The 72,089-nt window shown below is 45.6% G+C and overlaps 1 protein-coding gene and 1 pseudogene across 1 annotated transcript; one reads left to right on the top strand and one right to left on the bottom strand.

The window, feature by feature from the left end:
- Window positions 1–24,431: 24,431 nt before the first annotated feature.
- Window positions 24,432–26,028, bottom strand: LOC123134976 (E3 ubiquitin-protein ligase PUB23). The gene has a single exon (XM_044554113.1). The coding sequence runs from the start codon at window positions 25,938–25,940 to the stop codon at window positions 24,678–24,680; it is 1,263 nt and encodes a 420-aa protein (XP_044410048.1). The 5' UTR covers window positions 25,941–26,028; the 3' UTR covers window positions 24,432–24,677.
- A 30,658-nt stretch (window positions 26,029–56,686) lies between these two features.
- On the top strand, window positions 56,687–66,906 carry LOC123139570 (UDP-glucose 6-dehydrogenase 5-like; annotated as a pseudogene).
- Window positions 66,907–72,089: the final 5,183 nt, after the last annotated feature.

Below are 72,089 nucleotides of genomic sequence, written 5' to 3'. Positions count from 1 at the left end.
CAAAATATCCCTTTTACAGTAGCACATGCTATTCGAACACTACATCCTTCGAGCACTGCGCTTCTATTAAACGAGCGCCCGGAAGAACTTCCTCAAAGAAGTGCTTGGCAGGTACTCGGCTTTCGTCCGAATCCCGGGATGCAACAATACTGGCCTTCATATCCGCCCAGTACGTTTTGACGCGGGCAAGAGCCATTTGTGCACCCTCTATGCACGCCGACCTCTTCATTGCATCAACATGCGGCACAGAACCAAGGAACTGCTGCACCAATCCAAAATAACTCTTCGGCTCTGGCTCCCCCGGCCACAAACGACTCGCAACATACTTCATGGCTAGTCCGAATAACCTGTTCAGCTCCGCAAAGGCGGCTAAATGTTCGGATACCGAAAGTGGGCGCTTCGGATTATGGAACTGCAACCAAAAAAGTTCCTCCAATTTATGGTCACCTCGACCTCGGAAGTGTTCGGTTGCGTCTGCTGCACTCGCTGCCACATCCAGATAAGCGTTTTCCGCACTCCACTGCCGGTCTAATGGAGCATACTTTGGGTCCCCGAACTTCATCTGCAGCAGATAGGGCTTTCCAGCCATGATATCTCTGGCCTAACGCAGCTCCTCCTTCATAGCTCTCATTGCAGAGCGAGTATCCTTGGCCTCGGTAGTGATATTCTCAAGATCCTTCTGAGCCGCCCCTTTTTCTTGCTCGAGAAATTCACAGCGGTCGACAGCATCCTTCAATTTTACAGCCATCTCGGCTATTGCCTTCTTACTCTGGCAGTGAGCAGCCTGTTCGGCTTTCAGCTCTTCAGCCGCCTTAACGGTCGCCGCATCACTTTTTCTTGTTTGCTCCTTGGCTCGGGCAAGCTCCGCCCGAAGGTTCTCCACGGAAGCAGCACTATCTGCAATAAGCATATATATGTATTGTAAGAAATGAGCACCGAACTCCTCTTATCAGATGTCTGAGGAGTATACCTTGTGCCTCGTCTAGCCGCTTATTTACAAGCGCGATGTCGGCATCTGCCACGTCCTGTTGCCGCTTTAACTCGGCAGAATCATCAGTCCGGCTAGCCACCGTACGCCTCGCCACCTTCATAAAAAGGTGACATTTTATACCTGGGGTTTTGATCCTCTGTGCGCCATCATTTTTGACGACACACAGAGTCTCAGGGGCTACTATTCATACAGGGCGCATTTTATGCGGCTCTACCAAAAGGTACACCTTTTTCACGTACCTCAAAGCCTGTCAGTAAACTCCTGGCGGCCTCGTACAACCCGCTTTCCGCGGATGAAATCCTTCCTATCACCGTGTTCATCAATATACGGTGTTCTTCTGAGACGGACGCTCGCCCAAGCAGATCCTTCAGCCTCTCCGACTGCGCGCCAGAGGGCACCGGACTAGCTCGACGACCTTTTTCAGGATCCGGACTTGGAGAAACCCGCCGGGACGACACCTCGGGGTCGCCTGCCTCGTAAGTTGGTGCAGCTAGGGAGGCGTTTTGCTCTGTATCATCTCCGGACGGAGATCCCCTGAAGACGAGCTCTGCTGAGAAGGGTCAAGATCCGAACTGCAAGGTAATATTTCGGTCATCTTCCTCAGAAATAAAACAGGGATGCCACTAATTTTTGAGCCCCTCTCTTTACTTACAGATCGGAGGGAAGCTGATCCCTGTGAGGGTGCAATGCGGCCGGGGCAGTCTCCGGCGCCGGATCCTCTGACAATGATTTCTTCCCCCGTTTCGAGGTCATTTCCTCCGGGTCTTCAGAGGCCTTCCTTTTCTTTTCCAGGTTGGGGGAATTCTCGATTCCTCCCTTCTTGACAGTCTCCTTCGTGGAGGCAGCAGCTCCTTGGTTCCCCTCTTCGCCCTCTGCTGAAAACATAACCTGCAACATCCTAGTTAACACAGGATCTGGTGCAGTCTCGGGCAGGGGGGCTGGACACCGGATAAGCTTTGCCTTCACTATCCATTCCTGTTCAAAGGATAGCTCTGTCAAAGGGCCGCTTTATGATAAAAATATGGATGGTGTGTCTGAATGGGGCTGCTTACCTTAACATCTTGGCGATTGCAGCTTAGACCTGCGTCCTCGGATAAATCCGGACACCTAGTTTGTGGTGCGAAGAACAATTTGTACATCTCCATGGGCGTTGCGCCCATAAAATGTTGGAGGACTCGCGGTCCTTCCGGATTGAATTCCCACAGGCGGAGGGGGCGACGTTTGCAGGGCAGCGTGTGACGAATCAGCATAACTTGCGCCACTACGGTCAGGTTAATATCTCTTTCTAAGAGATCTCAAATGCGGCCCTGAAGTAGGGGCACGTCTTTGGACGGACCCCAGATAAGCCCTTCATTGACCCATGACGCTCGCCGTGGCAGGGGACCCAAGCGAAAAGCAAGAGGCGCCACCCATGTGGTGCCCCTAGGGGCTGTGATATAAAACCAGTCCTGTTGCCATAGGCCGAACTCTTCTTGGAAAGTGCCCTCGGGCCATGGAGCGCTGGCTATCTTGCTTATGGTAGCTCCTCCGCACTCAGCGTGCTGCCCCTCGATCATCTTCGGCTCTACTTTGAAGGTTTTAAGCCACAATCCGAAGTGGGGGGTAACATGGAGGAAGGCTTCACACACTACAATAAATGACGAAATCTGGAGGATGGACTCCGGAGCTAGGTCATGAAATTCCAGCCCGTAATAGAACATCAACCCCCTCACAAAGGGATCAATCGGGACCTAACCCCCGAAGGAAGTGAGACGTAAACACCACGCTCTCGCCGGGCTGAGGAGAAGGAATGGCCTGCCCTTGAGCAGGCAGCCTATGCGAGATTTCGCCGGTTAGATACCTGGCATCTCTCAGCTTTCGCACGTCTTCTTCCATAACGGAGGAAGGCACCCACCGGCCTGGAAGGTTGGAGCTGGACATCGTCAGAGGACCGAAGCGCCTGAAACTAGAAACCTTGAGTGTTGGAACTCGAGGCAAGGGGCGGATTTGGCTGGATTGAGGAAGGAGGGGGCTGAGCCTTGCTCTCTTTATAAAGGAGTTGAATACCAAGAGCCCTCCCCGTAACCGTTTAGGACTCACTTTCAATTGGAAAGTCATACCAAAAGGCGCGGTTGGGTTACCCACGCCCACATTAATGAGAATCCCGGAATAAGGGGACACGCTCTCTGCTTTGACAAGACGTGCCAAGGAAACCGCCTCGCTAAGCACGCAGGGGTGGAACGGTAAAATGAAATAAAGGCTAGGCCGTGGCATGATGTCATGCCGCGGACTACGTCAGCAGATTAGATTTTTGTAAATATTATTCTCTCTACGGTAGCATGTGGAGATTATTTTGCAGAGCCGGACACTATCCTTGTGTTCAAACATCTTCTATGAAATATTCGGAGGAGGAACCCGCCTTGCAATGCCAAAGACAATTTGCACGCCGGACTCATCGTCATTGAAGCCTGGTTTAGGGGCTACTGAGGGAGTCCTGGATTAGGGGGTGTCCAGATGGCCGGACTATGACCTTTGGCCGGACTCCCGGACTATGAAGATACAAGATTGAAGACTTCGTCCTGTGTCCGGATAAGGACTTTCCTTGGCGTGGAAGGCAAGCTTGGCGATACGATATGAAGATCTCCTCCCATTGTAACCGACTCTGTGTAACCCTAGCCCTCTCCGGTGTCTATATAAACCAGAGAGGTTTAGTCCATAGGACGAACAACAATCATACCATAGGCTAGCTACTAGGGTTTAGCCTCTCTGATCTCGTGGTAGATCAACTCTTGTAACACCCATACCATCAATATCAATCAAGCAGGAGTAGGGTTTTACCTCCACCGAGAGGGCCCGAACTTGGGTAAAAACATCATGTCCCCTGTCTCCTGTTACCATCCGCCTAGACGCACAGTTCGGGACCCCCTACCCGAGATCCGCCGGTTTTGACACCGACAAAGATCTTTATCGGTCAAATTGCACAACAACATACGTTGTTTCCTTTGTCATCGGTATGTTACTTGCCTTAGATTCAATCATCGGTATCATCATACTGTTGGAAATATGCCCTAGAGGCAATAATAAAATGGTTATTATTATATTTCCTTGTTCATGGTAATTGTCTATTATTAATGCTATAATTGTATTGACTGGAAACCATAATACATGTGTGAATGCATAGACCACAACATGTCCCTAGTGCACCTCTAGTTGACTAGCTCGTTGATCAACAGATGGTCATTGTTTCCTGACTATGGACATTGGATGTCATTGATAATGGGAAAACATCATTAGGAGAATGATGTGATGTACAAGACCCAATCCTAAGCATAGCACAAGATTGTGTATTTCGTTTGCTAAAGTTTTTCTAATGTCAAGTATCATTTCCTTAGACCATGAGATCGTGCAACTCCCGGATACCATAGGAATGCTTTGGGTGTACCAAATGTCATAACATAACTGGGTGGCTATAAAGATGCACTACAGGTATCTCCGAAAGTGTCTGTTGGGTTGGCACAAATCGAGACTGGGATTTGTCACTCCGTATGACGGAGAGGTATCTCTGGGCCCACTCGGTAATGCATCATCGTAATGAGCTCAATGTGACTAAGTAGTTGGTCACGGGATCATGCATTAAGGAACGAGTAAAGTGACTTGCCGGTAACGAGATTGAACGAGGTATTGGGATACCGACGATCAAATCTGTGGCAAGTAATGTACCGATTGACAAAGGGAATTGTATACGGGATTACTTGAATCCTCGACATCGTGGTTCATCCGATGAGATCATCGTGGAACATGTAGGAGCCAACATGGGTATCCAGATCCCGCTGTTGGTTATTGGTTGGAGAGCTGTCTCGGTCATGTCTACATGATTCCCAAACCCGTAGGGTGATACGTCTCCAACGTATCTATAATTTTTGATTGTTCCATGCTATTATATTACCCCTTTTGGATGTTTATGGGCTTTATTTTACACATTTATATCAATTTTGGGACTACCTATTAACCGGAGGCCCAGCCCATATTGCTGTTTTATTGCCTGTTTCTGTATTTCGAAAAAAGCAATATCAAACGGAGTCCAAATGGAATGAAACCTTCGGGAGCGTGATTTTTAGGAAGAATATGATCCGGGAGACTTGGAGTTCATGTCAGAAGAGCATCGAGGAGGCCACGAGATAGGGGGGCGCGCCCTACTCTCTCGTGGGCCGCTCGAGGCTCCCCCGACCAACTTCTTTCGCCTATATAAGCCTACTAAAAACATCGAATGAGAAGATAGATCGGGAGTTCCGCCGCCGCAAGCCTCTGTAGCCACCAAAAACCTCTCGGGAGCCCGTTCCGGCACCCTACCAAAGGGGAAACCCATGACCGGTGGCCATCTTCATCATCCCGATGCTATCCATGACGAGGAGGGAGTAGTTCACCCTCGAGGCTGAGGGTATGTACCAGTAGCTATGTGTTTGATCTCTCTCTCTCTCTCTCTCTCTCTCTCTCTCTCTGTCTCTCGTGTTCTCTCTATGGCACGATCTTGATGTATCGCGAGCTTTGCTATTATAGTTGGATCTTATGATGTTTCTCCCCCTCTACTCTCTTGTAATGGATTGAGTTTTCCCTTTGGAGTTATCTTATCGGATTGAGTCTTTAAGGATTTGAGAACACTTGATGTATGTCTTGCCGTGTTTATCTGTGGTGACAATGGGATATCATGTGCCACTTGGTGTATGTTCTGGTGACCAACTTGTGGATTCTGCCCATGAACCTATGCATAGGGGTTGGCACACGTTTTCGTCTTGACTCTCCGGTAGAAACTTTGGGGCACTCTTTGAAGTACTTTGTGTTGGTTGAATAGATGAATCTGAGATTGTGTGATGCATATCGTATAATCATGCCCACGGATACTTGAGGTGACAATGGAGTATCTAGGTGACATTAGGGTTTTGGTTGATTTGTGTCTTAGGGTGTTATTCTAGTATGAACTCTATGATGGATTGAGCGGAAAGAATAGCTTCATGTTATTTTACTACGAGCTCTTGAATAGATAGAACAGAAAGGATAACTTTGAGGTGGTTTTGTACCCTACCATAATTTCTTCGTTTGTTATCCGCTATTAGTGTCTTTAGAGTGACTCTTTGTTGCATGTTGAGGGATTGTTATATGATCTATCTATGTTATTATTGTTGAGAGAACTTGCACTAGTGAAAGTATGAACCTTAGGCCTTGTTTCCTACCATTGCAATACCGTTTACGCTCACTTTTATCGCTAGTTACCTTGCTGTTTTTATTATTTTAGATTACAAATACCTTTATCTACCATCCATATTGCACTTGTATCACCATCTCTTCGCCGAACTAGTGCACCTATACAATTTACCATTGTATTGGGTGTGTTGGGGACACAAGAGACTCTTTGTTATTTGGTTGCAGGGTTGTTTGAAAGAGACCATCTTCATCCTACGCCTCCCACGGATTGATAAACCTTAGGTCATCCACTTGAGGGAAATTTGCTACTGTCCTACAAACCTGTGCACTTGCAGGCCCAACAACGTCTACAAGAAGAAGGTTGTGTAGTAGACATCATAGGGTCTACACACTTAAGGTTCAATGACGCTAGGGTTATAAGGAAGATTTGTATGTGATTACCGAATGTTGTTTGGAGTCCTGGATGAGATCCTGGACGTCACGAGGAGTTCCGAAATGGTCCAGAGGTGAAGATTTATATATGGGAAGTCATCATACGGTCACCAGACATATTCGGGGGTATACCGGTATTGTACCGGGACCATCGGAGGGGTTCCGGGGGTCCACCGGGAGGGTCCACCTGCCCCGGAGGGCCATATGGGCTGTAGGTGGAAGGGAACCAGCCCCTAGTGGGCTGGGCGCCACCCCCCTAGGTCCCATGCGCCTAGGGTTGGGGGGAACCCTAAAGGGGGCGCCCCCCTTGCTTGGGGGGGGGGGGGTGTAAGCCCCCTCCCCCTTGGCCGCCCCCCTCTAGATCTCATCTAGAGGGGCCAGCCCCCTTCCCCCTTCTCCCTATAAATAGAGGGGTGGGGGGAGGGCTGCAGCACCACATCCAAGGCGCAGCCCCTCCACTCCCCAACACCTCTCCTCCACGTGAGCTTGGCGAAGCCCTGAAGGAGAACTACCACTCCATCACCACACGCCGTGGTGCTGCTGCTGGAGCCTTCTTCCTCAACCTCTCCCTCCTCCTTGCTGGATCAAGTCGCGGGAGATGTCACCGGGCTGCACATGTGTTGAACGCGGAGGTGCCGTTGTTCGGCGCTTAGATCGGAATCCACCGCGATCTGAATCGCTACGAGTACGACTCCTTCATTCGTGTTCTTGTAACGCTTCCGACTCGCGATCTTCAAGGGTATGAAGATGCACTCCCCTCTCTCTTGTTGCTAGTTACTCCATACATTAATCTTGGTGATGCGTAGAATTTTTTTAATTTCTGCAACGATCCCCAACAGTGGCATCATGAGCTAGGTCTATGCGTAGTTTCTATGCATGAGTAGAACACAAGTTGTTGTGGGTGTCAATTTTGTCAATTTACTTTCCCCTACTAGTCTTATCTTGATTCGGCGGCATCGTGGGATGAAGCGGCCCGGACCGACCTTACACATACGCTTACGTTAGACATGTTCCACCGACTGACATGCACTAGTTGCATAAGGTGGCTAGCGGGTGTCTGTCTCTCCCACTTCAGTCGGATCAGATTCGATGAAAAGGGTCCTTATGAAGGGTAAATAGCAATTGGCATATCACGTTGTGGTTTTGGCGTAGGTAAGAAATGTTCTTGCTAGAAACCTATAGCAGCCATGTAAAAAAACATGCAACAACAATTAGAGGACGTCTAACTTGTTTTTGCAGCATATGCCGTGTGATGTGATATGGCCAAAAGGATGTGATGAATGATATATATATGATGTATGAGATTGATCATGTTCTTGTAATAGGAATCACGACTTGTATGTCGATGAGTATGACAACCGACAGGAGCCATAGGAGTTGTCTTAATTTATTGTATGACCTGTGTGTCATTGAATAACGCCATGTAATTACTTTACTTTATTGCTAGACCGTAGCCATAGTAGTAGAAGTAATAGTTGGCGAGACAACTTCATGAAGACACGATGATGGAGATCATGGTGTCATGCCGGTGACGATGATGATCATGGTGCCCCGAAGATGGAGATCAAAAGGAGCAAAATGATATTGGCCATATCATTTCACTATTTGATTGTAATGAGATGTTTATCATGTTTTTGCATCTTATTTTCTTAGAACGACGGTAGCATAAATAAGATGATCCCTCATAAAATTTCAAGAAAGTGTTCCCCCTAACTGTGCACCATTGCGAAGGTTCATTGTGTTGAAGCACCACGTGATGATCGGGTGTGATAGACTCTAACGTTCGAATACAACGGGTGTAAGCCAGATTTACACGTGCAAAACACTTAGGTTGACTTGACGAGCCTAGCATGTACAGACATGGCCTTGGAACACAAGAGACCGAAAGGTCGAACATGAGTCGTATAGCAGATACGATCAACATGAAGATGTTCACCGATGATGACTAATCCGTCTCACATGATGATCGGACACGGCCTAGTTGACTCGGATCATGTATCACTTAGATGACTAGAGGGATGTCTACCTGAGTGGGAGTTCATTAAATAATTTGATTAGATGAACTTAATTATCATGAACTTAGTCTAAAGTCTTTGCAATATGTCTTGTAGATCAAATGGCCCAGGCTAATGTTGCCCTCAACTTCAACGCATTCCTAGAGAAAACCAAGCCAAAAGACGATGGCAGCAACTATACGGACTGGGTCTAGAACTTGAGGATCATCCTCATAGCTGCCAAGAAAGCATATGTCCTAGATGCACCGCTAGGTGAAGCACCCGTTTTCCCAGCAACTAAAGACGTTATGAACGCCTGGTAGTCGCGTAGTGATGATCACTCCCTGGTTCAGTGCGGCATGCTTTACAGCTTAGAACCGGGGCTCCAAAAGCATTTTGAGCAGCACGGAGCATATGAGATGTTCCAAGAGCTAAAAATGGTTTTCCAAGCTCATGCCCGGGTCAAGAGATATGAAGTCTCCGAAAAGTCCTGCAGTTGTAAGATGGAGGAGAATGGTTTTGTCAGCGAGCACATACTCAAAATGTCTGGGTTGCACAACCACTTATCTCAGCTAGGAGTTAATCTCCCTGATGACACGGTAGTCGACAGAATCCTCCAGTCGCTCCCACCTAGCTACAAGAGCTTTGTGATGAATTTCGATATGCAGGGGATGGTGAAAACCATTCATGAGGTATATTCAATGCTGAAATCAGCGGAGGTGGAGATCAAAAAGGAACATCAAGTGTTGATGGTCAATAAAACCACTAGTTTCAAGAAAGGCAAGGGTAAGAAGAACTTCAAGAAGGATGGCAAGGGAGTTGCCGCGCCCGGTAAGCCAGTTGCCGGGAAGAAGCCAAAGCATGGACCCAAACCTGAGACTGAGTGCTTTTATTGTAAGGGAAACGGACACTGGAAGCGGAACTGCCCCAAGACTTAGCAGACAAGAAGGCTGGCAACACCAAAGGTATATGTGATATACATGTTATTGATGTGTACCTTACCAGTACTCGTAGTATCTCCTGGGTATTTGATACCAGTGTGGTTGCTCATATTTTAACTGAAAATAGGAGCTGCGGAATAAGCGGAGACTGGCAAAGGACGAGGTGACGATGCGCGTCGAGAATGGTTCCAAGGTCGATGTGATCGCCGTCGGCACGCTACCTCTACATTTACCTACAGTATTAGTTTTAAACCTCAATAATTGTTATTTAGTGCCAGCTTTGAGCATGAACATTGTATCTGGATCTCGTTTAATACGAGGTGGCTACTCATTTAAATCCGAGAATAATGGTTGTTCTATTTATATGAGAGAGATATTTTATGGTCATGCCCCGCTGGTCAATGGTTTATTCTTAATGAATCTCGAACGTGATGTTACACATATTCATAGTGTGAATACCAAAAGATGTAAGGTTGATAATGATAGTCCCACATACTTGTGGCACTGCCGCCTTGGTCACATTGGTGTCAAACGCATGAAGAAGCTCCATGCAGATGGACTTTTGGAGTCTCTTGATTACGAATCATTTGACACATGCGAACCTATGCCTCATAGGCAAGATGACCAAGACTCCGTTCTCCGGAACAATGGAACGAGCAACCAACTTATTGGAAATCATACATATTGATGTGTGTGGTCCAATGAGCCTTGAGGCTCGCGGAGGCTATCATTATGTTCTCACCCTCACTGATGACTTAAGTAGATATGGGTATGTCTACTTGATGAAACACAAGTATGAGACCTTTGAAAAGTTCAAGGAATTTTAGAGTGAGGTAGAGAATCAACGTGACAGAAAAATAAATTTCTTACAATCAGATCGTGGGGGAGAAATTTGAGTCACGAATTTGGTATGCACTTAAGTAAATGTGGGATTGTTTCACAACTCACGCCTCCTGGAACACCTCAGCGAAACGGTGTGTCCGAACATCATAATCGCACTCTATTGGATATGGTGCGATCTATGATGTCTCTTGCTGATTTACCGCTATCATTTTGGGGATACGCTCTAGAGACAGCTACATTCACTTTAAATAGGGCACCGTCTAAATCCGTTGAGATGACACCGTATGAATTATGTTTTGGGAAGAAACCTAAGGTGTCGTTTCTAAAAGTTTGGGGATGCGATGCTTATGTCAAGAAACTTCAACCTGAAAAGTTCGAACCCAAGTCGGAAAAATGCGTCTTCATAGGATACCTTAAGGAAACCATTGGGTATACCTTCTACCTCAGATCCGAAGGCAAGATCTTTGTTGCCAAGAACGGGTCCTTTCTGGAGAAAGAGTTTCTCTCGAAAGAAGTAAGTGGGAGGAAAGTAGAACTTGATGAAGTACTGCCTCTTGAAGCGGAAAGTAGCGCAGCTCAGGAAGATGTTTCTGTGGTGCCTGCACCGACAAGAGAGGAAGTTAATGATGATGATCAAGGTACTTCAGATCAAGTTGCTACTGAACTTTGTAGGTCGACAAGGACACGTTCCACACTAGAATGGTATGGCAACCCTGTCCTGGAAATCATGTTGTTAGACAACGGTGAACCTTTGAACTATGAAGAGGCGATGGCGGACCCAGATTCCAACAAATGGCTTGAAGCCATGCAATCCGAGATAGGATCCATGTATGAAAACAAAGTGTGGACTTTGACAGACTTGCCCGATGATTGGCGAGCGATAGGAAATAAATGGATCTTTAAGAAGAAGACGGACGCGGATGGTAATATTACCATCTATAAGGCTCGGCTTGTCGCTAAGGGTTATCGACAAGTTCAAGGGGTTGACTACGATGAGACCTTCTCACCCGCAGCAAAACTGAAGTCCGTCTGAATCATGTTAGTAATTGCCGCATTCTATGATTATGAGATATGGCAAATGGACGTCAAAAAGGCATTCCTTAACGGCTTCCTTAAGGAAGAATTGTATATGATGCAGCCGGAAGGTTTTGTCGATCCTAAGAATGCTAACAAGGTACGCAAGCTCCAGGACTCCATCTATGGGCTGGTGCAAGCATCTCAGAGTTGGAACATTTGCTTTGATGAAATGATCAAAGCGTTTGGGTTTATGAAGACTTATGGAGAAGCCTGTGTTTACAAGAAAGTGAGTGGGATCTCTGTAGCATTTCTTATATTATATGTGGATGACATACTATTGATGGGAAATGATATAGAACTTTTGGAAAGCATAAAGGCCTACTTGAATAAGTGTTTTTCAATGAAGGACCTTCGAGAAGCTGCCTACATATTAGGCATCAAGATCTATATAGATCGAGACGCCTCATAGGTCTTTCACAAAGCACATACCTTGATAAGATATTGAAGAAGTTCAATATGGATCAGTCCAAGAAGGGGTTCTTGCCTGTATTGCAAGGTGTGAAATTGAGCTCGGTTCAAAGCCCGACCACGGCAGAAGATAGAGAAAAGATGAGTGTCATCCCCTATGCCTCGGCCATAGGGTCTATTATGTATTCCATGCTGTGTACCAGACCTGATGTAAACCTTGCCGTAAGTTTGGTAGGAAGGTATCAAAGTAATCCCGACATGGAACACTGGACAGCGGTCAAGAATATCCTGAAGTACCTGAAAAGGACTAAGGATATGTTTCTCATTTATGGAGGTGACAAAGAGCTCGTCGTAAAGGGTTACATTGATGCTAGCTTCGACACAGATCTGGATGACTCTAAGTCACAAACCGGATACATGTATATTTTGAATGGTGGGGCAATAAGCTGATGCAGTTGCAAGTAAAGTGTCGTGGCGAGATCTACATGTGAAGCGGAGTACATGCCGGCCTTGGAGGCAGCACATGAAGTCTGGATGAAGGAGTTCATTACCGACCTAGGAGTTATTCCCAATGCGTCGGGCCCAATGACTCTCTTCTGTGACAACACTAGAGCTATTGCCCTAGCCAAGGAGCCCAGGATTCACTAGAAGACCAGACACATCAAGCGTCACTTCAACTCCATTCGTGAAAATGTTCAAGATGGAGACATAGTTATTTGTAAAGTGCATACAGATATGAATGTTGCAGATCCATTGACTAAACCTCTTCCACGAGCAAAACATGATCAACACCAGAACTCTATGGGTGTTCGATTCATCACAATGTAACTAGATTATTGACTCTAGTGCAAGTGGGAGACTATTGGAAATATGCCCTAGAGGCAATAATAAAATGGTTATTATTATATTTCCTTGTGCATGATAATTGTCTATTATTCATGCTAGAATTGTATTGACTAGAAACTGTAATACATGTGTGAATGCATGGACCACAACATGTCCCTAGTGAGCCTCTAGTTGACTAGCTCGTTGATCAACAGATGGTCATGGTTTCCTGACTGTGGACATTGGATTTCATTGATAACGGGATCACATCATTAGGAGAATTATGTGATGGACCAGACCCAATCCTAAGCATAGCACAAGATCGTGTAGTTCGTTCACTAAAGTTTTTCTAATGTCAAGTATCATTTCCTTAGACCATGAGATCGTGCAACTCCCGGATACCATAGGAATGCTTTGGGTGTACCAAATGTCACAAAGTAACTGGGTGGCTATAAAGGTGCACTACAGGTATCTCCGAAAGTGTCTGTTGGGTTGGCACGAATCGAGACTGGGATTTGTCACTCCGTATGACGAAGAGGTATCTCTGGGCCCACTCGGTAATGCATCATCATAATGAGCTCAATGTGACTAAGTAGTTGGTCATGGAATCATGCATTACGGAACGAGTAAAGTGACTTGCCGGTAACAAGATTGAATGAGGTATTGGGATACCGACGATCGAATCTCGGGCAAGTAACGTACCGATTGACAAAGGGAATTGTATACGGGATTACTTGAATCCTCAAGATCGCGGTTCATCCAGTGAGATCATCGTGGAACATGTGGGAGCCAACATGGATATCCAGATCTCGCTGTTGGTTATTGGCCGGAGAGTTGTCTCGGTCATGTCTGCATGATTCCCGAACCCGTACGGTCTACACACTTAAGGTTCGATGACACTAGGGTTATAAGGAAGATTTGTATGTGATTACTGAATGTTGTTCGGAGTCCCGGATGAGATCCCGGACGTCACGAGGAGTTCCAGAATGGTCCGGAGGTGAAGATTTATATATGGGAAGTCATCATACGGTCACCGGAAATATTCGGGGCTATACCGGTATTGTACCGGGACCATCGGAGGGGTTCCGAGGGTCCACCGGGAGGGTCCACCTGCCCCGGAGGGCCTTATGGGCTGTAGGTGCAAGGGAACCAGCCCCTAGTGGGCTGGGCACCACCCCCCTAGGGCACATGCGCCTAGGGTTGGGGGGACCCTAAAGGGGGCGCCCCCCCCTTGCTTGGGGGGCAAGCCCCCTCCCCCTTGGCCGCCGCCCCCCTCTAGATCTCATCTAGAGGGGCCGGGCCACTTCCCCCTTCTCCCTATAAATAGAGGGGTGGAGGGAGGGCTGCAACACCACATCCAAGGCGCAACCCCTCCCCTCCCCAACACCTCTCCTCCTCCGCGTGAGCATGGCGAAGCCCTACCGGAGAACTACCACTCCATCACCACCACACCGCCGTGCTGCTGATGGAGCCTTCTTCCTGAACCTCTCCCTCCTCCTCGCTGGATCAAGGTGCGGGAGACGTCGCCGGGCCGCACGTGTGTTGAACGCGGAGGTGCCGTTGTTCAGCGCTTAGATCGGAATCCACCGTGATCTGAATCGCTATGAGTACGACTCCTTCATCCTCGTTCTTGTAATGCTTCCGACTCGCGATCTTCAAGGGTATGAAGATGCACTCCCCTCTCTCTCTTGTTGCTAGTTACTCCATAGATTGATCTTGGTGATGCGTAGAATTTTTTTAATTTCTGCAACAATCCCCAACACATACCTAGTTCAATCTTGTTACCAGCAAGTCTCTTTACTCGTTCTGTAATGCTTCATCCCGCAACTAACTCATTAATCACATTGCTGGCAAGGCTTATAGTGATGAGCATTACCGAGAGGGCCCAGAGATACCTCTCCGATATACGGAGTGACAAATCCTAATCTCGATCTATGCCAACCCAACAAACACCTTCGGAGACACCTATAGAGCATCTTTATAATAACCCAGTTACGCTGTCACTATTGATAGCACATAAGGTGTTCCTCTGGTATTCAGGAGTTGCATAATCTCATAGTCAGAGGAACATGTATAAGTCATTATGCTAAGCTAACGGATGAGTCTTGTCCATCACATCATTCTCTAATGATGTGATCCCGTTCATTAAATGACAACAAATGTCTATGGTCAGGAAACATAACCATCTTTGATTAATGAGCTAGTCAAGTAGAGGCATACTAGGGACACTTTGTTTTGTCTATGTATTCACACATGTACTAAGTTTCCGGTTAATACAATTCTAGCATGAATAATAAAGATTTATCATGATATAAGGAAATATAAATAACAACTTTATTATTGCCTCTAGAGCATATTTCCTTCAGTTACCACCAAGCTATTAATGGGACAGTGATGTTGAGCCCAACATTCTTGGATTCAATAGGAGGGGGGAAGCTGTGACCTTCTTGAGGCCCAGGTGGCAGTGACCCACCATGCACTACTCTTCCTCGGCGACGGTGGTGCCTGTCGTTGTGCTAGCTTCGTGGCCGTAGCGGTGTGCGACTTGGGCGGAGATGGCGATGTCTGAGGGAGTCCTGGATTAGGGGGTATCCGGACAACCGGCCTATATACATTGTTCGGACTATCGAAGCGTGAAGATACAAGACTCAAGACTTCGGCCCATGTCCGGATGGGACTCTCCTTTGCATGGAAGACAAGCTTGGCGATCCGGATATTGTGTTTCCTTCCTTGTAACCGACTCCATGTAAACCCTAGACCTCTCCGGTGTCTATATAAACCGGAGAGGATGGTCCTTAGAAGGCCGATCACAATTACAATCATACCATCATAGGCTAGCTCTTAGGGTTTAGCCTCTACGATCTCGTGGTAGATCTACTCTTGTACTACTCATATCTTCAATATTAATCAAGCAGGAAGTAGGGTTTTACCTCCATCGGGAGGGCCCGAACCTAGGTAAACATTGTGTCCCTTGTTTCCTGTTACCATCAGCCTAAGACGCACAGATCGGGACCCCCTACCCGAGATCTGCCGGTTTTGACACCGACATTGGTGATTTCATTGAGAGTTCCTCTGTGTCATCGCTTCAAGGCATGATGGCGTCTTCAATCGTCAACAACACGGTCCAGGGTGAGAATTTTCTCCCCGGATAGATCTTTGTGTTCGGCGGCTTCGCACTGCGGGCCAATTCGCTTGGCCATCTGGAGCAGATCGACAGCTACGCCCCTGGCCACCAGATCAGGTTCGGAAACTTGAACTACACGGCGGATATTCGCGGAGACTCGATCTTCGACGGATTTGGCCCTGTGCCAGGAGTGCCGGACAGTCACAACGGGCACGGCCTAGACCTGTTGTCGAACAATGCTCGGAACGTCATCCCTGCAATAGCCTCGGATCTAAATCCGGAACGGGTTGCGTTGCCCAACGACGGAGGGCTAGACCCCGCCTCATAGGCTGCATACTCATCGACGTTGGAGTCGAACACAGGTCTCACCTCTGTGGAGACCTGTAACCCCGGACCCCCGGACTCGTATCCGGTCGTTGGTTCCGGTCCGCTCATCCTCGAGCCAGCCGATCCAGGTTGGTCTCCGGTAATGGAGTTTACCGGTGCGGAAATCTTTCAACACTCGCCCTTTGGCGACATGCTGAACTCATTAAAGTCTCTGTCTTTGTCAGGAGACTCTGGGCCGAATTATGTCCGGCCCGAGTGGGGAGCAGGTGACGAAGGAATTCATTGCCCACCCACCACCCACTACATTGCCACGGTTGATGATTTAACCGACGTGCTTAACTTCCACTACAAAGACATCGATGGTATGGACAACGATGCAGAAGTCTTATAGGAGCCACCGCTCATAGGGCGGTGGACAACCACCTCTTTATACGATATATATATGGTGGATACTCCGAAGGAAACCAATGGCGACGAGGCAACGGAGGGCAACCCCTCAGAGGGAAAAGCAAAGTATGGGTGCCTTCGGCGCATCTCCAAGCCCCGCCACATCAATACCGGCCCCGGAGATGAAAACAATCCGGATGGTGCCGAAGAGGAATACAACCTTCATCAACCTACCTTTAAGCAGGCCGGATAGGCCACAGTAGGATACTTGGAGAGGGACAACTATACACCCTCCCCCGAAGACGAGGTAAGCCTCGACAATGACGAATTCAACGTGCCTAAAGATACAGTGGAACAAATTCGCTTCAAACGACGACTCACAGCCACGGCAAGGAGCCTGCAAAGGAAGCAAGAACAGCTTAAAATCAACCAGGATTTGCTAATGGATAGGTGGGCCAAGATCCTGCCACCAAAGAGTATGGACTCGACCGCCCTAAAAAAGGGTATACGCGACACAACAGGCTACCTCAACCCAAGCAGGCGATCCAAAGGCACACAACTCAACGTCCGCACACCACCACAGTTCAAGACAGCAAGAAGGATACATGAAGAGGCATCCTCAAGCCTCGGCGCAACAGCCATAAATGTCAAGTCAGGAAAGCTGGTGCCAAGTTCAGCAATTCCCAGTCCGGTCAACGGACAAAGAACAGCTCAAGCCTATTCGGCTCGAGCCACAGACTTGATCAACCGTGTGAAATTCACGGTACTCCAAGAAGGACGGCAAAACATACCAATAGAGAATGTCGGATCTCCAAAACAACACGACTGATCGCGTGCCAGAAACAATGAAGGGAGGCATCTAGTCAAGAGAGCCTCCAGGGCACAACAGTGCGGCCGATCATCCCCTATCATACAAAGCACGACAACTTAATTGCCGTACCCCTAGACCTAGTAGTCCAGGGGCTCCATAACACATAAATCCCCCGCAGGTATAAACCTGCAAATAAACACCTTCCATAAGGTGTCCGGTGCAAAGGCCAAGTTCATTGGCCCACCGCTCTAACGGTTGTTCTCAGAGAACCAAAAAAAATGCCACGCCATCGGCGCACTCCCTTCATACGGTAACCCACCGTATGCTAACGTGATGAACTACATTGACTAGATTCCACGTGGTAAACCATTAGGCCAACGCCAGTGATATACTCACGCCCACATACAAGGACGAAACCCCACCCGTAGAGCGGAAATCATATAGCTGCCGGAGTAGCAAGTCGTGCATGCCTATCAATATTTTGATAGGACAGCCATTTATCCGGACACCCACGGAGGAGTCCGGGCTACTTCCCGGTATAGCGGCTGGGGTCACCAGGGTCCGATCAGGAACCTTTAGACCAACCACGGGAGGATGCCCGGCTGCCTCCGAACATTTACCTTCACAAACTTACTTTTACGCGGAACAGGATTGGCGGCATGGAATCGGCCCGGACACATAAGGAAAGGACCACACAGGCAGAAGGCAGTCCAGATTCGCTTTCGATCCATTCACAGCCCCCTCCAGTCCGGCCATCACAAGTTCTGCCAAAAACCCTTCCCTTTTTATCATCATAAATCACACTGGCATGCATAGACATATCATCCTACTACAATGCATAGACTTAAATAACATGTACCGGTTGTCGTCTATCATCGACGCCTCTAACCGGCAGCCACGCGTCGTGTTACGCCCGGCTATGCAGGGGCTTCACAGTACGACACTAAAGTCCGACCACCTTTTCGGTCGCTTGGCACCACGAACTTATAGCACTATATGCATCAGCTTTGAATCATGTCTTGGGTCATTGGTTGGGTTTGCCCGGCTCCCATGTTTTGGTACCTTACATTCTGTTCCGTAGGCTAAGGTAGCGCTAGGAGAACTACTGCGATTGTGTCCCGATTCTGCCGGACGAGCACCTCAGTAGAGAAAGCCGAAAACCGACGGTCATGATGCAGCGAGAGCTGGTCAGCTGTTCGAGAGGTTGTAAAATCCTTAAAGATTTATTCCGCATAACGCCACTATAAAATGCAGATTGCTACAGATCAGTCTTCCGATCAGGCGCCAATAGAGCCCCTAGTTTGGCCTTCCGAACACTAGGGGCTGCGCCGACCATACTCGAATTCCTATGGCTAGGTGAGGGTAGTAAAGCCATATATAGTCCGATCGCCTAGTTCGTGGTGAGAAACACCTCCTTAAAAGGACCCAGCCATGGGATAAAGAGTGTTGAGAAATACCCCGAACACCCCCGTACTTCTCACGTGGGGGCTGAAGCCGATGACTGGCCAACTCTCATAATTTACATACAATAAACAGCCGCACGGGAAGAACATATGTTCACACAAAATAGGCAATACATAATAAGCATGCATTATCCCATATTACAAATATCAGCAAGAATGCCCTCAGGGGAATATAATGTCTTTGGAGCACTTATTCGCCACCAGGCGGGCTCCCTTCAGTACACCTTCATAGTACAGTTCGGGCTTGCGATGCTCCTTACCCTCCGGTGGCCCCTCAGTTATCAACTTCTCCGCGTCAAGCTTCCCCCAATGCACTTTCGCATGGGCAAGCACCATGCGCGCACCCTCTATACAGACTGATCGCTTGATTGAATCAAGTCGAGGACAGGCGCCCACAATCCGCTTTATGAGTCTGAAGTAACTGCTTGGAATTGGCTCTGCAGGCCACAGCCGGATAACCAAGTCCTTCATGGCTAGTTCGGCCGCCTGGTGCAGTTCGACCAGCTCCTTCAGCTGATCGATAAAAGGCACCGGATAGTTCGGCGCCAAATACTGTGACCAGAAGTTCCTTCCTGCAAACTCCCTTTCCTCGGTCCGGTAAAATTGGGCAGCATCTAATATGCTGCGAGGTAGATCTACAAACGCCCCTGTAAAAATCCAGAATTCAGCTTGCCGCTTAGAGTTCCCCCATTATCACATAATAATGGCCATAGATACAAATGGCCTTACCAACCGCAACCTTCCGGGCCTCCTGAATGTCCCGTACAACACCTTGGGCTTCTTCTCGAGCATCTTCCGCGGCTTGGAGAGCTTGGGCAAGTTCGGATTCTTTCCCTACTAGACTCTGCTCCAAGCTCTCGCTTTTCGTGACAGCTTCCTGGAGCTTCCAGTCAGCTGCGACGACCCTGGCCTCGTGTTCTTCATGAAGCGCCTGTTCGGCGGCAGCCTTCTCGTGGGCGTCAGCCGCTGCCTTCTTCAGTGCCTCATATTCGGCACTCGCTCCTAGGGTGTATAACATAAATTACTTTTCAATAGGCACACTTATTCGTTTGTGCCCAATGCAAGACAATGTTTAAACATACCTTGCATCTCCTCTAATTGCTTCTTCACACGGCCGAGTTCTTCTTTGGCCCGTTCCAGGCTCTGCTTCAGTTCGGACACTTCCGCATCATGAGCGGTCGTCCTCTCCGCAGAAGCCTGTTTTCAAACAAATGGTATACATCATTAAACAAAGGTTCCCATTACAACAAAGGGTTTGATCCCCTGCCCGGCTCTCTTTCACCGGATAGTGTATTAGGGGCTACTACTCATATTATGATGATTCCTCAAAGTTTCCTTGGAAACCATACCTCAAAAGCCTCTATAAGGCCAAGGCAGGACTCATTCAGCCCGCTTTCGGCAGACTGAATCTTTCCAACCACCGCACCCATGAGGGTCCGATGTTCATCGATGATAGACAAGTTCTTCAACAATGTCGATAGACCGCCTGACAGCTCTGCGTAGACAGAGGTTGCCGGCAGAGTAGGCAAACCTCCCTCCTTGAAGGGTGGTCGATCGCCCAATCCTGGAGCCATAGAAGTATCCAGGACCTTATCCGGCTCGGGGTCTCCTCGAGACGACACCTCGGTGTCATGCCTGGACTCCGGAAGAGCCTCCGGAGGCGTCTCGCTCGCCACAGCATCCGAACTCAACGAATCCTCCAATGATGAATGTTCGGCAGGAGGTCTCGCCGGGCTGTACGCGATTTGACGACAGTTAAAACTACTATACTCAGACGACCCTGAATGCATAGGCGCATTAGGGATTCGGTCACTTACGATTTTTCCAGGGGCTGAGCTCTGGGATCCCACTCCGTGCCGCTGTCGGCAGCCGGGGGGGGGGGGAGGGGGGCGCCTCTGGATGGGAACCTCTCCCCCTCTTGGGCGATTCGGCCTCCAGGGACGGGGAAGCCGCGCGCTTCTTCCCACCTACAGAGTGAGGCTCATCCTCCTCTGCTTCCTCCTCTTCGTCTTCGGAAGAAGGAGCGTCGCTGGAGTCTTCGGATTTGGCGTCCGCAGTCTCGCGGTGACGGAGGCCACTCCGGGTCTTCTTGACCTTCTTGGAGTCCTCCTTCTTTGGCGCCTCGTAAGGCGTGGGGACCAGCATCTTCGTTAGAAGAGGTCCGGCTGGTTCTTCCGGCAGTGGGGCCAGACAATGCATCCGCTCCACCTTCTTAATCCATCCTTGAGGTCACGATGACACACGATTAAAATGTCTCCTTCATGACTTACCAACTGAAGCATGGACGGATGGGGCGTGACTGTAACTTACTGGGCTTAGAGAATGGGATAATTGATACCCTCGATCTTCGGCGGAGTCCGGCCATGATTTGCCGGACTTGAAAAGCACCTTCCAGATATCCTCGTGGGAGGAGTCATAGAGCTCCTCAAGGGTCTGGTGCTCGGTCGGGTCGAACTCCCACAAAGGGCAGGCTCGACGCTGACAAGGTAGAACCAGGTGAACTAGCATCACCTAGACTACGTCGACGAGTTTGACGTCCTTGTCGACCGCGCTCCGAAAGCGTGTCTGGAGCAGTGATAGCTCATCCGACGAGGACCAGTTCGGGCCCTTCTTGGGCCAGGACGTGAGCCACAGTGGAGCTCCGGAGCTGAACTCAGGAGCTGTAGCCCATTTTTTGCCACGTGGTTCGGTGATATAAAACCACTACTACTACCACTCCTTAACAGAGTCGTTGAAAGCGCCCTTCGGCAAAATGACCTTGGGCATCTTGCTCACCATGGCACCGCCACACTCGGCGTGTTCGCCACTTACCACCTTGGGCTTCACATTGAAAATCTTCAGCCACAAGCCGAATTGAGGCGGAATCTGGAGAAAGGCCTCGCACACGACGATGAACGTCGAGATATTGAGAAAAGAGTTGGGGGAAAGATCGTGAAAATCAATCCCGTAATAATACATGACCCCCCGGACAAATGGGTGGAGGGGAAACCCGAGCCTGTGGACAAAATGGGGAAGGAACACGACTCTCTCGTGGGGCTCCGGAGTAGGGACGACCTGTCCCGCCGGTGGGAGACGGTGGCCGATCTTCTTGGCCAGATACCCGGCTTCCCGGAGCTTCTTGATATCCTTCTCCCAAACGGTAGAGGCCATCCATCTGCCTCCTGCTCTGGATCCAGACATCTTTGGAAAACCTCTCTTCGACGGAAAAGAAGAAGGCTTGGGCGTTAGGGCTCGAGCGGAGGGGAATGAGTTAGCGGAAGGAGAAGGCGTGGGTAAAGAGGAAGAGACTTTATCTCTTTATAAGAGGTAGTACGAGCTTTTTGCGCCTCCCCACTTGCCTAGTGGAACCCGCTCACCTCCCACTCGCCGCAATTAGCGGTGCGGTTGGATTACCCATACCCGTATTGATGAGAATCCCGTGATAAGGGGACATGATCTCTGCTTTGACAAGACGTGTCAAGGAAACCGCCCCACAATACGCGTAGTGACTGGTTGTGGGAAAAACAGTTCGGATAATGACCTGGCTGTAATAACATATCACGTCGTCCAAGAGTTGTCATCTGAAGTATCGTTCTCTCTACGGCGGTATGAGAAGATCATATTGTAGATCCGGACACGGTCTACGTGTTTGATAAATAACCTTGGAGTATTCGGAGAAGGAACCCGCCTTGCAATGTCGAAGACAAGACTGCGCGCCGGACTCATCGTCATTGAAGCCTGGTTCAGGGGCTACTGAGGGAATCCTGGATTAGGGGGTATACGGACAGTCGGACTATATACATTGTCCGGACTATCGAAGCGTGAAGATACAAGACTCAAGACTTCGGCCCGTGTCCGGATGGGACTCTCCTTTGCGTGGAAGACAAGCTTGGCGATCCGGATATTGTGTTTCCTTCCTTGTAACCGACTCCATGCAAACCCTAGCCCTCTCCAGTGTCTATATAAACCGAGAGGATGGTCCTTAGAAGGCCGATCACAATTACAATCATACCATGATAGGCTAGCTCTTAGGGTTTAGCCTCTATGATCTCGTGGTAGATCTACTCTTGTACTACTCATATCTTCAATATTAATCAAGCAGGAAGTAGGGTTTTACCTCCATCGAGAGGGCCCGAACCTGGGTAAACATTGTGTCCCTTGCTTCCTGTTACCATCAGCCTAAGACGCACAAATCGGGACCCCCTACCCGAGATCCGCCGGTTTTGACACCGACAATGTCCTCCTCATCGTCTCTCTTACCGAACACCTCATCTGTCACCTCGTCCATCTACTTGCAGGAAGCTTCAAATTCCGCCTGATGGAGACGGTACCGCCAGCGGTCGCGGCAGATGTCGCGGGCAGAGCGATACGAGTCGAGTAGCACCTCCTGCTCCGCCAAGTCCACGTCTAGCGTGAGAGGTGTGTCGGCAGCAAGTTGCTCTTCTGCACGCCGGTGCTCATCAAGGAGGCCGAGGTTTTAGGCTTGGTTGGCTTGCCCCTGCTGGAACTTGGCTTCCGGCTCCTCCCGCACCAAGTCTGTGTAATGGGCACAGGCCTCGCCGATGGTGATTCCAGCATGCACCGGCGAGGAGGGTGGCGTCGACTCATCCTCCATTGGGGTGTGGTCGGCCTTTGTCTACCTACCGGCCTGCTTGCTAGCAGCAATGGTAGCCATCTCCTTTTTCTCCGACGAGAGGGTGTCCTAGAGGGCTTTGGAACGCGAGGAGGCCGTGGCAGGCATGGTGCGGGGAGGAGAAAGGGGCCGGAGGAGGATGACTGCGGCTACGGCCGGGGTTAGAGTTTATATAGCGGGTGGATGGCAATGGGCCGCGGCGGTGTGGTTAATGGTGTGCGGCAGACGGGCGAACATGTGATGTCAGAGTAGGTTCCTCGGAAAACGCATAATATTAATGTAGGGCAATGGACCGACAGGGTGTCGTTTGAACGGGGAGAAGTCGCCTACACCAGGAAGCGGCGCGGGCAGCGCTCTCTTGGCCGACACGCCACTTCAATTCCGGCAGCAGTGAGAGGTCACGTCCGCTCGGGCATGAAAGCGGCGTTGACGCACTGGAGCGGCACTGACTATTTCGGGCGGGAAGCGCGCGCGGGTGAGGGAGGCAATTAATGGTGGGCCAGGGCAGTCAGAAGCGGACGTGGCAGCGGTCCGAACGCCCGCATAGCCACCCTAGTTTGTCTTGAGATTACGGGAAAAAGTGCGTCCAGACCGCCAAGTAGACCGATACTGGACCACGTTGGATGGCAAAACACGTACGGACCGTGCGGTCCGGATGGTTGCGGGTGGTTTGAGGATTGGCGTTGGAAATGCCCTTAGGCTACTTCCAATGCATTGGTGCTTACATGAGGTGCTAAGCACATAAAAAAAATTAGCAACTAAAACCCCCCAATGCATAGGTGCTTAACTTGTTGGTGCTAAGCATCCTTCATTTAATAATTTTGTAACTAAAGTTCTTCATGCATTGCTGGGCTTCTTCCATTTAAGTGTTGTGCCTAGGTTCTCGCGCTTGACATTGTTTCTTCCTGGGTCACCAAATTCATCTCTCCTCTTAATTACCTTGCCACATTAGTTTTTTTGTCTACATGGCAGCCTTAGTAAATCATTAATTTAGTATAAGATGGAGCATTGGGAGGGGCCTTAGAAAATTATTTACAGTCATTTTGTGGGGTTGCTATTACAATCAATCATTGATGACAATTTGTATAGATAATTACAACGAGATATTGAAAGAGAGCAATGTGCTCCTCCTCCCAATTAACTATTTACAATCAATTAAGGAATTTGAATGTTTTGTGTAGATAATTACTGTACATAGATAGAGAATTTAAAAGAGAGCAATAATGTGCTCCTCCTCCTGACGAAGACGATCGGCGTGACGAAATCAGCAAGGGTAACGCGCCTTGAGGTGCGCTTGCATGCATGGGGAGTCCTTCCAAACCCTAGCGTGCATCTTGAGCAGCTCCTTGGCCTTGGCCCTGGCCCGCTCGCCAGCGTCCACCTGTAGAACTAGCAGCAGCTTCGCCACCACCCCGACGGCCAGCATCTCCTGCAGCACGGCCGGCGTCGGCGAGTGCCTCGCCACAGCGTGCACAGCGCGCACCGCGCTCTCGGTGGTTGTCAGCGACACCCGCATGGCCTTCTTGGCCACGATTGCCAGCCCCGCCGGGTGCGCCACCAGGTCCGACCGCCCCTCCGCACAACCGCAGAGGTGGTCGATGGCCACCACGGCCAGCTCGGTGGGGTGCCGGCCCCCCTCGTCGAGGAGAAGCTCCACCAGCACAGTCATCGCGCCGGCCTCCACGGCCTTGACGCGGTTCCGGCCCCATGGGCACAGCCGGCACAGCACGTTCAGCGCGGCCTTCACGGCCTTGGCGGACACCCTGTCGGACACCACGCGCACCAGCTCCTGCACCACCTCGGTTCTCACGGCCATGAGACGCGCCGGCTCCATGACCGACACCATCGCCTTCAGCAGGAGGATGCCGTAGCAGCGGGACCGGTAGCTGGGTCGCCGCAGCATGTACACCAGGGTGTCCAGGAAGTCTCCGTTTTCCTCGAGGATCCGGACCAGGCTCTTCTTGGACGGCTTGAGCGAGCAGATGACGCTGAGCGCGTCCTCCTCCGGCGAGCTCGTGGACGTGGGGGAATCCAGCGAAAGTTCTAACAGATCTTCTGCCGACTTGGACGCGGTGGCATGGTTCCTGACGACGGAGACGAGGAACTCGACGGCCCCGGGCGTGGCCTCGACGCAGCGCCTGTTGCGGTCGCTCTCAGCGACGATGGCCTTGATCTCCCGGAGCGCGGCCAGCTCCTGCTGCCGGCCCGCACCGTGGCCCTCTTCGACGATCTGGGCGACGCGGGCGGCGTCAAGGGGCAGGCGCGGGGTGGGGAAGCGCTCGACGGCGTGCAGGGCGCACCAGGCCTGGGTGAGGCGGCGGAGCGTGTGGTTTGGCGTGGCCTCCCGGTCGGCCTCGGCGAGCTTTTGCTGCGTGACGGGGCAGGTGGCGTGGCCGTCGGAGAGCCAGCGCTCGATGCTGCAGCGGTCGTAGGTGATGCCGGTGGCGAGCGTGACGGGGTCCCGCATGATCTCCAGCGAGATGGGGCACAGGAAGTACGGCGGCACCTCCACCGACGACCCTTCCATCGCCGCAGGATCGAGGAAGAAGCTAGTTGATCGTGAAATGGATCTTGGAGAGCGAATGAAGAAGCTAAGAAGAAGCTGACCAAGTTGCCACTTGCCGTAGAGTTGAACAAACGGGAGAGGAGGCAGGTGGGTGTTTTATAGGGCGCGGGGACGCGAAGAAGTCCACGCGTGTGCACAAGAGATTAGAGATTGAACTGCGTGGAATGACACAGTAAAACGGGTTGGGTTGGATTGGGTTGGATTGGATTGACTTGCGGGGTCGGTGTTGAGCTGGTCGGAGATGGGAGCGGCTCCACGTTTTGACTTTGTGATTCATTCATCCTTCTATTATCGACCCCTTGAGTGCTTGGTCTTTTCTGTTCTTCAACCGCTTGCACTTGAAAGATTCCGTTTCTGTGGGCATGGAACACCGTTGAAGTTTAGCCACTGCATTTCTATTATTAGTTGAAGAGTAATTTTCGCCAGCTCCGTGCTCTTAGTTTATTTTGACTTTGCACGGAACGATATCGATGCCCTGATCAAATGGATAAAATTAATGGTGTAATAGAGAAGATGTCAACGGTGCGTACCTGCTGATCATTCTCTGCAAACTGTGGGAATGAGTATCCTACACTGCGCTGAAATTTCAACCGATCTCCACTTTTTCCTTCAATAGCTGATTGCTTTTTCTAGGGAAATCAAAATTTCATCCAGATTGCACTTTTAAGTCTCAGTCAAGTGGCATAGCATATAAAGAAGAAAAAGATGTTAAAAAACAAAATTTTCACGGATCTCCATGTAAATTCTTATGAGCATAGCATCGACTAAGATTTGATTAAATCTGAGATTTAGCAACCTGTCTTGAAACTATGCAACCTTTCTATTATTGGTAATGTGCATAACTATTTTTCTGGCCCTTTTACTATTTTTTAAAGTTGGCTTGTTGAAATTAAAATACACGAGTTGCACGTCCCGAAATTAGTAACATGTATACTTGAAACTTTGAATAATTCAGTTCTACTACTAATATATTTGATGATTTACTTTTATTTTCAAAGTTTATTTTGGCCAGTTGCACATCATAAATACACTGGTTGGACAGTTTCAAAATGTGCATTTGTGTAGTGTGCAATGATTTTTGTGTTATGTCTATGCTTTTCATATTTTTTATGGATGATATTTCCCCTTTTCTATTCTTGTTGATTGAATCTTTGGGTTTTTCCTATGTACTAATATCTTTTCCATGCTACTAAGTATACTTGCACCAAAGACACATATTCATTTGGTCGATCACATGTTCAAAGTACCAAAGACACTTTTTTAGAAAACAATTCTAGTGTGCACACCAGTATAAAATGTGGATGCAACAGATCGCATTATGTGAAATTCAGAAAGCTTTGCAGTTTAATCGTGCCACATTTATTTGTAGGAGTTAAGCTAATGTTTGTTTAATAAAAGAGCAATGCTATTCCTACTTATGGATTTTACAAAAACTTTACGTATAGGAGTAGTTCAACCTAATGAGGGTTAGCTAAAAGTGCGGGGGAAGTTAAGAGCTAAATTAAATCAGTGCTTAGAGTTTTTGTCAACGTGTTACGTGCGTAGCTAGGAATATAATGTTTGTTAAGAAAAAGATTTGTCTGTTCGAAAATCAAATGGATAACTAACGAAAACCACATGTCATTGTATACCATGGGCTACCGGGGCGGCCGACGAGGATGACGATGCCACGGCGTTCGACCGGTCGCGCTGTTCCTGCCGCAGCTGACAACGAAATGGACGACCGATGGCGTATACGTGTGTCGTTTACGGCCAAATTAAATCAAGAAAACCATTTTTTTCCTGCATATATACAGCTACTATTCGCCGCCGCAGCCGCAATCGGAGCATTCAAGGTTCAAGCGAAGCTACCGCTGACCGACAGATAGGGCCATGCATGCATGCATGCATGCAGGCGCTGCCGATATCATCACCAGCGACGCGTGGTAGCCAGCACCCACGGCAGCTTCCGGCCGCACGCGACCGGGCCCACTTGTCGGCGCCGTTTGACCGGTCCGTCGTTTTCTTCAACGCACGCGCTCGTAAACTATTTCCACGTGCTGTTTTTCAATGGAAGGAATGCGGCGCATTTGCATGCTCCAGCCTTTTGTATATTCATCACGTGCCGACCGTGCATGCATCTTCAGTTGTCCGCTTTCCGTCACGTTGAAAGGTTCCTTCCTACTCTTCCTACTACGTACGTCATGTTTCCTACGACGTACTGCAAGCCGATCGCCAACCTTGATCGAATCACAAAAAGACCCGGTATATATTGGTAGTATGTTATTGTTATTGCATGTGACCAACTCGGCCGAGGGCCGGCGCTGCGTTACATCGATCATGACCTAACTGCGTTGACCAGCTCTCCTACCACCACAGTCGATCAGTCGTATTTAAGGTGAGGAACTGTTCCTTTTTGATCAGGAGGCGAGAAACTGTTCTAGTGGCTTAGTTTTCAAAGCGGAGCTTTGGATGGAATCTCACACTTCTACACCAAGCCTAATTCTACAATTTTTTTTTACCGTGTTAGTTTCTCTTTGTGTTTTTTTTATTTCACTGTACATTAAAAAAATTTGAGAGAACTTTTTTTTTGAGGCAATCTCGTGAAGCTTTATTAAACTGCAACAATGTTTACAGGGATAAAAGATAGATTGCCGGGGTGTCCTAACCAAACATGGCGGCCCACCCCTAGCTTCAAAACATGCGTCGCTAGATTGTGAGCTTCGAAATTCGAGCTTCTAAATTCATGTCCAATGTTGCAAACTGCAAAAGAAACACTGTGCTCCATGATTTCATGTAGAATGGCACCATAGCTAGTGGGGTTCCTTCGTTTGAGATCTTCAACTACGACCTTACAATCAGAAGCAAGGTGAACATGCTGCACATTCAAATCATCAGCAAGTGCTAGCCCTTCCCTTATCGCGAGAGATTCTAACGTCGGGGGGTCGCTCAGGCCCCTGATCACAATCGCTGATGCACCCAGGAAACCACCATTGTGGTCGCGGCATATAGCAGCTGCCACCCCTCTGCCTCGAGCCACGGAAGCATCGGCATTTATCTTACTGCAACCACTCGGCAGAGGGATCCATCTGGTTGGCCGACCGGTAGTTTGTTGCCTCCTCTCCGACCCTGGTTCTACTATGGTTTGAAGATCTCTCAACTAAGACTTGATGAACTGATCTGTGGACTGAGGGCTCTGAAAAACATCCTCATAAATCGCCTTGCGTCTTGCTCGCTAAATGGCCCATAAGGTCACCACTAAGACAGTATACTCCTCCTGGCTCAGTACATCATGCAGGTTAAAGAGCCAGTTCCTTGCGTTGTTCTCATCATTCATGCTTATATGCTCTACCAGTGATTGGTCAGAGAGTGCACATATGCATCTTGAGTTTGTACATTCAAGGAGAGCGTGTCTCCAAGAATCATCTTGCCCGCACAGGGCGCAAGTTCTTGTTGTGGACATTTTTCGATGGTGGAGGAGATCCATTGTAGGCGTCGAGTGCCTTGCTAAACGCTAGAGGAAAACCTTAAGTTTAGATGGCACCTTTGTATGCCACAATTCAGTCCATGCCCTGGTGTTATCTCGAAGATCAGAAGCTCCCGCATTCTCTGCCATCCAGTTCTCCCTATGCTCCTTTTTGTTCAGCACTAAGTGATAGGCCGACTTGACCGTGAACCTGCCATTGCGTTCCCCGATCCAAGCCCAGAAATCCTCAACTGCCCTCGTGCAAAGGGGAAGCGCAAGGATTGTGTCAGCGTCGAAGGGAAGAAAGTTCGCCCGAATAACATCTTCTCGCCAAGTGGCTGTGGTGTTGTCAATGAGTTCTGCCACCATAGTAGGCGGGTTGTCAGTTAACGAGGTGATCGGCCGCATCCTCCCCATCCTGGGAAGCCAGTTAGTATTCCAAATATGTGTAGTTTCCCCATTCCCTATTGTCCTGATTACTCCCTGCTTCAATATCTCTCTTCCATCCAAAACCAAACGCCAAATCTGTGAAGGATTGTTACCCAGTTCTGCTTCCATGAACGACGTGTTTGGGTAGTAGGCCGCTTTAAGCAATCTTGCACTAAGAGATAGTGGTTCCTCGAGCAACCTCCACGCTTGCCGAGCCAACAAAGATAGGTTAAAAATCTCGACATCTCTGAAACCCATTCCTCCCAGATATTTCGGCTTTGTCATAACATCCCACGAGACCCACACATGCTTTCTCTTTCCCCTCTTGCTGCCCCACCAAAATTGGTGGATGATAGCATTGATGTTGTCACACAAGCCTCGTGGTAGCCTGAAGCATGCCATAGAGTACACCGGTATCGCTTGTGCTACCGATTTTATTAGCACTTCCTTCCCTGCTGCAGACAGAAGCTTCTCCATCCACCCTCTGACTTTTTCCCAAACTCTGTCGCGCAGATATTTGAAAGTTCCCAGCTTGGACTGTCCAACATCTATGGGCATACCCAAGTAACGGTCACTTAGAGATTCATTCTGAACATTCAAGTTTTGCTTGATGCTATTTCGTAGAGCTTGAGGGCACCCCTAGCTAAAAAATATAGACGATTTTGCGTGATTGGTTCTCTGACCAGAAGCATTGCAGTAAGTTTCCAGAATGTTTGAAACCCTAGACGCACCTTGATCACTTGCCTTGAAAAGCAGCAGGCTGTCGTCAGCAAACAGAAGATGATTAATCGGTGGTGCGGAAGCTGCCACCTTAATCCCCTCAAATCCAGACGAATGAGAACTTGTCTTTAAAAGGCACGAAAGGCCCTCTGCTGCGATCAAGAAAAGATAAGGAGAGATAGGATCTTCCTGTCGAATACCTCTGCTTGGTATAAACTCAATTTTTTTTGAGAGAACTAGAAACAACATGTCATGCGACATCGAAGATGGACCAGGGCCGGGTTGTCAAAATCAAAGGCCCTTTGCAAAACTCTAAAACAGGGCCTATCTCAATAGAAAATTTAAATCAATAATAATGTTACCAAGATCTCCTATTCCCCGAATAGGGCAACTCGCATAGTCTAAACGCACAACCCCTGCTCCCACGCGAGTACCCGTTTTTTTGTTTTTTTTCTAATTTTGTATTTTTGCTTCTTTAAAAAAGTTTAGATTTCGCAAAATGTTCTCTATTTTGAAACAGAAATTAATTAAAAAAATGTATGCAAATTCAGAAAATGTTTCAACTTCAAAAAGAGACAATCGCAAATTACAAAATGTTCCCAGGTTTCGAAAAAGTTCACAAATTTTATAAAGTAATCAAAAAAATTCAATTTTGTTTGAATTTCCAAAAAAAATGTTCAAGAATTTGAAAACTATATTCATTGGTTCAAAAAACATGATTTTAGGAAAATCATGATATTTTTGGATATCTAAATTTCACAAAATTAGAGTGAATACAGAATATGTTCATCAATTTCAAAAATTATTTCCAAATTTCAGAAAATGTTTTTGATTAAAAAATCACTGTTTCAAAAAGTGTTCATGAATTCAATTAGTTCCCAAAATTGAAAATACTTCACATAGTAAAAAAAATAACGTATTTCAAAAACCAATCCTGAATTTCCAAAGATTTATCTGAATTTTAAAGCATAAAAATGAAATATTTTTTTTGCGAGAACACTTGTATTATTCAAATAATAATGTCATTACAATCATCAAGGGAAATACCCAAGACCTCCTCTGGACCAGATCCCAGCCAAGTCATAGTTCACCCCTCAACACGAGCAAATCTAGCCAAACTATCACTAGCTTTATTCTGTTCTCTCACAACATGAGTAACACAAGTTTGCCTAAGACGCATGAGAAGTCTTATTTCATTCACCAAAGCAGCATAAATTGATCGATCGACTTCAGCAGATGTGCCATGGCCACTGCCAAGCTTGAGTCCATCTCGATAGCAACGGGCAGTTCGGATCTTTGTAACGCCAGAGATAAACCTTCCATGATTGCCCCTAGTTCCGCTTCAACCGCATCTCTGCAAGAGAACAACGCTCTACATGCCGAGAAGATGATCCCCCCAGTGGAGTCTCGTAGGATCATACCAGCACCCGCATTGTCAGAGTCAACAAAAGATCCATCTGTGTTCAGTTTTACCCAGCCCTCGTTGGGGGGTTTCCACTTACACAAAGGACCTGCACTTTGGGGGTTTATCGCTGCACTAGTTTGATCAAAAGTCAGATATCCCTTGCCTTTAGCCGGATCCATTCCCTGATTCAATTTGATCCCTGCTAATTCATCCAAGTATCTTCTCAGGAAGCTGACCGAGACATCCATGGCCGGTGTCGGTTTATGATGTATGATTTCATTGCGCACATACCAACTTCTCCAGAAAATGAGCAGAACTTTACACCGCTCAAGATCACATAATGAATTCAGCGCATGCAGGAGCCACTCTCTACCATTGGGCACAAATGTTTCAATAGCCGGCAGATTCCAGACCTTCGCCATTTCCTTATACATGTCACGCCCTCGCTGGCATCTCAGAAAAGGATGAAAGTTATCTTCGGTTTCCGTTCCACAAACCGGACATCCGTTAACAACCTCGAGTCCTCTCTTATTCTTATTCTGCCACGTAGGAAGAGCGTCAGTCGCCAAGCGCCAAGCGAAGTTCCGGACCGTTGGAGGGACTGCACTGCTCCATATAAGTTTCCAGCAGCTCCTTCCTCCTGAAGACGACGTGCTAGAAGAGGCAATGTCCGCCCCAAATTCTTCCTGAAACGCAAATTGGTACGCCGATTTGACAGAGAAAACTCCGTGTCTACCCGGTGCCCATGCAATCACGTCGTCGGCTAACCTTGGCGATGCTTGAATCTTCAAGATCTCAACCACATCCGCCGGCAAAAAATACTGTTGTAGTGTCTCCACCTTCCAAGACCCATTTGCATTAAGAAAATATGCAACGAAACAGATACGGCATCGTCCCTGTACCGAGACCGGCTTGAAGGAAAACGGCCTCGGTATCCAGTTATCCCTCCATACTCTTATGCTCTTATCGTTCCCCACTCTCCATATCAGTCCTCTCTTTAACAAGTCCAGGCCATGACTAATTTCTTGCCACGACGACGATGCATTACCTGTGAAGACCGTATCCTCTAGCTTGCCATGTGGGTAGTACTTTGCTTTAAGAACCTGGGCACAAAGGCTATCTGGGTTGGACAGCAATCGCCAAGCCTGTCGAGCTAGCAACGCTTGATTGAATAGCCGAAAGTCTCGAAAACCCACACCTCCCCTCTCCTTTGGCTGAAGAAGATGATCCCACCTTCTCCAGTGCACCTTCCGTTTCCCTTCTGCAGATCCCCAATAAAAATTCCTCACCATTCTAGTTAGATCATCACACACCGAGAAGGGGAGTTTGAAGACACCCATAATATATGTTGGCAAGGATTGGGCCACCGATTTAATCAAAACCTCCCTCCCTGGTTGGGCCAGTATGCCATCCCCCCATTGTAGCAATCGTTTAGTGAGGCTTGCTTGAAGGTTCTGAAACCTACCCTTGGACATACGGCCATCCGGGGTCGGAAGGCAAAGATACCGTTCATCAAACGCCGTACTTGTAACCAGCAGGGCATCCCGGACCTGCACCTGCACTGTATCAGGGCAGGCACTCCCAAAAAATATTGAGCATTTATCATAATTAAGCTTCTGCCCAGTGGCCGCACCATACTCCTCCAGGGCAGCCCGCACACACTCTGCTTGGTTTGTTGAGGCCTCAAAAAACAACAATGTATCATCAGCAAACAGAAGGTGTGATATGCCCGGAGCTCTTCTACAAACTTTCACCGGTGTGATCTCCTCCATAGCCACCTTGTTATTCAGAATAGTAGATAATCCATCCGCCACAAACAAGAATAAGAATGGTGAAAGTGGGTCGCCTTGCCGAAGGCCACACGACGGTGCAAATGAATCCAAGAGGGTTCCATTAAAATCTCACCGATGTGACACACGTCATTACCCAATCAACCCATCAATGAGAGAAACCCAACTTTTGCATCACCTGCCTCAAGTAGACCCAATCCACACGATCATATGCTTTGGATAGATCAAGTTTATAAGCACAGAAGCTTTTTGTGGGATCTTTTTCCTGCTTGATATAGTGAATACACTCAAAGGCTATCAAGGCATTATCTGTAATCATCCTTCCCGGGATAAATGCATTATCTGTAATCATCCTTCCAGAGAAATGAGGTTATCCAACAATGGTCTCAATCGGTTAACCAAACATTTGGAAATAACCTTATAAACAACATTACATAAGCTGATTGGCCTATAATCAGACAACTTCAAAGGATTAGTAATTTTTGGAATAAGAACAATAGAAGTGGAGTTTACCCCTTCTGGCATAATGCCCGTTTGAAAAAATCCTTGACCGAAGCAATCACACCTTCCTTGAGTGTACTCCAATTCCTCTGGAAAAAACGAGCCAGAAAGCCATCCGGTCCCGGAGCCTTCAAAGGGCCAATCTGAAAAAGAGCATCCGCAATCTCCTTATCAGACAAAGGAGCAACCAGCCTGGCATTATCATCCGCTGTCACTTTTGCCTCCACATGATCCAGAATTGGCGACGGATTTATAGATGGGTCGGCCTTGAAGATGTTCTGGAAATACTCATTTGCCATCCTCCCCATCACCACACTATCTGTATGCACCACCCCAATGCTATTAGTAAGCTCCCGAATTTTATTCTTCCTCGCTCTCCACACTGCCTTACTTTGGAAGTACTTTGTGTTTCTATCACCTTCCTTTAGCCATGTAATTCTTGAACGCTGCAGCCATAGCATTTCCTCTTGATACAAGAGTTCGTTCATCTTGTCAGTGATCGCCCTGATTTCTGCTCGGTCAGCGTTCATGTGCATCAATTCTTCTAGCTGTGTACGAGACTTTGCCAACTCCCTCCTTATGTTTCCAAATTTCCTACTCCAAACTCCCAATGAACTCATGGTCTTGGATAGAGCTTCCCGCAGCTGCGCCAAGTTCTGTGCCCCGCCTACCGCCTCCCATGCCTCCTTAACTACCTCTGGCAGCGTGGGATCTCGTTCCCAAAAATGAAATATAGAAAGGAAACCGAAAGAAAAATATCATAGAGAAAAGAAAAGGTGGATTCAAAAACCGATGGGAAAGCCGAGAAGCATTCAAGCTGAATGCGGCCCTTTTGAGTAATGTATTGCTACTGCATTCAAGCTGTCTGCCAGTCCATCCGGCTACCAACAATGAACAGGCACAACGGCCGAGAAATCCACTCTGCACACCCACATTTAAGCCAGGCTTGGACTGGAGGGCGCCCGATATATAAGCATCCCTGTTCAAGAATTCATCTGATTAACCAGTTAACTTGCCGATTAATCCCTACTCGTAGGGTCATCGAGTAGCCGATAAACCGATAAATCGTCCGATTAACTGATTAAATGACCGATTAACTTGCCAATTAGCCTATTAATCCCCAGGAGTTGGTAGAAGCCACGTTTCAATTGAAGGGAAGCAGCAGCAGATGGAGAACCGCAAGAGGAAGTATGGACAAGGGAAGTACAATTCAAGAGCTCAGCAGAAGCCACGTTTTACCCCGAAATCGGGAGGAAAGTTTCAGCATACCCATGGAGGAGGGAGCTCGCACAATCATAATGGCCCCAAGAATGGGAATGTGAATGGAGGAAGCAACAGTCAGAACCGTACCAACCCATCAACCCCAGCCAAGAGAGACCTGAGTCAAGTCACTTGCTTTAAGTGTCAGAAGACTGGACATTATGCCAATGAATGTCCTGAATCCCAGAATGGAAATGGCAATGGAAGCTCTGGGAAGAAGCCGAACCCTTTCAACAGAGGACAGGTGAACCACGTTAACATGGAGGAGGTTGAAGCCCAGCCAGATGCAGTAATAGGTAAGTTTTTGGTAAGTCATTTACTGCAATCATTCTTTTTTATACTGGTGCATCGCATTCATACATATCAAGGGGATTTGTGGATAAGTACAAACTGCCCATCAAGGTTCTTAGAACACCTATGTTAGTAAGCTCACCAGGAGCGAAGTATATGGCCAGTCGAGGATGTTTTCAAGTGCCATTGAGTATAGGTAGGCATGTTTTCCCCTCGGATTTAATCATTTTGGAATCGCAAGGTTTGGATGTAATTCTGGGTATGGATTGGCTATTGATGTATGGAGGAAACATCGATTGCGCCAGTAAGATAATTTTGCTGACCATCCCGGAAGGGAGAAGGATCAAGTATGTATCAAGGCATGAGCCGAAGAGGACCCAAGTGAATTCCTTATCAGGAATTGTGCAGGAGGAAGTACCAGTGGTGAAGGATTTCCCTGATGTATTTCCAGAAGAGTTGCCAGGCATGCCGCCGGATAGAGACATTGAGTTTTTGATTGAGCTTTTGCCAGGCATAGGGCCGATATCTAAGAGATCGTACAGGATGCCCGCACAAGATTTGGAGGAAATTAAGAAGCAGATTAAGGAGTTACTGGATAAAGGTTAGATTTGCCGAAATTCCTCACCTTGGGGATCACCAGTGCTTCTAGTGGAGAAGAAGGATGGATCATTGAGAATGGTTGTTGATTATCGAGGACTGAATGAAGTGACCATCAAGAACAAGTACCCGTTTCCAATGATCAACGATTTGTTTGACCAGTTGCAAGGAGCTAAGGTATTTTCCAAGATTGATTTGTCTGACCGTTTGCACTTGTTCCAAGAATCAATACTATTTTTAGGCAAAGACGAAAACCAAACTTTAGCACGATCTCTAAGTGAAAACGGAAATAAATTTAATTTGACAATATTGTTATCCGTATCTTTCTTCTTTTGCATATCACACAAATCAACAAAGTTGTTTAGATGAGTAGTGGCATCTTCACTAGGAAGGCCGGCAAATTGTTCTTTCATAACAAGATTCAGCAAAGCAGCATTGATTTCACAAGACTCAACATCATTAAGAGGAGCAATCGGAGTACTAAGGAAATCATTATTATTGGTATTCGAGAAATCACACAATTTGGTATTATCTTGCGCCATGGCAACAAGTAATCCAACACACAAATAAACAGAAAAAGGCAAGCGAAAAACAGAGGAGGAGATTGGGAAAGAGAGGGTGAATAAAACGGCAAGGGTGAAGTGTGGGAGAGGAAAACGAGAGGCAAATGGCAAATAATGTAAATGCGAGGGAGATGGGTTTGTGATGGGTACTTGGTATGTCTTGACTTGAGCGAAGACCTCCCTGGCAACGGCGCCAGAAATCCTTCTTGCTACATCTTGAGCTTGCGTTGGTTTTCCTTGAAGAGGAGAGGGTGATGCAGCAAGTGTAGCGTAAGTATTTCCCTCAGTTTTTGAAAACCAAGGTATCAATCCAGTAGGAGGCTCCTCAAAAGTCCCACGCACCTACACAAACAAAATGAGAACTCGCAACCAACGCAATAAAGGGGTTGTCAATCCCTTCACGGCCACTTGTGAAAGTGAGATATGATAGAGATAGTATATGATAAGATAAATATATTTTTGGTATTTTATAATATAGATGCAATAAGTAAAGATGCAAATAAAAGTAGATTGGAAGCAAATATGATAAGAGATAGACCCGGGGGCCATAGGTTTCACTAGAGGCTTCTCTCGAGATAGCATAAGTATTACGGTGGGTGAACAAATTACTGTCGAGCAATTGATAGAAAAGCGAATAATTATGAGATTATCTAGGCATGATCATGTATATAGGCATCACGTCCTAAACAAGTAGACTGACTCCTGCCTGCATCTACTACTATTACTCCATTCATCGACCGACTCCTTCCTGCATCTAGAGTATTAAGTTCATAAGAACAGAGTAACGCATTAAGCAAGATGACATGATGTAGAGGGATAAACTCATGCAATATGACATAAACCCCATCTTGTTATCCTCGATGGCAACAATACAATACATGTCTTGCAACCCTTCCTGTCACTGGGTAAGAACACCGCAAGATTGAACCCAAAGCTAAGCACTTCTCCCATGGCAAGAAAGATCAATCTAGTAGGCCAAACCAAACCGATAATTCGAAGAGACTTGCAAATATAACTCAATCATACATAAAAGAATTCAGAGAAGATTCAAATATTATTCATAGATAAACTTGATCATAAACCCACAATTCATCGGATCTCGACAAACACACCGCAAAAAGAGATTACATCAAATAGATCTCCACAAGAGAGGGGGGGTACATTGTATTGAGATCCAAAAAGAGAGAAGAAGCCATCTAGCTAATAACTATGGACCCGCAGGTCTGTGGTAAACTACTCACAACTCATCGGAGGGGCAAGGATGTTGATGTAGAGGCCCTCCATGGTCGATTCCCCCTTCGGCAGAGTGCCGGCGAAGGCTCCAAGATGGGATCTCGCGGATACAGAAGGTTATGGCGATGGAAATTGTGTTTCGTGGTGCTCCTGGATGTTTTCGGGGTACGTAGGTATATATAGGAGGAAGAAGTACGTCGGTGGCCGCCCGAGGGGCCCACGAGACAGGGGCACGCCGTACAGGTGGGGGGGGGCCTCCTATCTCGTGGCCGCCTCGGCTGCTTCTTGGCTTGCACTCCAAGTCCTCCGGATCACGTTCGTTCCAAAATTCACGCTCCCGAAGGTTTCATTCTGTTTGGACTCCGTTTGATATTCCTTTTCTTCGAAATACTGAAATAGGCAAAAAAAACAGCAATACGGGTTGGGCCTCCGGTTAGTAGGTTAGTCCCAAAAATGATATAAATGTGTAAAATAAAGCCCATAAACATCCAAAAGGGGTAATATAATAGCATGGAACAATCAAAAATTATAGATACGTTGGAGACGTATCAGTGCCCGTTTAATAGAGGCTCAGTGCTCAAAGAATACCATGTTCTAGTGACATGTATCTTGATTGTAAAAACAATGCTTGTAATAATAAAGGCTATATTTATAATTTTGCCCGCAAAGTATTGTAGTGCCTCCTGTGCGGCCGTTTATGTATGTATGTATATAACCTGAAAGTTTGCAGTCGTCGACTTCAGCCCCCACACATATAATGCGGGGGTGTTCGGCAAAGCGCGTAATCACACTTGATCCAACATCTTGGTCAGTTAAGGAGGTGATAGCGCGGTGAACAAGGCAATCAGATTATATAGCTTTAACATTTTCACTTAGCCATAGGAGTTTGATGGTGGGGCTACTTTATAGCCCCTGGTATGTCCGCGCTCATCCGAATACGGTGCGTGTACATATGTGACCGAGAAACTGGTCCTTCGTTAATGCGGAGGAATCGCGAAGATTCCGCTAGGTCATCGAGTGGTTGACCAGTCTCTCTCTTTATCATGACAGTGAGTTTTTGGCTTTCTGTACTGAGGTGCTCATCCAGATGAACCAGGGCACAATCACAGTAGTTCTCCCGGTGCCACCTTAGCCGATAGAGCGGAACATAAGGTAGCAAAACATGGGAGCCGGGCAAACCCAACTATTGATCAAAGACATGATTCGGAGTACTTGTTCTTGATGGTCACTTCATTCAGTCCTCGATAATCAACAACCATTCTCAATGATCCATCCTTCTTCTCCACTAGAAGCACTGGTGATCCCCAAGGTGAGGAATTTCGGCAAATCTAACCTTTATCCAGTAACTCCTTAATCTGCTTCTTAATTTCCTCCAAATCTTGTGCGGGCATCCTGTACGATCTCTTAGATATCGGCCCTATTCCTGGCAAAAGCTCAATCAAAAACTCAATGTCTCTATCCGGCGGCATGCCTGGCAACTCTTCTGGAAATACATCAGGGAAATCCTTCACCACTGGTACTTCCTCCTGCACAATTCCTGATAAGGAATTCACTTGGGTCCTCTTCGGCTCATGCCTTGATACATACTTGATCCTTCTCCCTTCCGGGATGGTCAGCAAAATTATCTTACTGGCGCAATCGATGTTTCCTCCATACATCAATAGCCAATCCATACCCAGAATTACATCCAAACCTTGCGATTCCAAAATGATTAAATCCGAGGGGAAAACATGCCTACCTATACTCAATGGCACTTGAAAACATCCTCGACTGGCCATATACTTCGCTCCTGGTGAGCTTACTAACATAGGTGTTCTAAGGACCTTGGTGGGCAGGTTGTACTTATCCACAAATCCCCTTGATATGTATGAATGCGATGCACCAGTATAAAAAAGAACGATTGCAGTAAATGACTTACCAAAAACTTACCTATTACTGCATCTGGCTGGGCTTCAACCTCCTCCATGTTAACGTGGTTCACCTATCCTTTGTTGAAAGGGTTCGGCTTCTTCCCAGAGCTTCCATTGCCATTTCCATTCTGGGCTTCAGGACATTCATTGGCATAATGTCTAGTCTTCTGACACTTAAAGCAAGTGACTTGACTCAGGTCTCTCTTGGCTGGGGTTGATGGGTTGGTACGGTTCTGACTGTTGCTTCCTCCATTCACATTCCCATTCTTGGGGCCATTATGATTGTGCGAGCTCCCTCCTCCATGGGTATGCTGAAACTTTCCTCCCGATTTCGGGGTAAAACGTGGCTTCTGCTGAGCTCCTGAATTGTACTTCCCTTGTCCATACTTCCTCTTGCGGTTCTCAATCTGTTGCTGCTTCCCTTCAATTGAAATGTGGCTTCTACCAACTCCTGGTAATTGTTGAAACTTGCTACCATCAACTGCATGCTCAGCTCATCATTCAGTCCTTCCAGAAACTTCTCCTGCTTAGCTGCATCTGTAGCCACGTCATCTGGGGCATAACGTGCTAACTTACTAAAGCCATCCACATACGGGCCAACTGTCCGTCCTCCTTGGCGCAAGTTTTGAAACTCAAGATTTTCATGGCCATAGATCCTGCTGAAACATGGGCAGTACGGAAAGCCTGCTGAAACTGATCCCATGTGACAGTGTCGATAGGATAAGTGGCTGTGAAATTCTCCCACTGTCGTGGAATTGTCACGTCAGATGTCCTCGTGAAAGGACTTAGTTGTGGAGCCATCGCAACTAGGAAGCTTGAAGGGGTTAATTGGGACAAGGGACACGAGAGATTTTTATACTAGTTCGGCCCCTTACGGTGAAGGTAAGGCCTACGTCTAGTTGGGTTGGTATTGATGTTTCGATGACTAGGGAGCGAGATACGCTATGCCCGGCTCTCGATGAGTTGTTTCTTGCCCTAAGCTGCCTGCAGGTCGTCCCCTTATATACATGGGTTGACGCCCTCTGGCTTACAGAGTCCCAACCGGCTTATAAACAGTGTCCGGCTTGGTGACTAGTTAAATCTACCTTATGATACAAGTCATGCCATTATGGCGGTTTACTACAACGGGCCTTAAGTCGCCTGTGGGCTTAAGCCCTTTATTGAACCGCCATCTTCATGCTTGGTCTTGGGCTTCTTTTTGGTAAGTCTTCTTTGCGTAACCCGGCCCCTCCTGGGCGGCTTACACAAATAGTTATATCCCCAACACCCACCATGATGTTGCGGGTCCATCTAGCTGATGTGTGGCAAAACGCACCTTCTCCGCATCTGTGCATCCTGTAGTGGTCAACTCCCTTCCTGTCTTGTGGAGCCAATCATATGCAACTATCGGCTTGGTGCTACTGGAAAACACCAGCGGATTCAGTCTAAGGAAACAGGTTAAGTGATCAACAAGTGGTGGTGGTGGTGGGTTGTTGTTGTTGTTGTTGTTCCCCTGATTCTGATTCTGGACTAGCAACTGCATCAATGCATTCTGTTGCTGGATCAACTGCGTGAGCTCCGGTGGGAAAGCAAATCCATTGTCATGTCTCGGAGGCATCTGAGGGTTTAGAATACATGAGAATATAGAATAGAATGAGCTCTAGAGAGAAAAACACTACCCATATGCACATGAGACAAAAGCAAACAAAATCACTTCATTCAATCAAACAAGGGCATACAACGGTCTAAATATAGTTATAAAAGTGCTTGGTCTAAACTAGATACATGGGGGAATACTACTTCTGTTATGGTGGTCGACTAGAAAAACTGCTCTGATGAAGACTCCATGATATCTGCTCCAGCTTCATCAACATAGTCATCATCGCTATTGTCTGGGTCTGAGTCGGTGTCGTCGATGATGATGTAGTTCTCTGGACAGGTGCAATCATCGTCTTCTCCTCCAGTCGCGGGAAATCCCATAAACACCTTTAGCTTCTTCTTCAGATCTTCATTCTTCTCCATGAGTGTCGCTATCTCCTCCTCATATCCATCGCGTGTAGACTTGAGTTCTTCCTCCAGTTCCATGATCTTGGTCATAGCCTTCTTCAGATCTATCATGCCTGCGCACATCTAGTTCTCCTGGCGTCGAATGTGCTGGTTTAACTCCTGGATGAAAGCTGTGATTGATCTATCCTTCCTGGTGCTGATCATCTCCCATTGTTCATCTCGGCGCCCACAAATCTGGTAGATAGTATCCTTGAGATCCTTGTGGTAAACTTCTTCAATGCGTCCCATTGTTATGTGAGCTGCATGCTCTTTCCTAGACTCCAGGTTGGTGCATCGAAGGAAAACTCTATGGGCTCCGTGACGGGCATGAACGTCCTTCCTGGAACTTGAACTTGAATCATCCAGTGCTCCTCTTCAGGTGAAGTGGCGTTGTAAGTCCCGATGAAGCTTGGTACTCTGATGTTCAGATACTTAGTGACTTCCTTCAAGTGGCGTCCAAAGGGTGTATGCTCATCCGGTTGCGTAAACTTGTTCCTTGCATCCACCATCCTAAAAAAGTAAAAAAGATGAGGAGTCAGAAATGAGAAGAGTGAGTAGTGATCTAGGGCTTTTTAGCTTAGTGGTCATGTCCTAAAGTTAGAATGTGCTCTGATACCATCTTGTAGCGACCAGACCTCAAACAGTCCGATCTCTGTGCTTTAGTGTCATCCCTGGATCAGTAATGCTTGTTCGGGAACGTAGCAGAAATTCAAAATTTTCCTACGTGTCACCAAGATCTATCTATGGAGAAACCAGCAACGAGGGGAAGGAGAGTGCATCTACATACCCTTGTAGATCGCTAAGCGGAAGCGTTCAAGAGAATGGGGTTGAAGGAGTCGTACTCGTCGTGATCCAAATCACCGGAGATCCTAGTGCCGAATGGACGGCACCTCCGCGTTCAACAGACGTACAGCCCAGTGACGTCTCCCATGCCTTGATCCAGCAAGGTGAGAGGGAGAGGTTGAGGAAGACTCCATCCAGCAGCAGCACAATGGCGTGGTGGTGATGGAGGAGCGTGGTAATCCTGCAGGGCTTCGCCAAGCACCGCGGGAGAGGAGGAGTACTTGGGAGAGGGGGAGGGCTGCGCCAGAACTTGTGGTGCGGCTGCCCTCCCACCCCCCACATATATATAGGGGCAAGGGAGAGGGGGGCGGCCCCCTCAGATCCAATCTGAGGAGGGGGCGGCGGCCAAGGGGGGGAGGAGTGCCTCCCAAGTCAAGTGGAGGCCCTCCCCCTTAGGGTTTTCCCCTTCCCATGCGCATGGGCCTTGGGGGGGCTGGTGCCCCTGGCCCATTAAGGCTAGGGCGCCCCCCTACAGCCCATGCTACTGTATTGGACGTGGTGGAACAATTTCTGGACCCCCGGAACCCTCCGGAATCCTCCGGAACCTTCTAGAAGCTTCCCGGTACAATACCGAAAAAACCCGAACTTTTTCCGGAACCCGAACAACAACTTTCCATATATAAATCTTTACCTCTGGACCATTCCGAAACTCCTCGTGAAGTCTAGGATCTCATCCGGGACTCCGAACAACATTCGGTAACCACATACAAACTTCCTTTATAACCCTAGCGTCATCGAACCTTAAGTGTGTAGACCCTACGGGTTTGGGAACCATGCAGGCATGATCGAGACAACTCTCCGGCCAATAACCAAAAGCGGGATCTGGATACCCATGTTGGCTCCCACATGTTCCACGATGATCTCATCGGATGAACCACGATGTCGAGGATTCAATCAATCCCGTATTCAATTCCCTTTGTCTAACGGTATTGTACTTGCCCGAGATTTGATCGTCGGTATACCGATACCTTGTTCAATCTCGTTACCGGCAAGCCTCTTTACTCGTTCCGTAACACATCATCCCGTGATCAACCCCTTGGTCACATTGTGCACATTATGATGATGTCCTACCGAGTGGGCCCAGAGATACCTCTCTGTTTACACGGAGTGACAAATCCCAGTCTCGATTCGTGCCAACCCAACAGACACTTTCGGAGATACCTGTAGTGCACCTTTATAGCCACCCAGTTACGTTGTGACGTTTGGTACACCCAAAGCATTCCTATGGTATCCGGGAGTTGCACAATCTCATGGTCTAAGGAAAAGATACTTGACATTAGAAAAGCTTTAGCATACGAACTACGATCTTTGTGCTAGGCTTAGGATTGGGTCTTGTCCATCACATCATTCTGCTAATGATGTGATCCCGTTATCAACGACATCCAATGTCCATGGTCAGGAAACCGTAACCATTAGTTGATCAACGAGCTAGTCAACTAGAGGCTTACTAGGGACATGGTGTTGTCTATGTATCCACACATGTATCTGAGTTTCCTATCCATACAATTATAGCATGGATAATAAACGATTATCATGAACAAGGAATAATAATAACTAATTTATTATTGCCTCTAGGGCATATTTCCAACAGTCTCCCACTTGCACTAGAGTTAATAATCTAGTTCACATCGCCATGTGATTAACACTCACAGGTCACATCACCATGTGACCAACATCTAAAGAGTTTACTAGTGTCACTAAACTAGTTCACATCATCATGTGATTAAGACTCAATGAGTTCTGGGGTTTGATCATGTTTTGCTTGTGAGAGAGGTTTTAGTCAATAGGTCTGCAACATTCAGATCCGTATGTACTTCGCAATTCTCTATGTCATATTGTAAATGCTGCTTCCACGCTCCACTTGGAGCTATTCCAAATGGTTGCTCCACTATACGTATCCGGTTTGCTACTCAGAGTCATTCGGATAGGTGTTAAAGCTTGCATCGACGTAACCCTTTACGCCAAACTCTTTATCACCTCCATAATCGAGAAACATGTCCTTATTACTCCAAGGACAATTTTGACCGCTATCTGGTGATCCACTCCTTCATCACCTTTGTACCCTCTTGCCAAACATGTGGCAAGGCACACATCAGGTGCGGTACTTAGCATAGCATACTGTAGAGCCTACGTCTAAAGCATAGGGGACGACTTTCGTCCTTTCTCTCTTTTCTGCCGTGGTCAAGCTTTAAGTATTAACTTCATACCTTACATCTCAGGCAAGAACTCCTTCTTTGACTGATCCATCTTGAACACCTTCAAGATCATGTCAAGGTATATGCTCATTTGAAAGTACCATTAAGCGGCTTTTGATCTATCCTCATAGATCTTGATGCTCAATGTTCAAGTAGCTTAATCCAGGTTTTCACTTGAAAAACACCTTTCAAATAACCCTATATGCATTCCAGAAATTCTACATCATTTCTGATCATCAATATGTCAACAACATATACTCATCAGAAATTCTATAGTGCTCCCACTCACTTCTTTGGAAATACAAGTTTCTCATAAACTTTGTATAAACCTAAAATCTTTGATCATCTTATCAAAGTGCATATTCCAACTCTGAGATGCTTACTCCAGTCCATGGAAGGATCGCTGGAGCTAGCATACCTTTTAGCATCCTTAGGATCGACAAAACCTTTCTGATTGTATCACATACAACCTTTCCTTACGAAAACTAGTAAGGAAACTCGTTTTGACATCCATTTGCCAGATTTCATAAATGCAGCTAATGCTAACATGATTCCGACGGACTTAAGCATCGCTACGGATGAGAAAATCTCATCGTAGTCAACTCCTTGAACTTGTGAAAAACTCTTCGCCACAAGTCGAGCTTCATAGACGGTGACATTACCGTCCACATCCATCTTCTTCTTAAAGGTCCATTTATCTCAATGGCTTGCCGATCATCGGGCAAGTCCACCAAAGTCCAAGCTTTGTTCTGATACATGGATCCTATCTCGGATTTCATGGCTTCTAACCATTTGTCGGAATATGGGCCCACCATCGCTTCTCCATAGCTCGTAGGTTCATTGTTGTCTAGCAACATGACCTTCAAGACAGGGTCACCGTACCACTCCGAAGTAGTACGCGTCCTTGTCGTCCTACGAGGTTCGATAGTGACTTGATCTGAAGCTTCATGATCACTATCATAAGCTCCCACTTCAATTGGTGTAGGTGCCACAGGAACAACTTCCTGTGCCCTGCTACACACCGGTTGAAGTGATGGTTCAATAACCTCATCAAGTCTCTACCATCCTCCCACTCAATTCTTTCGAGAGAAACTTTTCCTCGAGAAAGGACCCGTTTCTAGAAACAATCACTTTTGCTTCCGGATCTGAATAAGGAGGTATACCCAACTGTTTTGGGTGTCCCATGAAGATGCATGTTATCCACTTTGGGTTCGAGCTTATCAACCTGAAACTTTTTCACATAAGCGTCGCAGCCCCAAACTTTTAAGAAACGACAACTTAGGTTTCTCCAAACGGTGTCGTCTCAATGGAATTACGTGGTACCCTATTAAAGTGAGTGCGGTTGTCTCTAATGCCTAACCCATGAATGATAGTGGTAATTCGATAAGAGACATCATGGTACGCACCATATCCAATAGGGTGCAACTATGATGTTCGGACACACCATCACACTATGGTGTTCCGGGCGGTATTAATTGTGAAACAATTTCCACAATGTCTTAATTGCGTTCCAAAGCTCGTAACTCAGATACTCATCTCTATGATCATATCATAGACATTTTATCCTCTTGTCACAATGATCTTCAACTTCACTTTGAAATTACTTGAACTATTCAATAATTCAGACTTGTGTTTCATCAAGTAAATATACTCAACATCTACTCGAATCATCTGTGAAGTAAGAACATAACGATATTCACTGCATGCCTCAGCACTCATTGGACTGCACACATCAAAATGTGTTACTTCCAACAAGTTGCTTTCTTGTTCCATTTTACTGAAAACGAGGCTTCCAGTCATCTTGCCCATGTGGTATGATTTGCATGTCTCAAGTGATTCAAAATCAAGTGAGTCCAAATGGTCCATCTGCATGGAGTTTCTTCATGCGTATACACGAATAGACATGGTTCGCATGTCTCAAACTTTTCAAAACGAGTGAGTCCAAAGATCCATCAACATGGAGCTTCTTCATGCGTTTTATACCAATATGACCTACATGGCAGTGCCACAAGTAAGTGGTACTATCATTACTATCTTATACCTTTTGGCATGAAAATGTGTATCACTACGATCTAGATTCAATAAACCATCCCTTTAGGTGCAAGACCATTGAAGGTATTATTCAAATAAATAGAGTAACCATTATTCTCCTTAAATGAATAACCGTATTGCGATAGACATAATCCAATCATGTCTATGCTCAACGTAAACACCAAATGACAATTATTCAGGTTTAATACTAATTTTGATGGTAGAGGGAGCGTGCGATGTTTGATCACATCAAACTTGGAAACACTTCCAACACATATCATCAGCTCACCTTTAGCTAGTCTCCGTTTATTCTGTAGCTCTTTTATTTCGAGTTACTAACACTTAGCAACCGAACCGGTATCTTAATACCCTGGTGCTACTAGGAGTACTAGTAAAGTACACATTAACATAATGTATATCCAATATACTTCTATTGACCTTGCCAGCCTTCTCTTCTACCAAGTATCTAGGGTAATCCTGCTCTAGTGGTTGTTCCCCTTATTACAGAAGCACTTAGTCTCGGGTTTGGGTTCAACCTTGGGTTTCTTCACTAGAGCAGCAGCTGATTTGCCGTTTCATGAAGTCCTTCTTGCCCTTTCCCTTCTTGAAACTAGTGGTTTCATTAACCATCAACCATTGATGCTCCTACTTGACTTCTACTTTCGCGGTGTCAAACATCGCGAATACTTCAAGGATCATCATATCTATCCCTGATATGTTATAGTTCATCACGAAGCTCTAGCAGCTTGGTGGCAATGACTTTGGAGAAACATCACTATCTCATCTGGAAGATCAACTCCCACTCGATTCAAGTGATTGTTGCACTCAGACAATCTGAGCACAAGCTCAATGGTTGAGCTTTTCTCCCTTAGTTTGCAAGCTAAGAAAATCATCGGAGGTCTTATACCTCTTGACGTGGGCATGAGCCTGAAATCCCAATTTCAGCCCTCGAAACATCTCATATGTTCCGCGACGTTTCGAAAATGTCTTTGGTGCCTCAACTCTAAACCGTTTAACTGAACTATCACGTAGTTATCAAAACGTGTATGTTCGATGTTCGCAACATCCACAGAGGACGTTTTGGGGTTCTACACACTGAGCGGTGCATTAAGGACATAAGCTTTCTACTGTCCGCATAATCGCTACTGTCAACTTTCAACTATATTTTCTCTAGGAACATATCTAAAATAGTAGAACTAAAGCGCGAGCTATGACATAATTTGCAAAGGGTCTTTGACTATGTTCAGGATAATTAAGTTCATCTTATGAACTCCCACTCAGATAGACATCCCTCTAGTCATCTAAGTGATTACATGATCCGAGTCAACTAGGCCGTGTCCGATCATCACGTGAGATGGACTAGTCATCATCGGTGAACATCTTCATGTTGATCGTATCTACCATACGACTCATGCTCGACCTTTCGGTCTCTTGTGTTCCGAGGCCATGTCTGTACATGCTAGGCTCGTCAAGTCAACCTAAGTGTTTCGCATGTGTAAATCTGGCTTACACCCGTTGTATGTGAACGTAAGAATCTATCACACCCGATCATCACGTGGTTCTTCGAAACGATGAACTTTCGCAACGGTGCACAGTTAGGGGGAACACTTTCTTGAAATTTTAATGAGGGATCATCTTATTTACTACCATCGTTCTAAGCAAATAAGATGCATAAACATGATGCAATCAAAAATAGTGACATGATATGGCCAATATCATTTTGCTCCTTTTTATCTCCATCTTCGGGGCTCCATGATCATCATCGTCACCGGCATGACACCATGATCTCCATCATCATGATCTCCATCATCGTGTCTCCATGAAGTTGTCTCGCCAACTAATTACTTGTACTACTATGGCTACTGGTTAGCATTAAAGTAAAGTAATTACATAGCGTTGTTCAATGACACGCAGGTCATACAATAAATAAAGACAACTCCTATGGCTCCTGCCGGTTGTCATACTCATCGACATGCAAGTCGTGATTCCTATTACAAGAACATGATCAATCTCATACATCACATATCATTCATCACATTCTTCATGGCCATATCACATCACATAGCATACCCTGCAAAAACAAGTTAGACGTCGTCTAATTGTTGTTTGCATGTTTTACATGGCTGCTATGGGTTTGTAGCAAGAACGTTTCTTACCTACGCAAAAACCACAACATGATATGTCAATTGCTATTTACCCTTCATAAGGACCCTTTTCATCGAATCCGTTCCGACTAAAGTGGGAGAGACTAGCACCCGCTAGCCACCTTATGCACGAAGTGCATGTCAGTCGGTGGAACCTGTCTCACGTAAGTGTACGTGTAAGGTCGGTCCGGGCCGCTTCATCCCACAATACCGTCGAAACAAGATTGGACTAGTAACGGTAAGCATATTGAACAAAATCAACGCCCACAACTACTTTGTGTTCTACTCGTGCAGAGTATCTATGCAATAGACCTAGCTCATGATGCCACTATTGGGGAACGTAGCAAAAATTCAAAATTTTCCTACGTGTCACCAAGATCTATCTATGGAGAAACCAGCAACGAGGGGAAGGAGAGTGCATCTACATACCCTTGTAGATCGCTAAGCGGAAGCGTTCAAGAGAACGGGGTTGAAGGAGTCATACTCGTCGTGATCCAAATCACCGGAGATCCTAGTGCCGAACGGACGGCACCTTCGCGTTCAACACATGTACAGCCCGGTGACGTCTCCCATGCCTTGATCTAGCAAGGTGAGAGGGAGAGGTTGAGGAATACTCCATCCAGCAGCAACACAACGGCGTGGTGGTGATGGAGGAGCGTGGTAATCCTGCAGGGCTTCGCCAAGCACCGCGGGAGAGGAGGAGTACTTGGGAGAGGGGGGGCTGCGCCAGAACTTGTGGTGCGGCTGCCCTCCCACCCCCCACATATATATAGGGGCAAGGGAGAGGGGGGGCGGCCCCCTCAGATCCAATCTGAGGAGGGGGCGGCGGCCAAGGGGGGGAGGAGTGCCTCCCAAGTCAAGTGGAGGCCCCCCCTTAGGGTTTTCCCCTTCCCATGCGCATGGGCCTTGGGGGGGCTGGTGCCCCTGGCCCATTAAGGCTAGGGCGCCCCCCTACAGCCCATGCTACTGTATTGGACGTCGTGGAACAATTTCCGGACCCCCGGAACCCTCCGGAATCCTCCGGAACCTTCTAGAAGCTTCCCGGTACAATACCGAAAAAACCCGAACTTTTTCCGGAACCCGAACAACAACTTTCCATATATAAATCTTTACCTCCGGACCATTCCGGAACTCCTCGTGACGTCCAGGATCTCATCCGGGACTCCGAACAACATTCTGTAACCACATACAAACTTCCTTTATAACCCTAGCGTCATCGAACCTTAAGTGTGTAGACCCTACGGGTTCGGGAACCATGCAGACATGACCGAGACAACTCTCCGGCCAATAACCAACAGCGGGATCTGGATACCCATGTTGGCTCCCACATGTTCCACGATGATCTCATCGGATGAACCACGATGTCGAGGATTCAATCAATCCCGTATTCAATTCCCTTTGTCTAACGGTATTGTACTTGCCCGAGATTCGATCGTCGGTATACCGATACCTTGTTCAATCTCGTTACCGGCAAGTCTCTTTACTCGTTCCGTAACACATCATCTCGTGATCAACCCCTTGGTCACATTGTGCACATTATGATGATGTCTTACCGAGTGGGCCTAGAGATACCTCTCCGTTTACACGGAGTTACAAATCCCAGTCTCGATTCGTGCCAACCCAACAGACACTTTCGGAGATACCTGTAGTGCACCTTTATAGCCACCCAGTTATGTTGTGACGTTTGGTACACCCAAAGCATTCCTACGGTATCCGGGAGTTGCACAATCTCATGGTCTAAGGAAAAGATACTTGACATTAGAAAAGCTTTAGCATACGAACTACGATCTTTGTGCTAGGCTTAGGATTGGGTCTTGTCCATCACATCATTCTGCTAATGATGTGATCCCGTTATCAACGACATCCAATGTCCATGGTCAGGAAACCGTAACCATCTGTTGATCAACGAGCTAGTCAACTAGAGGCTTACTAGGGACATTGTGTTGTCTATGTATCCACACATGTATCTGAGTTTCCTATCAATACAATTATAGCATGGATAATAAATGATTATCATGAACAAGGAATAATAATAACTAATTTATTATTGGCTCTAGGGCATATTTCCAACAATGCTGACACGCATAGTACTTGAAGGATTTATAACAGAGTAGCAATCACACACTTATTACATCGAATGTCTCAAAAGAGAACTTATTACAATAAATATGACTTAATGCCATCTAATAACGATAACAGCGGAAGGCTTGGAAGATAAGTGAGTCCATCAACTCCAACGGCATCACTGAGTATAGAACCGTGACCTAAGGCACCTTACTCGTCGTCTGAAAAGTCTGCAACATGAACATTGCAGCCCAAAAACGGGCTAGCACATGGAATATGCTGGCAATGTACCACATAGAGAGTAATGAACAGAAATAAGCTATACTACATGCATATATGGCTGGTGGAAAGCTCTATGGTTACAGTTTTGCATAAAGCCAATTTTTCCCTACTGCAAAGGAATAAATTTATTTAACTATCATGGTGGTTGTTAAACATTGAGAGTGTAGACACCCTCTCAATCCCAATTAAGCATCATCATTAAACCCAACAAATTAAATTAAAAGTAACATGATGTGATTCGCATGATAATCCAAGTACTAGATACTCAAGATGTCCATAACCGAGGACACGGCTAACCATGATTAGTTTATACACTCTACAGAGGTTTGTGCACTTTTCCCCACAAGACTCGATCTCCTCCGTTAGATTTCTCGCACTACATGGTCTTTGAGAAATGGATGACCGAGACATGGTCTTTCAGAAGCACTAGCACCTTATGATCGGGTAGACAGTTACACCTACTTTCCCCTACATCTTCTAGTCTACCACTGTAAGAGTTCACACAACTTAATCAACTATGTTAGAGCCCATAGTAGCTTGTGGCTGCACACAGAAGTTTCTAGCATGAATAATCTCATGATCCCTTTGAGTCTGTGTGGCGGTCCATAAAAAAACAGGCAATCGCTGGAATACCCAGGTGCCTCAATCCACCCAGATGTGTATTAAAGTTGCCACCTTAAATAAACCATTAATTAACAATCTCACATTTGTCATGGATACACTCACCCAATCCACGTCTACTAGCATAGCATGGCAATAAGCAAATGTAGAAGTAACTCCCAAGGGTTTGATAATAAAACAGGTAAAAGGTACTACCTCATCTACTTCCCAAAACCCACATATTAATCATATCCTAATCATGCAATTGTTTGAGGATTGATCTAATGCAATAAAACTGGGTAGGAAAGAGGTATGATCAAAGTGTTACTTGCCTTGTTGATGATCCGTGAAACCTAGAGATTCGAAGTAGCAAGCGGCGCACTCCGGATACTCTATCGCAAACAAACAAGCAAACAAGCATAGAATAAGTACTCATCTAATGCAGAGGTAAAACTCAAATAAGAGAAGTAACCAGAAGGTTCAACTTAAGAACTCTGGTTTGCAAAAAGAATCAAATCGAACGAAGCAACGAAACACAAACGGCGAAAGAAACGAGCTTCGTTTACTAATCTGGACCAAGGTCAAATTTTAAAGAAGCCCAAAATTTGTTTGAGTAGGTTAAACGGAAAGAGCGTTTCGAGATGAAACACTAGGCGCTTGAATCGCCTGATTCCGATAAACGAGCGAAAAGTTATACTAGAACGAAAATCGGATCAGAAATCGTGATCAGAAATAATCGCGGAAAATCTGAGAAAAAGAAAAACTGATGAATAGATTAATGTTCGTTAATTGAAACTAAATGGTGAATTCGTTGGTTAAAACGAACGAACGAGCGAACGCTCGCTAAATAAATAAACTGGAATAAAATAAAATAAACCGTTCAAAAAAGCGAAAACTAGGGTTTCTAAAAAAAACCGGATCGGTTTTCTTTAGAAAACCGGGGCGGTGGGGCGGCTACCTCGGCTCGTGCTCCAGCGAAGTCCGGCGGGGTTGCGAGGCAGCGTGGGGTGGCGGGGCGGCGGCGACAGGCCGGCGTCGGCGGCGCAAGGCGGCGGCGGCGGCTACTGGCTGCGATGGCGCAAGGCGGCGGGGCGGCAGCTTGCGGCGGCGGTGGTTTGCGGCGGCGGCGGCTCCGGCTTGGAGCTCCAGGGGGCCCCGGGTCGGTTTATAAAGGGGGACGGTGGCTTGGGGAGGGGGCAAGGCGGCGGCGGGGCCGGCTCGCATTAGGCGGCGGCGGCGATCGGGACTCCGGTCCCGATCCGGATATGGGAGGCGGCGGCGGCGCAGGCCGGCTCGGCTGGGCCTTCTGCCTAGTCGGGCGCGCGGACTTTAAAAAAAACAATTCCGCAGAAACTAAGAAAAATCCTAGAAAAATAAATAAAAATCTAAAAATACCAAAACAAATTTTCACCATCTAAATAAAATATTTATAACGAGATGAACATTTTCTTGGCCCTAAAATGCAGTTTTTGAAAAACGTGCAATTTCCTAAATTCAAATAAAATAGCCAAAAACTCCGAAATAAAATCTTATTTGATTTTTTTATTAAATCCTCAATATTTCTTTATTTTGGGAAAGTCATTTTATTCCCCCTCTCATATTTTTACAATTGAAATAAAGGAAGATAAAATAAATAAAATCAAATTATCCTATTTTCAAAATTTGAGAAAACTCAAACATGAAAATAACGAAATCCCCAACTCTCTCCAAGGGTCCGTGAGTTGCTTAGAATTTCTAGGATCAAGCCAAAAGCAATAAAATATGATATGCAAAGATGATCTAGTATATAACATTCCAAATTGAAAATTTGGGATGTTACACGGGGATGTTAAGACAACACCTGCCCCAAGACCCGCCAGCATTTTAGAGCCGTCGAAGTGCATGATCCAGTTGGAGTATGCGCCGTACTCTTTAGGGAGCTCGGCCTCTGTCCATTCACCGATGAAATCTGCCAGTACCTGGGATTTAATGGCTCACCGTGGTTTATATGTTATGTCGAACAGGAGGAGCTCGATGGCCCACTTGGCAATCCGGCCCATGGCATCGCGGTTGTTTATTATGTCGTTAAGTGGTACTTCGGAGGCCACCGTGATTGAACACTCTTGAAAGTAGTGTCGTAATTTCCGGGATGCCATGAAGACCGCATATGCTATTTTTTGATAATGTGGGTACCGGGATTTGCATGGTGTGAGGACAGTGGACACGTAGTATACCGGCTTCTGAACCAGGAATTTGTGTCCATCCTCCTCTCGTTCGACGACGAGCACTATGCTCACAACTTGGTGTGTTGCAGCTATGTATAAGAACATTGGTTCGCCAACGTTTGACGCGGCCAGGATTGGATTGCTTGCTAGAAGAGCCTTTATTTCCTCCAGTCCGGCCGTTGCCGCGTTCGTCCATTCAAAGTGTTTAGTTCGCCGAAGAAGGCGATAAAGTGGCAATGCCTTTTCTCCTAATCTGGAGATGATGAAGCTTAGAGCTGCTACGCATCCAGTTAGCTTCTGGATTTGTTTGAGATCTGTTGGGGTATCCAACTTTGACAAAGCTCAGATTTTAGCCGGGTTTGCTTCAATTCCTCTATTGGAAACGATGAAGCCCAGTAACTTTCCGCCGGGAACGCCGAAAACACATTTTTCCGCATTGAGCATAATGTCATATGTTCGGAGGTTATCGAACGTGAGCCTTAGATCGTCTATTAACGATTCGGCGTGTTTGGTCTTGATGACTACGTTGTCGACGTATGCTTCAACTGTTTTGCCGATTTGTTTCTCTAGGCATGTTTGAATCATGCGTTGGTAGGTGCCACCGGCGTTTTTGAGCCCGAAAGACATAGTGTTGAAGCAGAAGGGCCCGTATAGGGTTATAAATGCTGTTGCGGCTTGATCGGACTCCGCCATTTTGATTTGATGATATCCGGAGTATGCGTCAAGGAAACATAGTGAGTCGTCTCCCGCGGTAGCATCGATAATTGATATGTCCATTTGGCATCATGCTTTTATAAAGATATTTATTGCATTATGGGTTGTTATTACACATTATGTCACAATACTTATGGCTATTCTCTCTTATTTTACAAGGTTTATCATGAAGAGGGAGAATGCCGGCAGCTGGGATTCTGGGCTGGAAAAGGAGCAAATATTGGAAACCTATTCTACACAGCTCCAAAAGTCTTGAAACTGCACGAAAGTAATTTTTCGAATTAATAAGAATTATTGAGCAAAAGAAGTACCAGAGGGGGCCCACACCCTGGCCACGAGGGTGGGGGCGCGCCCACCCCTACTGGGCGTGCACCCTGCCTCGTGGGCCCCCTAGTGGCCCTCCGGTGCCCATCTTCTGCTATATGAAGTCTTCTACCCTGGAAAAAATCATAAGCAAGCTTACGGGACGAAACTCCGCCGCCACGAGGCGGATCCTTGGCGAAACCAATTTAGGGCTCCGGCGGAGCTGTTCTGCCAGGTTAACTTCCCTCCGGGAGGGGGAAATCATCACCATCGTCATCACGAACGATCCTCTCATCGAGAGGGGGTCAATCTCCATCAACAGCTTCACCAGCATCATCTCCTCTCAAACCCTAGTTCATCTCTTGTATCCAATCTTTGTATCCAAACCTCAGATTGGTACATGTGGGTTGCTAGTAGTGTTGATTACTCCTTGTAGTTGATGCTAGTTGGTTTATTTGGTGGAAGATCATATGTTCAGATCCTTAATGCATATTAATACTCCTCTTATCATGAACATGAATATGCTTTGTGAGTAGTTATGTTTGTTCCTGAGGACATGGGTGAAGTCTTACTATTAGTAGTCATGTGAATTTGGTTTTCATTCTATATTTTGATGAGATGTATGTTGTCTCTCCTCTAGTGGTGTTATGTGAACGTTGACTACATGAAACTTCACCATTATTTGGGTCTAGAGGAAGGCATTGGGAAGTAATAAGTAGATGATGGGTTGCAAGAGTGACAGAAGCTTAAACCCTAGTTTATGCGTTGCTTCATAAGGGGCTGATTTGGTTCCACTAGTTTCATGTTATGGTTAGGTTTACCTTAATACTTATTTTCTAGAAGTGGGTGCTTGCAATCTAACATATAAAGCTTGCTATGCTACCCGCATAGCCGAGGGAACTGCGTCCGGCGATGATTTTCGTTCACACGATCTATCACCGTCGTACGTTTCTACCATGCTGTCAAAAATCTGCTCGTTGGTTTTTTTACACGCTATGCTTCCGTGCTTCAGTGTATGACGAGTGGGCCTCCTTTGCCCGCGGCCCTAACTCTGCGGTGTGTCTCGAGTAAGTCTTGGGTGAGAAAACAGGTGAGATGCGGGCGGGCGGGCGTGGGATCGGGTGGGTGGATTGAGGCAGAAATATCTACCTCGTCAGCCCCTCTCTTTCCTTCATCTCTTCTTCGTCCTATTCCTCTTCTACAGGCAGCCGCCGGCGCCTCTTCCTCCCTCCCTCTCGGCTGCCTTGTCTCCTCTGCCTCCACCTCCTCCTCCCATGTCTCCTCACTCGACCTCCCCTGCCTCCTCACCTGACTGGCACATATAGGACGATGTGCAGGCAAAGGGAGATGGCGGCGCTCGATCCGATCTGTAGGAGAGAGAAGATGAGAGGGAGAGATAGAAGGAAGGAGAGAATGGATGGTGTGGTCTTCATGACGCGTGTGGAGGAGCAGGAGAGAAGATGGGAGGGAGAGGGAGAGGATCTTGAGGAAGAGTATAGGACAAGGTGATCTCTCTCTCTCTCTAATATGCCTAGATTGATTTCGTTTCCAGGTTATAATTTTTACGGGGGGCAAATGCTTCAGAAAATCTGTGCTGCATACTGGAATCATGTTGTTCAAGGTAAAACCAGCAAAGTTCTCTTTAATGTTCTTTACATTAGATTAACCTGTTTCTTGCAATATCCCAATTTTTTTTGCCTATTTTAGTGCAATATTTAGAACTGTACTAACCACAGATTCAGTTTGGAATTTGAACTATGTCCCGTCGTTTATGTTTGAGACACTCGAACATCCGGAGGCTAGCCCATAGCCCCATACTACATCACCATATGTTGTCATCTTTTGATCCGAGCAAATGTTGAAGTAAAAAAACACCATTAGTAAGAGAGTATATATGTATATTTCAAGAAAGGATGGGTGAAATAGCAGGTCAGAGATGCTACAATATACTTTGTTTGTTTGGGTTGGGGAGCCAGCCAGCGCACCGCCTCGTCAGTTTTGCACCGCTGCCAGCGACCGCCGTTCCGTTGCCTTGGATTCAGGTGTGGTGTTGGCTGGGAACTGTATGGTGTTTGTCTGACGTGTTGTCCGCACCGGGGAGGGGGGGGGGTCGGTCGACTCCAGGTATGAGCACTCCTGAGCTTGATGGCTGGATGTGTGCACACATGTAATGGGGTATCATGGTCACGTTGCTTGGTGTGCAGAGGCGACCCAGCACCGGCACTTGCCCGGCGGTGGGACTTCGTCGTGGCCGGTGGGAGAGTTGGGCGGCAGCAAGCGGTGCGGCGAGGGGAGGCACACGGTCCAGAGGGTGGGACTCTTGCTAGCCGCTCTCCCGTTCCATTTGGTTTCTTGCGGCCACGGTGGCGTTTCTCGGATCAAGCGCCGCTCGTCCTTCTCTTCACTACTTCTCCACAACGCTAGCCCCTCCACCTCTCCTTCCTCCCCCTCGTTGTGTGGTGTCCATGGGATGTGCCTAGATCCAGATCAGGCGTAGGTTAGGTGAGGCTGATGGTTGGGTGAAGGAGTAGGGAAAGCGGGCGACGAGGACAGGAAGAAGCCGGCCGTCGTGGTGCAGTGGGGCTGCCGGGAAGGAAGAGGTCGGCTGCGTCCCCGGCGGTGTCGGTGGAGCTGCTCCTCAACGAGATTCGGCCATGGAGAGGACCGTGGTGCCAGCGCAGCCTCGCCCCCTCTAGCGCAGCGCAAGAGATCAGCACACCATCGAACTGAGGTGAGCCGCCACTAGCCCCGACCCTTCTCTTTCCGCGTCCCTTTCTATGTTGTGTGCACTACTGTCCTACAAAACATTCATGCATACACACTGGGTTCAGATCTCAGTGTAAACTGAAACATGAGATTCATCATTGTGTTGTGCCATGTTTCAAACTAGAAACAGGGAAAAGTGGAGAAATGAACGGATAGCTGATATACATACCTTTAGGAACATTTATTTTTGTTTGCTAACTGCACAATATGAACTATATATCTGACAAATATATTTGACTCTTGCTCTTGACAGATTAGGCTTCTGTGGTGTTGCTTTGTATACAGATGACATGCTCGCCTCTTGGTTTAATTTAGGAGTGTATTTAGAAGCTAAAACTGAACAATAATATCAGTTTAGAGATGCAGTTGACCATTTTTCACAAAGTCGATGTGTTGTCGCAGCAGTAACACACGTGCAGTCCTTTCTGGCCATTTGACTGTAACAAATTGCTTACAAAACCACTTGTACGTTGAGAAAAGCCTTTGTACATCGTTTCTTAGTTACATATGAGTGTTAGTTTTGAACAAATGCTGAAACGCATCTCTGAATTGGGAAACGACAGTGTGCACCTTTACTGAAACATAAAGCTAATTTGCTGATGCTCTGTTTGCAAATGTCTTGTTGTACGCCTGCCAAAATAAGAAAATAGGTAGGAGTCAAAATATTGTAGGACAAAGAATAGGCATGTACAGAAAGTTGTATCAAATAAATTATAAATAGTTGCACTACAGTATGCAATTCAGTTTAGCACTGAACCAATATTTGAGAGAAGTACCTATATTAATTTTCACTGAACGAGGTGAAAACTGATTAAAAAATATTTCAGAGAAGCACTACAGTCTACAATTCAGTTTACAGTCCTGCACGAGGTGGCGGGTAGCGAGTCGGCCTTGGAGGTATAGATTAGCCATGGACATAGGGTGACTGGGGGAGGATGAAAGGAGAGAACCCATAAAAAGTTCAAATGACGAGTCGATGCCGGAGTAAGCGGAAGGGGCAAGGAGAAAGAGGCAATGATCTCTGATTGATACAATTTCTCTAATTTTGAGGCAAGCTATATTATCAAGAGACTCTCCCAAATCAATGGGAGATTTGATTTTGTTTTTTTTAATAAAGAGGAAGAAATGGTAGACTCAGCCGGGTGAATCTCCTCCTTCCTTCCCATAGCTGAATATTCCTATCCGATGCGATCACACCACAACGACCTTTTTCTTTTCCACTTCCCAACGACATATGGGGAGAGGTTAAGCCTACTGAAACTGATTATTTGGTTACACTCGCCACTTGCTTTGGACAGAAGTTGTTGTCTGAACGTACTGAACATTGTGTTATGCAGTGTTGGTCTATAATTTAATGCACCTGTGTTCAGCATGGCCAGCTTTATGTAGCAGTGTCGTGTGTGACCTCAAAAACGGCTTTGAAAATCCTGATTGAAAATGAAGATGGTACTACTGATTCTCAGACCAGGAACATTGTGTTTCGTGAGCTCTTCCAGTCTATTTCTTAAAATCCATGCTGGTGGTGTCTTTTACAATATGTGCAAGAACTAGCAATACCACATAAAAATGAGTCTGGGATTTGGAATTTTTTTAATCTGGATAGTTGTTGTAGTGCCTGATTATGCCAACAAGAAGAAAAAAATAGCAGAATAATTGTTTGCAGGGATACTTAGATCTTTCTGCTATCATGGTTATCAAGATAGGATTTTTTTAATGTACACTATATAGTACAAAAGGTTGTTTATCATATACTGCAAATCATTAGTTTTACGGCAGTCTATTACATCAGAGTCTTATCTTGATTGATAGGAATTCCACATATTGAACCTTCAAGATGACTTGAAATGGACCTGGACAATGTGAATTGGGGCCAGTATCTAAACACTCTGTTTTGGAACCTCAACTATTGGGATTGAATCAGTATGCTGGCTGAAGAGGTTGAGAATCCGAAGATAACTCCTTCCTACATGTTTTTGGTGACAGTTTGCTTGATACAATAGATGGATGTTATGTTTAGATATGTTGTGCTCGATGGATCGTCTTCTTGCTTTGTTTATTCATGCTTTTTAGGAGAATATTTAGCCATGTTGATATGTTTGTCCCCTGTATGTTTAGATATGTTTCCTCGATGGACCTGGTTATAATAATATAATTGATTTTCTATAATTGTTGTTGTGGGTTCGTCAATCATTAATTTGGGTGGATGGGAGCAGCAACGGCGGCGTTGCATTCTCTTTCATGAAACTGGCCCCGCTTTCTCGTTCTTATTACCTTGGGCGATTTGATTCCTCACTTTTCCTTTCTTCTGCTTTCCTTTCCTCTTGCAGGATTGACGGGGCTGCTCTCATTTTCGGTTTGCTACTGCTCCTTGCATTCTACCGCTTCTCATTGTTGTCATAAGAAGATGAGATGTTCTTCGGTACGATGCTCCTGGCGTGTTTGATGAAATGTCTATAAGATGATATGTTACTCATTCTCTCTTTCCTTCTCGGTTGGTTCTTGGGTCCTCCATGTCGTTAGCCATCAAGGTTGGGTTCCTTCCCACTCCCTTGCTCAATTTTTGCCTACTGAAAGCGATGTGTGTTGATGTGTTGGTTTTGACAACATCCCCGTGTGATCTTTGTTGGCATATCAAACGAGGATATTTGATGGCATACCCGCTGGATTTGGACGATTGGTGTGATCTCCGTTCAGTTTGTCATGCTCCTTTGTATGCAGTCTGCAGAAGTAGGCACACCGTTTTTTACCCTCAGATTTGATCATGCCATGATGTTGCCAGCATCTGATTACTGAGTATTGTTCATGCTTTTTTGCTCAATTATTTGGGTAGAATATTTCTTAGAACATTTATGTGGCTTCAACTATGCATCTCTAACACATACTGTCTTTTTAAGATCTGAATCTCAGTTGCTTCTGTTTACTCTGAGTCTGAGATGTGTAGTAAGAGCAGTGGATGCCCTATTTTTCAATCCTCTTAACACAATTACTTTGTTGTGATCACATGTTGTAGGCAGCCAAGATGGTGAAGATTTGCTGCATATGAGTTGGCTACGTCCGCGGCCCAACAATGGTTGTCATTGCCATCAAGTGCCCAACAATTGAGGTGGTGGTTGTCGACATCTCCAAGCCCCGCATTCACGCCTGGAACAACGACACCCTCCCGATCTACGAGCCCGGCCTCGATGATGTTGTCAAGGCGTGCAGGGGCAAGAACCTCTTCTTCAGCACCGACGTCGAGAAGCACATCGCTGAGGCCGACATCATCTTTGTCTCGGTGAACACCCCCACCAAGACCCGCAGTCTGGGAGCCGGCAAGGCTGCCGACCTCACCTACTGGGAGAGCGCAGCCCGGATGATTGCCGACGTGTCCAACTCCGACAAGATCGATGTTGATGAGTCCACTGTCCCTGTCAAGACCGCAGAGGCCATTGAGAAGATCCTGACCCACAACAACAAGGGCATCAACTACCAGATCCTGACCAACCCAGAGTTTCCTTGCCGAGGGCACGGCGACCGACGACCTGTTCAAGCCCGACAGAGTGCTCATCGGTGGCCGGGAGACCCCCGAGGGCAGGAAGGCTGTCCAGGCCATCAAGGAGGTGTACGCCTACTGGGTGTCCGAGGAGAACATCGTCACCACCAACCTGTGGTCTGATGAGCTCTCCAAGCTCGCTGCCAACGCCTTCCTGGCATAGAGGATCTGCTCCGTGAACGCCATGTCGGTGCTCTGTGAGGCCACGTGCGTGCTCGTGCTCATGGTGGTTTCCCATATATCAGCAGCGCGGAGGAGCTGGTATCCTCAGCCAGAGTTGGGTGTACTTGCGGGCGACCTCACCCTCACCAGTGCATCTGCAGGTATGCTAGCTCCATCTCTTATCTTTTTGTTGTGAATGCAAAAAGGAGAGGCTCAGATCTGGAGAGTAGCCAATGAGATACAAATTAGTTTTGTTTGTTTTGATGATGCCAATGAATTTCCATAGATTTTCCTATACTCAGCAGAAAACTTACATCCCTTATTCACTGGGATTCTTCTTTCTTCTTTGTTTCTTTTTCCTTTGCCATAGCAGATAGCACCACATTTATCGCAGCACACCAGAGTCAATTTAATTGACTAGCAACAGAGCAAAGCTGAGGTAATTCCCAATATGACAATTAACTCCATACGGTTTTCTATCTTCAGGGGGCTGCTCTTTGATTCAGAGTAAAATCAAGTTCTTTACCTATGGAGGAGGTAGATACTGATGGAGTGGATGACAAGGTGTTCTCCAGGTTCTGCATCATCTCCATATTCTGCATCATTAGTGAGCAACTTACCTAGGGAGGAGGTAGATACTGACAGAGTGTATGAGCAGGTAGTTCTCCAGGTTTCTTTATACTACCAGCCCACTCTATATTTGACTATGCTCTAATATGTCAAATCATGAAATGATATGAATAATTAAATATTAGCAGATGGACAAAACATGTATTGATGGTCTGATGTACCAAGTGTTTTTATCCACAGTGAATAAAATAGAGGAGTGGCCTGTTCACTGGAGCAAGCGAGGAAGATAGCTCAGCCCGACCACCAACGTCCACTCACCGGTTTCTTTGATGCCTCGACCTCGAGCTGCATCAGCTCGTTGATATGTGATGGACATCTCCCAGCAGTCCCTCGATTGCCAGGCCACCGCGCCCGACCTCGACAAGGCGTTCGGATGGTTGTGAGGCAGGTGCTGCTGTACCAGCGGTGCTGCTATGTTGCTCTGCCCTCAACCATCCAAATCATTTCTACCAGACCCAATCTTCCACTGCCATCTCATACATATGCAGGTACTATCCAGTATCTATGCACGAGCTACCGAGCGTGAGTGTGGCCATCACCCAGGAGCAGGTTCAGCTTCTGTACATCCACCTTTTGCCTACTTTGCATCTTTCAGATCTGCAATTTCATATGATGTTAGTTCCCTTCTGCCATACAATGGACTACTACATCTTCTCAGTTGTGTTGGTTTCTATAGCTCCATTGGTTGCTTACTTTTCAGTGATATGGTAGTTTAGGGCATGCTCACCAATTCTACCATCAAAATATCAAACCAACTTAAATTTATCTCTTATAGATGTGTTATTGAATACTAGAGGTGATTATTTTCTTTCTAGGGATTACGGTTTTATAAGAATTAGGCTTCTTGAAACTTTGAGGTCCAAACTAATTAGTCTTTGAGATTTATGCACCAGGGCATACAACCTAGGTAATCCTCAGTACATCTTTTTAATTTCTAACTGAAGGTAGATACATACTGGAAATAAGTTTGTTGCATGCCCATCATCAATTACTCTTTTGCATATCACTTTTTAGAATAAGATATATTTTGGTTGTTCATTGCTTCCAGGAAGAAGATGGTTTAATATATTGGTGTCAGAGCGCTTGTTGCAATAACCGTCAAATCTTGATTGTATTATATTGATCAGACCAAGCACTTTTTGGATAAATTAGCATGAAGTGATCAGGAGCAGAGAAATAGATATGTCTTGAAGAAATGGATATATATGGTTTTAAGGTTACATGAAGATATATATGTCTGGATCAAGTTGTAAGTTCTCTTCCAGAATTACTTAAGATTAGTGATTCCGTTAGCTACATAGTTGTCCTTTATTTATGTGGATCACATGTCCTTGACGATCATATTATGATTTGGACACACATTAATTCATAAAACCATTTGTTACTTTCAAGACATGTTTATTTCGTAGGTGCATATCCATACAATTCATAAAACCATTTGTTACATTCAAGACATGTTTATTTCGTAGGTGCATAGCCATAGACAATGCCCTCTTGCTGGAAACAGTAGCAACAACACTCACCTCACGTAATCGCTCATCCTCAAAATATTCATAATTATATCTATTTTTGGATGAATTTTGGGGTCAACATATTACAGACTTGTAGTCAAGACCTAAAACGCTTCGTACAGTATTTTGAACCCATGGTGTGTCAACTTTTTTAATTTAAGATGGCAACATTATCCATCACATCTTTTATATTTCTCTCCATGATGCTCAATGGTCTTGATTGCTTGATAAAGGATTTATGGCATGAATTGGTTGATGAAAAGTGGAACATGTAATTTATTCTAATATCTTAATCATATTTTGGATCAACATTTTGTAGCTGGCCACTTGCTACCTCTGCACATGTACACTGAATTCTATATCATGTTCTTCCAATGAAAGGGATAAGAGAAAAAATAGAAGGATATAGATTTTGCATATATTTTTAACAACTTCCAAGTTGATATTTGGGTTCATTCCTGGTTCGATACTGGCTAATGCATGGTTACTTTTGGTAACTTGGGTTGTGCATGAGATAGTAAAAGGAGAAAATTACTAAACTTGGAACCTTTTTAACATCCAATTAAAAGGGAAGGTGAACATCTCCTCAAACATCATATCCTTTTGGTATAACATAACAAGACAAGATGAGTACCATGTTTTCTGTTACTTCTCAGTTTCCTTGCATTGACTGTTGCATAATCAAGGGTGCACGATGCAGAGAGATATGCCTGACCATCTCACAATGTTCTACAGGAGTACTGAGGGAATTGCTTGAACCTGGCATCGAAGGTGAGCCGTCGCCAATCCCAGCCCGTTGCCAAGCACCGTCTTATTCTGCAGCAAAAACGGCCACCCATTCCGAATCCCACCAGATGCAGCTAACACTGGGTTTTAGAATCGCTCAATCTTATTTTATCCATGAATTCACCGCCTTGTATTTGACCTGCCTCTCCACCCTTTGGCAAATACTTCAGATTTTCACAATTTTCCAGACTTTTCTGCCATGATTGCATATAACCTCTATAGTTATTTACTTAACTGGTTGTTAGGCCTGCTATGCATCACATGATATATATAATGCAACAGCTGGTACACTGTTTAGCCCCATATCTACAGTACTTACAGACATTAGCCGGCAAAAGGAATTAAATAGCCACAAACGGTTGATGCACATATATTACGTACTGGTTTATTTATAAAAGAACCAAACTAGACAAGTTAAATCCATCTTAGTACTCTTTTAAAGTGCATAATTAAACTGTATGCCCACAATTGCTATTGCCAGCTAACAAGTTTCTGATTTCTCGCACTAACAATTCTCACGATGCTTATACAGGGTGAAGAATATGAGCATCCGGAGTATATCATTCGCAGTGAGCCAATGCCAAGCTACAATGCTTATTATCTTGTTATGGTATTCCCCATTTAAAATAAAATGACCTAATAGTTTTTATGATCTGCTATACCTCTCTGACACCAATTTTCTGCCATAGAACCAAAAGAACATATATTAGGCCGATCAATAATGCTCAAGTTAACTAACTTGCTTACTATATTCTTCCTACCATAGGTTTAAAGCTTAATTCTACTTTTCTCTTGATGAAAGCTTAGTCTCCTAACAATAAATAGTATTCAGCCTCCTTACATGTCATTTCGATCTTTCCAAATCTTACCAAAACGAAACTAAATTCAGGACCACCCCCTGCTATCCAATACTGCAGAGAGCTTGAAAGGTATTGTCACTGGGGCAATGAAGTGAAGCTCTATCAGCACCATGTGAACAAGTTGTTTGCCATGTTCCGCCACAGAAAAACAGATATCAAATACTATGTCTGCACCATCAACAAAACATTTGCAAAGCTAGGCCAACCGATGGTAAACTCCTTCTTTCCACTTCATAGAAAAAAAGAACTATCTTTACTTATGCCTCCCAACTAAACTACTTGTACTTGACTAATCATTAGAAGTATAACCTGCAGTATGCTTTTGATTCACCAATTAATTGTGAAATATTGAAAAAACTGTATACATGTAAATTTAGAAACTAATATTCATATAGTCTGATATACATGTTTTCTTCCTTCCTATATTTGTTCTCCTTCACTAGAGTACCATACATACAGAAACAACCAATTTACATCTTATACTCCACATTGGAAGGAATGTAGCATGCTCTGCACCCTCCTTTTGCTTCCTGCCATTATTTGCTGATGAATGTTCTCGCTATCTATATTTAAACCTTCTCAGTGTAAGAGTGACAAGACACTTTCCAATCCATTGAATTAATTCCTTTTTTCTCATCAGTATTTTCAGGTCAACTACACTGAAATAAAACTAAATGATTACATTGACCCAGATTATGATACGCTCAAGGTCAGGCTTGCAAACAGTGATCTACAAGCCAATTGCCGCATCATGCTAGGAACCGACAAGAGAGCCATTGTAACAATCAACTGGTCTGAGTTCCGTTGCCTTGCAAAAATCCATGGAGACATCTCTGCCTTTCGTTTCAAGGTCACCACAAAGCAGCGCCGGGTTCTCATGGTGCATTTTTGTCGTGGTGACTACTCTCAGCCAGATATGTATAGACTTTAGTCTTCCCTTGCTGTCTCTATGGTGAAAAGTAGTCTACGATCTTTAGATTTTATTGTTGTCTCTATGGTCAAAAGCGGTTTACCATCTCTTATTGTATATATGTGAAGGACTCCTCTTCTACTGTTGTTTCCAGAACACTATGACTCAAGAAACAACATTTCCTTTTATGCATGCTTTCACATTAATGTTTCCATCAAACATTCCCTTTGATCATATCTGCAACACTTACAAGATCATATTAAGATTTCCCAATGGATCCTGTACACATTCCACCAATCTTATCTACTTACTACATATAGTATATAAGCTATTCTTTTCAAACAATAATATGTTAATGCATACTCTTACACCGATTAGCTTACATTTGGCCTTTGCGCCATTGGCGCAACGGGTCATCTAGTAGGGTTTAATCATAAGTGGGATGCTTGTCCAAGAAAGGACAGCACCCAAGCACCGGTCCACCCACATATCAAATTAGCAAAGTAACAAACGCGAATCATATGAGCGTGATTAAAACTAGCTTGACGATAATTCCCATGTGTCCTCGGGAGCGCTTTTCTCATTATAAGAATTTGTCCAGGCTTGTCCTTTGCTACAAAAGGATTGGGCCACTTTGCTGCACTTTATTTACTTTCATTGCTTTTTACTCGTTACAAATTATCTTATCACAAAACTATCTGTTATTTACAATTTTAGTGCTTGCAGAGAATACCTTACTGAAAACCGCTTGTCATTTCCTTCTGGTCCTCGTTGGGTTCGACACTCTTACTTATCAAAAGGACTATGATAGATCCCCTATACTTGTGGGTCATCAAGACTCTTTTCTGGCGCCGTTGCCGGGGAGTGAAGCGCCTTTGGTGAGTGGAACTTGGTAAGGAAATATTTATATAGTGTGCTGAAATTTACTGTCACTTGTTACTATGGAAACTAATCCTTTGAGGGGCGTGTTCGGGGCATCTTCTCCCCGACCAGTAGAGCAAAGAGTTGCTCCTCAACCTACTGAACCTACTAAAAATGTTTACTTTGAGATTCCTTCGGGTATGATAGGAAAACTGCTAGATAATCCCTTTGCAGGAGATGGAACATTGCATCCCGATTTACACCTTATCTATGTGGATGAAGTTTGTGGATTATTTAAGCTTGCAGGTATACCCGATGATTTTGTTAAGAGGAAGGTCTTCCCTTTATCTTTGAAGGGAGATGCGTTGACATGGTATTGGCTATGTGATGATATGGGATCTTGGGACTATAAATGATTGAAATTAGAATTTCACTAGAAGTTCTATCCTATGCATCTTGTTCATCGTGATCATAATTATATATATAATTTTTGGCCTCGCGAAGGAGAAAGCATTGCTCAAGCTTGGGGGAGGCTTAAGTCAATGTTATTCATGCCCCAATCATGAGCTCTCAAGAGAAATGATTATTCAAAAAATTTATGCTCGGCTTTCTCTAAATGATCGCACCATGCTCGATACTTCCTATGTTGGTTCTTATATGCTGAAGACTATTGAATTCAAATGGGACTTGTTGGAAAGAATTAAACGAAACTCTAAAGATTGGGGTTCCGACAATGGTAAGGAGTCAGGTATGACACCTAAGTTTGATTGTGTTAAGTCTTTTATGGATACCCATGCTTTTCGTGGATTTAGCACTAAATATGGACTTGACTCTGAGATAGTAGCTTCTTTCTGTGAATCTTTTGCTACTCACGTTGATCTCCCTAAGGAGAAGTGGTTTAAATATAATCCTTCCATTGAAGTAAAAGTAGTTGCACCTGTTATAGTTGAAGAAAAGACTATCACTTATAATGATCCTATTGTTCCTAATACTTATGTTGAGAAACCACCTTTCCCTGTTAGGATAAAGGATCATGCTAAAGCTTCAACTGTTGTTCGTAAGAGTAATACTAGAACATATACACCCTTTGAGAAAATTAAAGTTGAACCTAGTATTGTTATGGTTAAAGATATCTTGGCTGATAATATAGATGGACATGTTATCTACTTCTGTGAGGAAGCTGCTAATTTTGCTAGACCCGATGTTAAGATACATAGACATGTTGTAGGCATGCCTGTTATTTCTATTAAAATAGGAGATCATTGTTATCATGGCTTATCTGATATGGGTGCTAGTGCAAGTGCAATACCTATTTCCTTATATGAAGAAATTATGCATGATATTGCACCCGCCGAGTTAGAAGATATTGATGTTACTATTAAGCTTGCAAATAGAGATACTATTTCACCAATTGGGATTGTTAGAGATGTTGAAGTCTTGTGTGGGAAAGTTAAATATCCTGCTGATTTTCTTGTTCTTGGTTCCCCACAAGATAGCTTTTGTCCCATTATATTTGGTAGACCCTTCTTGAATACTGTCAATGCTAGGATTGATTGTGAAAAGGATGTTGTCACTATTGGTCTGGGGAATATGACACATGAGTTTAATTTTGCTAAATTCTGTAGACAACCCCATGATAAAAAATTGCCTAGTAAGTATGAAATTATTGGTATTGCTTCTATTGTCGTGCCTCCTACTGATCCTTTAGAACAATATTTGCTAGACCATAAAAATGATATGTTTATGAATGAAAGAAGGGAGATAGATGAAGTGTTCCTTAAACAGGGTCCTATTCTGAACACAACTTACCTATTGAAATCCTTGGGGATCCTCCTCCACCCAAGGGTCATCCCGTGTTTGGGATCAAACCTTTACCTGATACTCTTAAATATGCTTATCTTGATGAAAAGAAGATATATCCTATTATTATTAGTGCTAACCTTTCAGAGCAAGAAGAGGAAAGATTATTGAGAACTCTGAAGAAGCACAGTTCTGCTATTGGATATACACTCTTGATGAACTTAAGGGCATTAGTCCCACTCTATGCCAACACAAAATTAAATTGGATGAAGACGCCAAACTAGTTAGAGACCATCAATGACGGCCAAATCCTAAGATGAAAGAAGTGGTAAGAAAGGAAATTCTAAAGCTCCTTGAGGCAGGTATAATTTATCCCATTGCTGTAGTGAGTGGGTAAGTCATGTCCATTGCTTCCCTAAGAAGGGAGATATTACTGTAGTTCCTAATGATAAAGATGAATTGATCCCACAAAGAGTTTACAGGTTATAGGATGGTAATTGATTTCCATAAATTAAATAAAGCTACTAAGAAAGATCATTACCCTTTACCTTGTATTGATCAAATGCTAGAAAGGCTATCCAAACATACACATTTCTGCTTTCTAGATGGTTATTCTGGTTTCTCTCAAATACCTGTATCAGCGGACGATCAAGCAAAGACCACTTTTACTTGCCCTTTCGGTACTTTTGCTTATAGACGTATGCCATTTGGTTTATGTAATGCACCTGCTACCTTTCAAAAATGCATGATGGCTATATTCTCTGACTTTTGTGAAAAGATTTGTGAGGTATTCATGCATGATTTATCCGTTTATGGATCCTCTTTTGATGATTGCTTGAGCAAGCTTGATCGAGTTTTGCCGAGATGCGAAGACACTAGTCTCGTCTTGAATTGGGATAAGTGCCATTTTATGGTTAACGAAGGTATTGTCTTGGGGCATAAAATTTCTGAAAGAGGTATTGAAGTTGATAAAGCTAAAGTTGATGCTATTGGAAAGATGTCGTGTCCCAAGGACATTAAAGGTATAAGAAGTTTCCTTGGTCATGCCGGTTTTTATAGGAGGTTCATTAAGGACTTTTCTAAAATCTCCAGGCCTCTGACTAATCTATTGCAACAAGATATTCGTTTTGTCTTTGATCATGATTGTGTAGAAGCATTTGAAATACTTAAGAAAGCTTTGATTTCTGCACCTATTGTTCAGCCACCTGATTGGAATTTACCCTTTGAAATTATGTGTGATGCTAGTGATTATGTTATAGGTGATGTTCTAGGGAAAGAGTTGATAAGAAGTTAAATGTTATTCAATATGCTAGTAAAACTCTAGACACTGCACAGAGAAATTATGCTACTACTGAAAAAGAATTCTTAGTAGTTGTATTTTCTTGTGATAAGTTCAGACCTTATATTGTTGATTCTAAAGTAACTATTCACACTGATCATGCTGCTATTAAATATCTTATGAAAAAGAAAGATGCTAAACCTAGACTTATTAGATGGGTTCTCTTGCTACAAGAATTTTATTTGCATACTATTGATAGAAAGGGAGCTGAGAACGCCGTTGCAGACAACTTGTCTAGATTAGAGAATGTTCTTGATGACCCACTACCTATTGATGATAGTTTCTGGATGAACAATTAGCGTTCATAAATGCTTCTCGTACTGGTCCATGGTATGCTGATTATGCTAATTACATTGTTGCTAAATTTATACCACCTAGGTTCACATACCAACAAAAGAAAAAGTTCTTTTATGATTTAAGACATTACTTCTGGGATGACCCAAACCTTTATAAAGAAGGAGTAGGTGGTGTTATTAGATGTTGTGTGCCTAAGCATGAACAGGAACAGATCCTACGCAAGTGTCACTCCGAACCATATGGAGGACACCATGCTGGAGATAGAACTACACATAAGGTATTGCAATCCGGTTTTTATTGGCCTACTCTCTTCAAAGATGCTCGTGAGTTTGTTTTGTCTTGTGATGAATGTCAAAGAATTGGTAATATTAGCAAACGTCAAGAAATGCCTATGAATTATTCTCTTGTTATTGAACCATTTGATGTTTGGGGCTTTGATTATATGGGACCTTTTCCTGCCTCTAATGGATATACACATATTTTAGTTGCTGTTGATTACGTTACTAAGTGGGTAGAAGCTATTCCAACTAGTAGTGCTGATCATAACACCTCTATTAAAGAAGTTATTTTTCTGAGGTTTGGAGTCCCTAGATATATCATGACTGATGGTGGTTCACATTTTATTCATGGTGCTTTTCGTAAAATGCTTGCTAAGTATGATGTTAATCATAGAATTGCATCTCCATATCACCCGCAGTCTACTGGTCAAGTAGAATTGAGTAATAGAGAGCTCAAATTAATTTTGCAAAAGACTGTCAATAGATCTAGAAAGAATTGGTCCAAGAAACTTGATGATGCATTATGGGCCTATAGAACTGCATATAAAAATCCTATGGGTATGTCTCCATATAAGATGGTTTATGGAAAAGCATGTCACTTACCTCTTGAACTTGAACATAAGGCATATTGGGCCATTAAAGAGCTCAATTATGATTTCAAACTCGCCGGTGAGAAGATATTATTTGACATTAGCTCACTTGATGAATGGAGAACCCAAGCCTATGAGAATGCCAAGCTGTTTAAAGAAAAAGTTAAAAGATGGGATAACAAAAGGATACAAAAGCGTGAGTTTAAGGTAGGTGATTATGTATTTCTTTTCAACTCTCG

The sequence above is a fragment of the Triticum aestivum genome, chromosome 6B (assembly GCF_018294505.1).
Source record: "Triticum aestivum cultivar Chinese Spring chromosome 6B, IWGSC CS RefSeq v2.1, whole genome shotgun sequence".
Classification (NCBI taxonomy): Eukaryota; Viridiplantae; Streptophyta; class Magnoliopsida; order Poales; family Poaceae; genus Triticum; species Triticum aestivum.
Note: the sequence above shows the minus strand (reverse complement) of the source record. Positions and strands in the feature narration are given on the sequence as shown.

Excerpts from the sequence above, each read along its gene's own strand:
- LOC123134976 (XM_044554113.1), bottom strand. The coding sequence starts at position 25,940 with ATGGAAGGGTCGTCGGTGGAGGTGCCGCCGTACTTCCTGTGCCCCATC.